This window comes from Pistacia vera, unplaced genomic scaffold (assembly GCF_008641045.1).
Source record: "Pistacia vera cultivar Batoury unplaced genomic scaffold, PisVer_v2 Contig73, whole genome shotgun sequence".
Taxonomy (NCBI): domain Eukaryota; kingdom Viridiplantae; phylum Streptophyta; class Magnoliopsida; order Sapindales; family Anacardiaceae; genus Pistacia; species Pistacia vera.
In genome coordinates this window covers 104,768-175,000 of record NW_022196590.1, presented here as the reverse complement: position 1 = coordinate 175,000, position 70,233 = coordinate 104,768, and the positions used below count along the sequence as shown (strand labels likewise).

The 70,233-nt window shown below is 37.5% G+C and overlaps 2 protein-coding genes and 1 non-coding gene across 3 annotated transcripts; 1 reads left to right on the top strand and 2 right to left on the bottom strand.

Annotated features, from left to right (window-relative positions):
* Positions 1 to 412: 412 nt before the first annotated feature.
* Positions 413 to 1,207, bottom strand: LOC116115032 (secreted RxLR effector protein 161-like). Its single transcript, XM_031401173.1, has 2 exons — positions 742 to 1,207; positions 413 to 453 (listed from the first exon to the last, which is right to left on the bottom strand). Exons 1-2 carry the CDS (start codon positions 1,205 to 1,207, stop codon positions 413 to 415), a joined length of 507 nt encoding a protein of 168 aa, XP_031257033.1.
* Positions 1,208 to 9,979: 8,772 nt separating this feature from the next.
* LOC116115031 (immune-associated nucleotide-binding protein 9-like) lies at positions 9,980 to 14,201 on the bottom strand. Its single transcript, XM_031401172.1, has 7 exons — positions 13,937 to 14,201; positions 13,565 to 13,842; positions 13,202 to 13,366; positions 12,981 to 13,115; positions 12,183 to 12,316; positions 11,490 to 11,563; positions 9,980 to 10,131 (listed from the first exon to the last, which is right to left on the bottom strand). The coding sequence occupies exons 1-7, from the start codon at positions 14,199 to 14,201 to the stop codon at positions 9,980 to 9,982; spliced, it is 1,203 nt and encodes a 400-aa protein (XP_031257032.1).
* Positions 14,202 to 29,060: 14,859 nt separating this feature from the next.
* On the top strand, positions 29,061 to 29,167 carry LOC116115078. The gene has a single exon (XR_004125615.1). It is a non-coding gene; the product is annotated as a small nucleolar RNA R71 (small nucleolar RNA).
* The last annotated feature ends 41,066 nt before the right edge of the window (positions 29,168 to 70,233 follow it).

The window sequence follows — 70,233 nt, the reverse complement described above, 5'->3', positions numbered from 1 at the left end:
TTCTATCAACTGCTCTGCAACTCTGCAATTTACTCCTCAAGCTACTGAAAACAAAAAAAAACAAAAAAAAACAAAAAAAAACAAAAAAAAACAACAAAATCTTTTCTTCCTTCATTTTTCAGACCCCAAGCTTCTGCAGTTTAACTCATTATACAGATTCCAAGCTACTACAGTTTACTTCATTCTATCAACTGCTCTGCAACTCTGCAATTTACACCTCAAGCTACTGCCAAAAAAAAAAAAAAAAAAAAAACAACAACAACAAAATCTTTGCTTCCTTCATTGTTTAGACCCCAAGCTACTGCAGTTTAACTCATTGTACATATTCCAAGCTACGGCAGTTTACTCATTGTACAGACCCCAAGCTACTGCTGTTTACTTCTTCAATACTAATGCAGTTTACTCTCTCAATTTACTGCATTTTTGCTTCCTCAAACAACTGCAAGTTATTGGCTACAACAATAAGAAACAACATTTAGTTTTGCCCTCAGTTCTTCAAATTGAGTAGCCGGAAGAGCCTTTGTTAAAATGTCAGCAATCTATAGCTTTGAGGAAACATATTGCACAACAATTTTGTTGGCTAAAACCTATTCTCTGATGTAGTGTGTGTCAATTTCTATGTGCTTGGTTCTAGTATGGAATACGGGATTGGAAGCCAATGCTCTAGCACTCACATTGTCACACCATATTACAGGAATTTTAGTAATTAATAGACCCAATTCATTGAACACACTATTTTACCAGGCAATTTCAGTGGTTGTATGTGCCAAAGCTCTGTACTTACTTCAGTAGAGGATAGAGATACTACCTTCTGTTTTCTAGAGCTCCATTGGATTAGGTTTGGTCCTAAGTAGACACAATACCCATTTGTGGACCTTCTGTCCTCTATGTTATTGTCCCAATCCGCATCAGCATAACACTCAATCTCTAAAGAGGCAGTTGGTGTGAACTTAAGACCATAATCTTTTATGCCTTGAATGCACCGTAATACCTTTTTACAAGCCTGCCAATGTAGATCAGTAAGAGACTGCAAAAATTGACTTAACTTATTCATTGTGAAGCTGAGATCAGGCCTTGTTAAAGTGAGATATTGAAGAGCACCCACTATACTCTTATACAAACTGGGATCCAGAAACAGCTCACTATCCATTGGAAACAACTTTGATCCTGTGGTCATAGGAGTGGTACATGAATTGGCTTCCATCATCTTTGTTTTTTGTAACAGATCATTAGCATACTTGGTCTGTCTTAGATGAATTTCAATGGTTGTCCTGGTAACTTCAAGGCCTAGAAAATATTTTAAAGAACCAAGTGCTTTCAATGTAAACTTATCATAAAGTTCTTACACAAGAGCACTCACATATGCCATATTAGATCCAGTTAGTAAGATATCATCAACATAAACCGAAACATAAGTAATTTGTGCATCTTGGTTGAGGAAGAATAAACTTGAATCTGATACAGAATTTCTGAATCCCTTGTTCTAAAGTGCTTGTTTTAGTCTATCAAACCAGGCTCTAGGGGCCTGTTTGAGCCCATATAAAGCCTTGTTTAATCGGCACATATGCTGTGGTTTGATAGTATCTTCAAAACCGGGAGGTTGCACCATGTAAACAACTTCATTTAGAGTGTCGTTGAGAAAAGCATTGTTCACATCAATTTGTTGAACATCCCAATTATAAGTGACAGCCAACGTGAGGATAATTCTAATTGTTGATGGTTTAATAATTGGACTAAAGGTATCGAAATAGTCCAGTCCCGGGGTTTGTTGAAACCCCTTGGCTACCAATCGGGCTTTATACTTTTGAAGAGAACCATCAGCATTATATTCACTCTAAAAACCCACTTGTTTCCAACAACATTCATTTCTGATGAAAAAGGTACAAGTGTCTATGTGTTATTTGAAATTAGAGCATAATATTCACAATGCATTGCAATTTTCCATTCAGTATTCTTCAAGGCTTCTTGAACTGAATTTGGTTCTGGTATAACTGATCCAGTAAGTATAAGAGCTGTATATTGATTTTTAGGCTGAGTTGAACATGTAATTTGATTTGTAGGCTGGATGGAAGGCTAAATTGATGACTTTATAGGAAAGACAGGAAAAGAGTGTATCTTGGCCAATTTAGATCTTGTAATCATTGGATGAACATTGCTGGAAGTATCTAAGAATGATGGAATGCTAACAGACTGTGAAAGAGTTAGATCAGTTTCAAGAGAGCATGATGGTGCAGTTGTTGTAGTTGTTATAGGCCTGATTGTTGATAATTGTGGTATTGATTGTGAAGAGGATGTAATCATGATAGTTGATATGGGTAAGGATGTTGGTTTGGTTGCAAAATATGATGTTGAATTTGTAGAAATTGTTGTGTTGGTTTGTGTAGGTAATTGGCTGGATTTGATTGTTGAAGGAGTTGATGTAGAGGACAACAATGGTCTTGAATAGGCTGTAAAATCAATTTCAATAGTTCCAGGCAGATGTGATTGTGATGAATGTAATTGTTGTTGAGGTGGAGAAATGGATTTAGATGAGTGAAGGCGTGTAGGATTATCAACAAGTGCGCAGTTCTTATTCCATGTACTAGCTGAAGGAGAATCGTTAGAAGAGCTAGCCACTGCAGGGGCAAATTCAGTAAAACCAGGTTCAGTTGATTGATATGGAACTTTTGAGTGGTTTGTTGACACAAAAGAAAAATATTGTGGTGCAGGATTAAAAGGCTCTACTGATGGTAAAGTGGTTGAACTAATATTTGAAAAACCAGAAGAAAAAGGGAACTTTTTTTCATTGAACTTAACACTTAGAGTGACAAAGATTTTTCCATTTGAATTGAGACATTTGTACCCTTTATGAACTAGACTATATCCTACAAAGACACATTTTTTAGAGTGAAAGCTAAACTTATGTTGGTTGAAGACTCTTAGAAAAGGGAAACAAGCACATTCAAAAACTTTTAAAGTATCATAAGAAGGTGCAAACTTAAACAACGCTTGATAGGGTGACACCCACTATAAAATTTCTGTTGGCATTCTGTTAATCAAATACGTTGCAGTTTCAAAAGCTAGCCACCAAAAATGCAATGGCATAAATGCATGAGCTAATAAGGTTAAATCGGTTTCAACTACATGTCGATGTTTCCACTCACTTCGACCATTTTGTTCATGCACATAAGAACATGAATGTCTAAATTGAATACCTTCACTAGTTAAGTAAGGAATTAACCTTTTATATTCACCCCCTTTATCAGATTGAATGCATTTAAGTTTATGGTCAAATTGTCTTTCGGCTAAGTGATGAAACTTAATGAAAACAGATCTCACTTCAGCCTTGGTTCTAAGTGGAAAGAGCCATGTAAACCTACTATAGTCATCCAAGAAAGAAACATAATATCTAAATCCTTCAGTTGAAGGAATAGGGGCAGGTCCCCATACATCACTATGAATGAGTTCAAGGGGTGACCTTGCTCAAAATGATGACCTAGGAAAAGTTGTGTGATGCATTTTTCCTATTTGACAAGCATCACAAAACTCAACAAAATTCAGATGTGATTTCTTTAGTAAAGAGCGCATAATATGTTGATATGCTTTGATGTGTGGATCTCTTAACTTTTTATGCCAAATCATAGAGTCAAAACAATTATGCACAGTTAAAGCACATGTTGACATTGGTTCAGTATGATATGCACAATGAGAGATGGATTTTTCATGATTGATACATTTATGAGCAAAATTTGCACATTCTTGATTGTCATTAACCACACAAACAGAAGATTTATTATGAGCACAACAATCAACATCACAATCAACTTTATTGACATTTTGATTATCACTAATAAAGGAAACATCAGAGTCAGTAATATCACTATTTTTATTACTAAAATCTGAAGTACAAGAAGAGATATGTTGTTTACTACAATCTGAAATACAAGAAAAGACATGTTGTTGTTATGATTAAGTAGAACTAGAGCAGACATACTGATTGTTATTAAGTTTGTCACTGGCAACTTTATTCCTAAAGGTAGGATCTAATGATGAACTTAAGGAACTAACATCATGAATGTGAGACGATACTAGGTTTCTAGAGGGTGACCTTAAGGAAGAGTTTTCTATGAAGACAGAAGGTTGAACTAACAGACTTCAAGGTATCACCAGCTGATAAAGCCCTACCTTAAGATCCTCTTGCAGTAGTGTTGCCCTAGTAACTTTGTCCTTTACAACACAACAATGAGAATTAAACTCCACAACTACATAACCTTTGTAAATTTAGAAATACTAAGTAGATTTTTTGTAATTTTTGGAACACAAAAAATATTCTTGAGATATAGATATTTGGAATGTAAATTGTTGGGTAAAGAAGAGGTACCAGTATGAGAGATGTGCAACAACTCACCATTGCCCACTTCCAACTAATCTGTCCCTTCATATGGCCTTCTAACATTTAGGTGTGCTGGATTAGATGCAATATGATCAGTGGCCCCTGAATCCATGTACCAAACTGGATCAGTAGGAATGTTTGCATTTGCAAAGGGCAGAGCTGAATACTATTGTGGATGCATAGCTATATATGCTTGCGAGCCATTTTGAAAAGCAACAGATGACTGTTAACTTGGCAAGCCAGTATATACAGGTTGATCAACCTAGAAAGACCTTGCAACTTGATTAACACCACCAGCTGAGAAAGATGGATTATACTGAGAACCATTCATGACATTAGCAACCTGTGATGGTGGATGAAAAACACCAGACTAGTAATTGTTTCCAGACTGAAAACCTCCAGCTACACCAAACCCACCAGGTCATGCACTCATAGGGTGCCATAATATCCACAGAATGTTAGTGGATAACGGAAGTGCTGTGAACATCCTGTTTGCTTCGACTTTTGAAAGAATGAATTTGGACGAGGCCGACCTAAAGCCTGCCTCGTTCCCTTTATATGGTTTTACAAGGGACCACCTGCTCCCCAAAGGAACGATCTCACTCCCAGTCACCCTGGGTGACTTCGACGAAGTGACCAAGGCAATTAAGTTCTTGGTAGTAGATTACCCATCCGCTCTTAATGGAATCCTAGGGTGACCTTTGCCGAGACACTTCAAGGCGGTCACTTCAATATACCATCTGGAGATGAAGTTCCCTACCCCGATGGGGATCGGGGAAGTTAGTGGGTCTCAGCGCGCATCTCGTGACAGTTATGTAAAAGCAGTATAGATGGCGTACAAAGGGAAAGGCACCTCGCACGGCATGCACCGACTGGCAATGGCGATCAGTCGGATCGAGTCACAGCCTGGCCCAGCCAAGGATAATATGGATCCTCGCATTCAGGAATACGTTCCAGTGGTCAAGTTGAAGACCTGTTTGAAGTACTGGTCGACCAGAATGAACCGAGCCAAGTGTTAAGGATTGAAAACAATCTCAACCCTTAGCTTGCCAGTGAACTGACCAGCTTCCTCGGTGAAAATATCGATGTGCTCGCATGGTCACATGCGGATATGGTTGGGATCAGCTCAGACATTATTTGCCATACGTTAAACATCGACAGCGAAGCCAAGCTGGTTCATCAAAAGAGGAGAGCGATGGATCCGTAGTGGTATGCTACTTTGAAACTCGAGGTAGATAACCTCCTTCGGAGTGGATCTCCAAAAAGCGCTCTACCCAACCTGGGTTGCTAACCCGGTCCTAGTGAAGAAGCCTAACGAAAAATGGCGAACCTGCGTCGACTTCACCGACCTCAACAAGGCATGCCCAAAAGACAGCTTTCCCCTACCAAGGATCGATCAGCTCATGGATGCTACCTCAGGGCACGAGCTATTGAGTTTTATAGACGTGTACTCAGGATACAATCAAATTCTGATGTACGCGCCGAACGAAGAGCATACATCCTTTGTTACAGATCGGGGACTATACTACTACAGAGTTATGCCCTTTGACCTCAAGAACGCTGGCGCAACTTACCAGCAGCTGGTTAACCGAATGTTCTCCGAACAGATCAGAAGAACGATAGAGGTCTATGTATATGACATGTTTGTCAAGTCGCATGTCGCTTCAGATCACATAGCATATCTCACTGAGATGTTCGACATCCTCTAACAGTACCGAATGAAGTTGAACCCCCTCAAATGCTCATTCGGAGTATCCTCAAGAAAATTTCTAGGGTACATGGTTAACCAATAGGAAATTGAGATCAACCCCGAAAAAATCCAAGCTCTCCTCGATATGAAGAGCCTGACCAACAAAAAGCAGGTCATAAGCCTGAACGGGCGAATAGCAATGCTAAGTCGCTTCATATCGAGGCTAACAGATCGCTGCTTGCCATTCTTTAATGTACTCAGGGCCAACAAGAAGTTCGAATGGACTACCAAGTGTGAACAGACATTCTAGAGAATAAAGGAACACCTCGAGAAGCCACCACTTCTGTCCAAGCCTCTCCCGCAAGAGATCCTCCTATTGTACCTGTTCGTCTCGCAATTAGCGATCAGTGCAGCCTTAGTTCAGGAAGAGAACAGAACGCAATGGCCAGTATATTATGCGAGCAAGCATCTGTTGGATGCCAAGATATGGTATCCGAAAATGGAGCGATTAGCCTATGCCTTGCTGATCGCTTCCCAAAAGTTGCAACCTTACTTCCATGCCCATACAGTTCATGTAATAACCAACTACCCGCTTAGGTAGGTCCTCCAAAAACCAGAGGCATTGGGTAAATTGCTCAAATGGGCCATGGAACTCAGTCAATTCGATCTCCATTACAGACCGAGAGCAACTATCAAAGGGCAGGCTGTTGCCGACTTCATATCAGAGTTCTCGCATCACCCTACGAGCGAGTTGGAACAACAACCTAATGAAGTCATCCAAGAAACTGTCCAAAACCTATCAACCTGGAGCCTCTACGTCGATGGATCATCGAACAGAAAGAGGGCCGGGGCGGGTCTTCTCCTATTGAGTCTCGAAAGGGCTCGCATTCATGGCATTCTCCGATTCAGTTTTAGGGCAACCAATAATGAAGCCGAGTACGAAGCTCTGCCCGTTGGACTACGATTGGCCAAGGAAATGAGTGCAACCATGGTCAGTATCCACAGCAACTCCATGCTGGTCGTTAACCAAATTTTGGGGGAGTATCAAACCAAGGAAGAAAATATGATCATTTATCTAGAGAAAGCTAAGGCTGCACTCGAGCCATTCAAGCACTTCACGATCAACAAATCCCTAGAGATAACAATTCTATGACAGATGCCTTGGCAAGGATAGCCTCATCGTTGGACTCCGATGCATCGGAGAGCATTCCTATTCGATTCATCGAGATCCCTAATATCAGCCTGATCAAACAGGCCATGAATGTGACAGAGTCAAACTCATGGATAACCTTTATCATTCGGTATCTCAAAGATGAGACCTTACCCGATGATAAGTTTGAGGCAAGGACCATCCGAACAAGATCTGCTCGTTACACCCTCATCAGAGATCATCTATACCGGCGAGGGTTTAGCGCCCCTCTCCTCCGATGTGTAAACAACGAAGAGGCAGATTACATCCTGAGAGAGATACACGAAGGGATCTGCGGTAATCACACCGCCGCAGGATCTCTCGCCAACAAAGTTGTTCGTCAAGGGTACTACTGGCCCCTAATCCAAGAAGACGCCTACAACTTTGTCAAGAAGTGTGACCAATGCCAGCGGTTCTCGAACATACCATGAGGCCCCTCTCACCAAATGGCAACTATAACCAGCCCCTGGCCATTCTTCATGTCGGGGATCGATCTCATCGGCCCCATGCTAGTTGGTAAATGGGGAGTAAAATATGTCATGGTCGCGATGGATTACTTCACCAAATAGGTCGAAGTCGAACCATTAGCCACGATCATGACCAGAAAGCTCAAGGACTTTGTCTTTAAAAACATCGTGTGTCGCTACGGAATTCCTCATACCTTTATATCCGACAATGGAAAACAATTTGATAACGAGGAGTTCAAGCAGTTTTGCGATGAGCTGGGTATTTACAAAGAGTTTGCCTCCATCACAAGGTCGCAAGCAAATGGTCAAGTTGAGGCCGTCAACAAAACCATTAAGCACACTTTGAAGGCTAAGCTTGGTGCAGCCAAGGGAAATTAGGCCGACGACCTCCCTGAAGTTCTGTGGGCCTACAGGATAACTCTGAGAACCTCTATCTCAGAAACCCCCTTTTCGCCAGCATATGGTTGCGAAGCGATGATCCCTGTGGAGGTAGTAATCGGTTCACTTCGGAGGGACCTTTACAATGAAGCAGACAACGAAGCGCTTATGCCCGCAAGTCTGGACCTAGTTGAAGAACATTGCAGCAAGGCCCAACTAAGAATAACAGCCTATCAGCAATGCGCGAAGAGGTTCTTCGACTCTAAGGTCAGGAGAAGAGACTTCCAGGTCGGTGACCTCATTTTGAAGGAAGTTCTTCTCGGCACAAGGGAACCAAGTGCAGGAGTTCTAGGACCGAACTGAGAAGGTCCATACCATATCGTCGAAGTGATAAGACTGGAGACTTATCATCTCAAATGACTGAATGGTTCCAAGGTGTCCCGAGCTTGGAATGCTGAGCATATCCGACCATATTATCAGTAATTCTGAACTCATTTTCCTTGTAAATGTCTTGTAATCTTTATGTAAATAAAAAATGTATCATTCGTTCGTTTGCAATAATTTTCGCATGTAATTCTGTTAGCATAGGTGTGTTATGACTATTCGCAGACTTGTTCTAATGATAAACAGTTAGGAGAGTTATAATAAAGTGAACTCATAACAAAAGAGATTGTAAAGACAATGTATTTCATTTAGCAAATGGAGTACAACGAGCAACAAACAAAAAAGAAAAATTATGTCCCGATCTAATCTAGGGAGCCTGACCTCGCATCAGGGCTGGTCGGTTGTAGGCTTCGAGGGGTGTCCCAAAGTCTCTCTCGGTTCAGCTCCTTGGGCAGCCTCCTTCGCATCCTGGTCGTCAAGTTGCGCCATGGAAAGGAGCATCTCTCGCCAGTCCTCCGACAGGTCGGACATGTCAAGTCACAGATTTTTCAGCCATAGGGCGTAGATAGACTGGATCGCCCATTTAGCAGCCTTTTCCTTGACCTCCACTCCCTGGTTCTACATCTATTCGGTCAAGGAAGTAATTTTTCCCTGACTGACTTGGAGCTCGTCCTCGAGAGCATGCCTTTGCTTCTCAGAGGCCTCCCAATCCTGTTCAGCTCGCAAGGCCCGCTCATAGGTCACTGTTAGCTCCTAATCCTTCAATCTGACCTCCCCGAAAAGTCTAGCTACGGTCCTCTATAACTCCTTCACTTCCTCCACATGCCTCTCGAGTTCGGTTTTTTGGAAATGCACGGTGCAAAGAGCCACGTCCCTTTCACCTCAGAGCCGATTCGCCTCCGCTGAGGATCGTTCTCTTTCTGCTACAGTGGCTTTAAGGTCCTGCTTTAGCCTCGCGTTCTCTTCTTTTAGTGTGACCTCCCCCGCAGTAGCTCCCAACCGAACCTTTTGCATAGATAATTGCATGGAGAGCAGGGCCTGCGAACATAGAATAAAGTTAGCCTCAAAATTGGTCATAAAACAAGAAAGCTCGCCAAAGACAGCTTGTTTACCTTGCTTAAATGTTGGATTGATGTTGACATGAGGTCCACATCACTGGATCCCACGAACTCCTCGAACACTTTGGTGAGTCCGCACTCCAACAGGGTGAAGACGACTAGCTGCAGGTGCTTCGACAGGTTTCCCATTGAATCCAGCACCAGAGTATCCTCGCTAGTGCCACCAGCAGAGGTCGTGTCGCCCACTGGTTCCTTACCCGACCTTTGCCCAACATGTGCTTACGACCTCCTAGTCTGATCACCCTCAGACTCAGTTTTTGACTCCTCGACTTGGATTTGTTTTCTCTTCTTCTTAGGTCGTTGAGCCGTTTTCTTTGTCCTTGGACGGGCAGTCGATAGCCGAGAAGCACCCTCAGGTCAGACCGGGGCAGTCGTCAGAGGCTAGGAAGCCCCAGCAGGTTCAGCCAGAGCTCCTGACGTGCCACCCTCGGCCGGGGGACCTCGGGGAGCAGCTTCAGTCTTGGTCGTCCTCATCCGAGGGAAGACAAACTGCTTAGGTCTTGACAACCCAGGCGCCTTCGGAGGCATGGTCGCTGCACATGAACATCGTTAGTAAACAGTTCATTTAAACAAAACAAATCAAGTCAACACTACTTACGAGTTGGGGACTCTAAGGTCGCGTCAGCGTTGAAGAAACCGTACTTCCTAAGATTTGCTATCGTCATGAGCTTTTTTGCGTCGCGACTCTCCTTGGGTAGAAAATCGAAGGAAACGATTCTGTTCGGGTCAGAGAGTAGCCCCAAATCGGTCGTCTTATTAACTACCAAAAACAAACAGGTCGTTAGTAATAAAAACTACAGCGAAATCCATGAATTTGAGGAAAAAAGACCTACTCGGATCCAAAAAACTACAGTGGCCATCATAACGAAAGAAGAAAAACTTCGTTTCATAGGCCCCTGCATTGCTGGGATAACTGTGTATCCCCGCCGCTATTGTGGGTCGCCTGGACAAGTAATATGAATCCTTGTCCTTGCTTTTCTTCAAGATATATGAGCAGGCGAGCTCTAACATAGTTAGCTCGCCCAACACGTTCTCGCGGCATGCGATATACATGCCAACAGCGATTGTGTACGCGTTCGGCATGAGTTGCATCATCGCGACCCCAAAGTGATCCAGGAACGACCTGACGAAAGGGTGGAAAGGGATCAACCCCCCACTCTTGAATATTTCCTTAGAGATTGCGGCCATCCCACTTGAAGGATGCCAAGCTGTGTGTGTCCCATTGTAGAGAACCTCCACATTGATACCATACTATTTTATCACTCGCTTGAGCTCATCCCCAGTAAGCACCGAGTAGATCTCTTGAGTGAGGCTCGTAGGAGCATCCTGCGCAGACGAGCTGGCTTCTTCCTCGAGTCTGGTCGTTGGGTCCATTCTACTCTAGTCTGTATTTTAAAGCGACAAGCAGGAGGTCACTTAGCCATCGTGCGCTATTTTGCAGGATGACGTGGGAAAAGAAAAAACTCCCTAAATCCCAGAAACCCTAGCAGTATTTTGAGCTGCCATACACGGCTCGAACCCAGCAAAAACGTCTCGTCCCCAATAACTATCGGAAGACTAACGCTATTCAACTACAGAACCAAAGATAAAATAGAAACTATCCTCACCTCTTGGAGTGCGAAAATGGCTTCTTCTGCTTCAAATGTCAGGAACACGCTGGTTTGGAAGGCTGAGGATCTGAGTTTGCGAAAGTCTATTGTTCTCTCTAAAACAGACGTATAGTGACAATGCCTGAGAAAAATTTGAGCTTTTATAAGGGAATGATGCTTCGTCTTCTCTGAATCAAAATGACATCAGGCCAGAAAGGGGCCTCACCGTTGATCACGACCACGTGTCACGAATCAGGCGGGGGAGACTAACCGTCGCGATTCGAAAAAAAAAAAAAAAAAACCTAACCGTCGTATGTTTCCCGCTGAAAAACTCAAACAACGATACTCTCCCACTCTGTATTTAATGCGCCTCAACCTGCATTCAATATTCAGATAGGGAATGTCGTTTCAGTACATCATGCATTTAATGCGCCTAAGTCTGCATTCAATGCTCTGGTAAGGAGTGTCGTTTCAGCCTGTCACGCATTTAATGCGCCTGGCTGGCACTTACTACGCGCAGAGCATGTCTGACAGAACAGAAGCTGTCTCATTAAATGCACCGATATTGGAAGTACAACAGATAACATCTGAAGAGGTCGTTATATAGAACACTCTTCATCAGGCTAGTCACGAAGCGATGCGACTTTTTGATCATGTCCTTCTGGTCGCAAAGTGACGTGACCCTTAATAGTCATTCGGTCCCAAAATAGCACGACCCCTTTAGCAAAGGATTCTGTGTAATCAGGTCATATACTCTCGAAGATCAGGTCGCTCATTCTTAAAAGCAATAACCACGCGAGGTCGCACTTCCCAAAAGTGCAGCCTCGATCACTCTTTAATCAGGTCGGGATCACCAGAACTTCGAAGGCGTCTAGCCATGGCATGAATTATAGTTTTCAAGGTCCAATCCTCAAACCTTAAAAACTAGGGGACTTTTGTTATGCCTTAGGAAAGCAGGGCTGATGTGGATCAGGTCAGCATGCAAAAGTTAGAACCTGGGAACCCACAGCCGAGTCACGTGACAAAAGACTAGCTTGCTTCTGTCAGAGTAGTAGGTGCGTGCTAGGCCAGCCATAAGCTGGAGAGCTTCCACGTGTCCAATTGCATGCACCAAATCACGCAAATCGTTCTGGAAAACCGGCAATGGGACATAAAGGAAGATTTGTATGGATAATCCCACCAACTCACAGATTGAGCAATCATCACCTTGATCCATCCCACTATAAATTGAGAGTTTCTCCCTCAATTTCGGGATTAGCTAATCTCTCAAAAAAATATCATATACTGTATCTCCCTCTCTCACTTGTAAAGTCAGCTCGCTGACTGCGATCAGGTCGCTATCATTAATACATATCAGTGGACGTAGGACTTGCTTCCTTAAAGCATCCAAACCACTTTAAAAATAGTCTTGTCACTCTCTTTCACTCACATTCTGACTGTTCACGTGTGTCTTCTGGGCCAACTCAGCATTGCACACGTGCATTTAGTTGGTGTCCAAAATCAAGCATCAACAAGTATCTAGAAAACCTTTATGGAAAATTCAACTAGTTATAGTCATTAAATCAGAATATGTGAAAATATGGCTTTATAAAAGGGTTCTCTTCAATGAAATGGTAAGTTAAAGCCTCTTAAGAGGTGCATACAAAATTTAATCTTCCTAGGGGCGGTGTTCTCCATAAGTACAGGGAAATGCCACAATTGCAACTTTACCATCTTGTAATTATACAACTTAGAATATCTGATCGCAAATGCACATGATAAATCAAGAAATGAACATAGATCAACAAGATTACCATCTTACTAATTCGTTTGAGTTGATCTTCATATGATCTTTCTATTTCCGCCTTCAGCTCTGTAATTTCTGGTTTTGAATATCCCTTTAGGGAATCAACCTCCACTTGTTGTTTATGATGTTTCATAGCCTCCTTCTGTATATCAAATAAAGACATTTCACGACATATTTAATGTGAACTGCATGAGTCAAAAAAAAAAAAAAAATTGTGAACAAACTCACCTTCACTTCAGCAAATATTTCATCTGTGTATGGTTGTCCGCCATTCTGCGCTATGACCCTGTTAACAAGGGAGAGAAGCTCTCCAACTTGTCTAGCTCTTATGGTTTCATCCTTAGTCTTGTTATCAAAAAGCACTCGCCGATTTTCACACAAAGCAAGAATATCCTGAGACAATGTTAATATAAATTTGAAAAATAGCTTATATTGACCTTTTTACAGTATTAATGAACATTTTAAGAATCGTAAAGCTTGAAGATGTTCAGCCTAGCATATATATGCTAACCAAATAAAATAGTTTGAAAACAATATTTTTCTTAAGTTAACAACACGGCTAATAAATCAAACTTAAGTTAAAAAAGAAACCTTTAAAGGATCTGGACATTCGCGACCCAAATACTCTTCCAATGTTTCCTCATTTTCTTCAAGTTCGTCCCCACCGGTGAAGACTGCAATCATGTAGTTTATAATTTTTCTTCCAAACAAAGACTGCAAGGTAAGTACTGCAGCTTGTTCTTCTTGTGTAAAACGGTTTCTCACTGACAAAACTAAAAGGACTGCATGGATACCATCCTTGGCCAATTTAATACATTTGACAATTTCTTTCCCAAGAAATTCAGATTCGGCTGAAAAATCAAAGAGTCCTGCAATGACTCACCGCATTAGTTTATTTGATAAATAAATTTCAAATACAAGATAAAAATTGTAAACTGTACAATCAAATCCAAGTTACCGTACCAGGAGTATCAATAACATTAATGATCTGGCCATCTTTGAGCTCAGTTCGCTGCAATTCAGTAGTTTTAGTAACACCAGATGAACTAGTCTTGGACTTAAAAGCCCTTTTTCCAAGAATGCTATTCCCGGTGGAACTTTTTCCATTGCCAGTACGTCCAACTAGAACCACAGTCCGTTCTCCACTGGCCACAGACCGTTCTCCACTGGATAGGGAAGGGAGCTCCGTATCATCATTTATCACAACATCCATCGCACTTCCATCCATAATGTAAAGATTAAATTACTTAACCTGCAATCCAAAAAACATTAAAAACACTTTCGATTAATCAATGCAACCCATGATTTTTTTAATAAAATATAAAAAAATTGGTCTGTGAGATTACTTACTTGAGAGTCTGAGACGAGGGAGAGAGACAGAGAGAAGAAGATATAGAGTTTGCGTGAGAGACTGAGAATTTATAAGGTCATAACTAGAAAAGAGAAGGTGGAATTTTTTTACATTAAGTTACTTGGAGTGATTGCAGAACATGAAGTTGCTTGGAGACCCAAACCAAAACTAAACTTAAAAAAGCAACAATACCAAAAACAAAGTTAAGAACTAAGTATAAAGCATATGATATGCCTAAATACAAACTCAAGCGTACTTCCCTATAAGATTCGATTTTTTACTATTTTACAAGTTCTTAACTTGAATGTCATTATATATTTTTTGAGTTGAGGTTGAAAATGTATTTAATAATAACATTTAAAAGTTATATTCATAACGAATAGATTAGAAAAACAAAAAGAACGATATTTTACACTCAAATTTTAATTGATAATTTTAACAATATATCCCTTATTTAAATAAACAAATGATTGCATGAGATGAATGTTATTGGTATTATAAGCCTAAAAGTGAGTTAACTTTTGTTTTATTATTTTATTTCATTAAATTACTATTAACCTTCAAACTTTTTCTGATGTTCATGTTTTTTAATCGATATAAAAGCTTATTAATTAACTATCATTCCATATTTTTATTCTTTTTCTTTTCATCTTTACTCTACCGCAATGTGGAAATTGATTACTTGTAGAACCCCACCATGTGAAAATTAAAAAAAAAATAAAAAAAAATAAAAGTATAAAGATAAATTTTGTTATTTCGTTTTTGCCTCCTTAGTTTTTAACTTAACAGTTTGGTCCCCAAACATGTAATTCCTAATGCTTTGGCCCTTTCTTTGAATAGCATAACATTTTGGTCTCCTAGAATACATTTTCTGGCTCCGCCTTGTGTTAATTAGAAGCCACCCAAAGTATTTTCGGTTTTAGTTCATTGGTTTAGCTTGAATCTATCCTATTCTTTTGTTCTTTCTCAACTATATATTATCCTAATTTAGAGTTGACACGCTTGCCTCAAAATTCTGTTTCCTTTGTATCTCAAAACACTCTTAATTCACCCCAAAGCAAAAGATGGCTCACGTTAAGGTTGCCACCCTTTTCATGATACTTCTTCTCATAGTCTTCTCAACCCTAGCGTATGCTACCCCTCTAGAATTGACCTTTCCCGATGATGCTCCAACAAAAACACAATTGGTTGGCTCTTTTTTTTTTTTTTTTTAATGTTTATTGAATACTAAGTATTTATCATGTTGATTTATTTATAGTTTTGGGATTTTGATAGGATACCAATGCGGAGCATATCGTTTGTGAAGGAGTTTCAAAGGAAATGTGCTTGATGAGAAGAACCCGCATTGCTCATACCGACTATATCTATACCTAGGATGAGAATCCATGAGATTATATTGTTTTATTCATTGTAGTGACTACGTATTAATCAAGTCTATTGATTAGGTTAATTTAATCCAACTTAATTAAGTAAAAATCAAGTTAATTTGAACTTATGACATGTTTCATTATGTAAAACTTTCAACACAATAGAAAGAGAGAGAGACAACTGTAAATGTAAAAAAATGCGATAGGATGAAGAAAACAGAGCACTAAACTTTTTCCATATTTCCTTACGTGAATAGTAACTATTACAACATTTATACATGCAGATCATTCTTCTCCACCGTTTGATCACTAACAACTAACTAAATACAATTCGTTTGATATGCAACTTGTGTCTCCACTTGCAGGCCAACTTGTATTCTATTTTACAACTTGTATTCCCACTTGCATGCCGTTAGTAAATGATAAGGCCAACTTGTATTTGTTTTGCACCTTATAGTGCAACTTGTATTTCTGACTTGCATGCTGTTAGTAGATGATAAGAAGTGTGAACTGAAGCATTTGTTTTCTATGGTGTGGGTCTCTTGCTTAAGTGAAGCTTGATGTTTTGGTTAACATCGTCCCTCAAGCTGAACTTAAGTAAAAAAAGAAATCTATAGGGAGAAAAAAAACTGGACTAAAAAAAAAAAAAAAACTGGACTGATTTTTCTTTCTCAGGATTTGTTTATTTTTGCTGCTGAATCCTTAGAATTTGAGCCTTAATATGTGAAGGATTTCCCTCAAGCTCAAATGGGAAAGAGGCAGCACTAAGACGCAAGCCTTCACGAAGAGTTTTAAACCAAGAACCAGACAACGGCTTGGTCAAGATGTCAGCAACCTAAAACTGAGAAGCAACATATTGAACCATCAAGCGTTTAAACTGAACCATTTCGCTGACAAAGTGAACGTCGATTTCAATGTATTTGGTTTGTGTGTGGAACACGAGATTGGCGACAAGAGCACCTACACTGGTGTTATCACACCAGAGAACAAGAACACTGGGGATGGTAATATGAAGCTCACGAAAAAGGTTTTGAAGTCAGGCTACTTCAGTTGAGGCTTGAGCCAAGGCACGGTACTCAGCTTCAGTGGAAGAAAGAGCTACTACCTGCTATTTTTTGGAACTCCATTGGATTAAGTTGGACACAAGAAAGAGACAATAGCTACTGGCAGATTTCTGATCAGACAAATTACTTGCCCACTTGGCATCCATATATCCTTTACGATGCAAGGTAGAACTTTTTCGAAATGTAAGGCCATGACTCAAAGTGCCCTGAATATAACAAAGAACATGCTTACAGGCTTGTCAATGATTAGTTGTTTGAGCTTTTAGGAATTAGTTCAGCTTACTAATAGCAAAGGATATGTTTGGTCTAGTCATTATAAGATACTGGAGAGCACTAATAAGACTGCGATACAAGGAGGGCTGATAAAAAAGAGGTCCATCATCAAACTGCAACTTGGAACCAAGCACCATGGGAGTAGAACAGGGTTGTAATGTTGCATACCAAAATGCTGGAGAACTTCTTCAACATATTTTTTCTGATTTAGTTAAAGACCATAAGGTGTATGAACGACGGAAATGCCAAGGAAGTAGTGGACAGGACCAAGAATCTTAAGGCCAAAAGTTTCATCCAAATAGGTGACAACATGTTGAATAAAAGAGGCATTATTACCAGTTAACAGGATGTCATCTACATAAACAAGTATGTAGACAACTGTAGTATCTTGATGATAGTAGAACAGGCTGGAGTCTAATATAGAATTGGTAAACCTGTGACTAACCAAGGCTGACTTAAGCTTGTCAAACCAAGTCGGGGGTGCTTGCTTTAGCCCATATAGCACTTTGTGAAGTTTGCAGATGTAGGATAGTTTGGAAGAATCAAGAAACCTTCTGGTTGAGACATATACACAGACTCGATGAGGTCGCCATTGAGGAATGCGTTGTTAACGTCAACTTGTTGCACTTCCCATCCATTATAGACAGCAAGGGAGAGTATAACTCGAATAGTGGAAGCTTTAATAACAGGATGAAATGTCTCAAAGTAATCAATGCCAGGAACTTAATGAAAACGTTTCGCGACAAGCCACCCTTTATACCATTGAAGACTTCCATCAGCATTTAACTTGACTTTAAAGACCCATTTATTCCCAACTCAGGTCATCTTGTCTGTATATGGGACTAAGGTCCACGTATGATTGGCTTGGAGTGCATCAAACTCGGCTTTCATGGCTTGGAGCCAAAGAGGATGCTGAAGCGCAGTTGCAACATAGGAAGGTTCTGTATGATTTTCTAGAAGGATGGAACTAAGGAGGGCTTTTGCTTTATGTCTGGTTACCATGGGATGGACATTTTGAGTGGGATGATGAGATAAAGGAGTTGTAGTATGATAACCCCAAAGGTCAACCACTAGCTGAAAGGAGGGAGGATGCGAGGAGGTGCTGATGACAGGTGCTGTGGAGGTAATATAATTTGGAGCAGTAGATGTAGTGGAGGATGGTGATAATCGAGAGGAATCTGGCATAGGTTGTTTCAGAGAAGAAAAATCAACTGGAAGTCTCCAAGGCTGTAGACAGTTTGTGGTTGTGGTGGGAGCACTACAAGAAAAACTACATTCTGCAACCAATTTTTTAGCAACAAGAAAAACTACTCGAGCAGTTGTAAGGGTAAAATTATGAGCAAAAGGGAAGACTTCCTCATTAAATTTTACACTTTGAACAGTGTAGACCTTGCCATGAGTATTAAGACAAAAATATACCTTATGATGTGAGCTATACTCCAAGAGAACCCATTGCTCGGAATGGAAAGCAAACTTATGTTTTTGGTAGGGTCTGATGAAAGGAAAACATTGGCACCCAAAGATCTGAATAGCATGGTAGTCCAGGGACCGGTGGAGGAGCTTTTGAAAGGAGTTTGATTATGTAGAACCATTATAGGTAACCTATTAATTAGGTACACAGCCGTGTGGAATGCAAACCACCAATATTCAAGTGGCATGGAAGCTTGGGCCAATAATGTTACTGTCTCTGTCACATGTCGATGTTTGCATTCTATTTTTCCATTTTATTGGTGTGTGTGAGGGCATGGATGCCTAAAATGTATTCCTTGTTGAGCAAAAATATATAGCTAAAGGGCGAAACTCTCCACCCCAATCCGATTGAAAGGTCTTTATTTTCTTGTCAAACTCCTGAGCAACCAGTTGTACAAACTGTTCTATTATATTGTTAACTTCAAATTTGAGCTTCATTGGATAGATCCAGGAGTACCGAGTGTAGTCATCAACCAAAAGTAGGTAATATCTATAACCAGTAGCTGAGCTAACAGGGGCAAGTCCCCAAACATCTGCAAAAACAAGCTCAAAGGGCATATATGTTTGTGAATCGGAAGAAGGAAAATGACTTTGATGAAGTTTCCCATACTGACATGCTTCACAAAAACTAATTCTGTTTAAGCTATGATCTTTTATATTCAAATTTGTAACAAGAGTGTTAAGTACAAAGGAATGAGGATGACCAAGTCTTCTATGCCATAACGTCCCCACTTTATCAATAGTTGAAAGTAAAGATGCATTATTCGCTATAGTAATAACTGGACATGAAGGACCAAGACTAGACAAGTTATTCAAATTTGCAGTGACAGATGCAGCAGGCTTTGAACTGATGGAGGAATTAATGGAGGAGTTTGCCGTATTAAGAAACACTTGAGAAACCTGCAGTTGTGGAGATATTACTGTAGAGGACTCAGCCTGTTGATTGTGAATGCCAGTTGGAATGTCAAGCTGATAGAGTCCATTATGTACATAGCCTTTTAGTAGAGTCACCTGTGATGTCTGTCCTTAACAACACATTCTTCCGCAGAAAATTCAACAACCACATTGTTGTCACGTGTAATCTTTGAAATACTTAGAAGATTTTTTATTACTTGAGGTACACAGAGAATATTTTTAAGTTGTAAAGACTTATTTATGCAAGAAGGAATAAGAGTCAAACTTGTATGAGAAATGCCAAGACATTGACCATTGCCCACTTGAATAGACTCTAAACCATTGTATTGATTTTTGAAAGAAATATTCTATAAATTTGAAGTGTTATGGTGAGTCGCTCCTGAATCAATATACCATGGGATCTGCTACGGTGAGGGGAGTGGCTGTTGAAGATGTCGATTTTCCAGCTGAGTGGTTTGTCATCTATGTTTCTCCTGAAGGTTCATAAGGTGACTATGTTTGATCTGTATGAAAGATTGAATAGGTGTACTTAGACTGATTTGTTGGTGCTAAGTTTTGAAACTGACTGGATTGTGACTTATAGGTGAGGAGATAGAAGGAAATTGATTTGGACCATGGCCGAAGCATGGCTGTTGTGTGCTTACAAAATAGGCTTGAGCAGGAGTTGTCATTTGTGCAGATTGTTGTGTCATATTATAGTCAACATGAGATTTATGGTTTTGATTCCCTTGAAAGTTAGTGTCAAAACGAGAGTAACATTGAAGGCCCATGTGACCACCTTTCCCACATAATTGACAAAATAATCTTGGCTTATAAAAGTTCCTGCCTCTGCCTCTACCTCTACTGAAACTTGGAATATAATTCTGGAAATTTTGACCAATTTGATAAGAATTTCTGTGTTCATTTTGGTTTGGACGTAGAGATTGAGTGAGATGTTGTGTTGGTTGTTCTGAACTATTTTGCAGTGGCATGTTTTGAGTTGAAGAAAAAGACTGTTTAGTTGCTAGGAATGCAACAGCTTCATGAAATCCTATATAAGTAGCATGTTGTTTTTCCAACCTCATATCATGTTTATGTAGTAGAAATTGTGCTTCCTGTAGAGATATTTCACTACTCCTTGACATTAAGGTTGCTACCATGACATCATATTTAGAGCCAAGGCCATCAAGGATATCTAATAACAATTCTTCATCATTTATGGTTACTCATTAGCAGTAAGAAAACCAACAATCTTCTTCATCTTTAGTACATATTCTGTTAGTGTATATTAGTGTATGCCCTAGAAACCATTCGTGTTGTCGGTTTTAGAGCATTTTGTCTTGTATCTATATATCATAAATAATAGAAGAAAGAGTTCTTCAATTCATATATATAAATTGCTTCCTTTATTTAGTCATACATTTAAAATAAAGTATGTATATGAATAGTCCAGATGATTCATTTAATCGGTAAATGAATTATCAAAAAGGGTTCCCTACGGAACCAATATAATTTGGGCAACTATATTGCATCGTAGGCATATTGGATGCTTCTAAAAGATATCATGATTTGATATAAGTACGGATGATGATGATAGTCATGTCACTGGGGCATTAGTATGGATTAATGGTTGGTGAACTATTTTTCGAACATGATCGAATAACAACAAATCACTTGGACAAGCATGTAGTCAATGATTTATCGTTTAGTTATATCAGTGCACAATGTAGTCCATTGACCTAAGACATTGTAGTCGGATCCGATACGGATGTGTATGGTTCATACGGTGTATAAGTATGAGACTAATCATGTTTTGTATAATAAAGCCTATTTGGTCATGCGTTGTTCATATGCGGAAATGAACGATGGTCAAGAGGGGATCCATCGACTAGGAAATATAGGATCAGGAGTACCACTGACTCCATCTGAATTTGAATTCCAAGACGAACATTAATAAATGTTGGAAATTGAAATCTCTAGCCAGAGTCTATTATTAGTCATACGAAAGCAAGTTCGTGATGATGAGTTCTAGACATATTGATCGACGATTCGGTAGAAAATCGAGTTTAGGTTTTTGACATTCCATGAATCCGTACTCAACCAGGATATATCAATGGAAGGAATTTACTTGCATGGTACACATGATCTAAAATGGGTTCGATGAAGTATTTCTTCATCGTGGTTTAGGGATTGTGGCACCTTGCAAGATGTTTACTATAGTCGTTGGGCCTCCGGACAGGTTTCCAGATTCATCCAGAACCAGCTCACGGCTAATCCACGGTGGACCTACATGGTCACACCAATAGCCTTGAGAAGTTAGAGAAGGATGAGAGAGAGAAATAATTATCCGAAGAGGGCTAGCACCTTCCGAGGGTAATGACGGGATTTCTATGGTAAAAGTTACATAGAAAATTGTTTGACATTTTAAGGGTTAAAATGGTCAAGCAATAATTAATTATATTTAATTAGTATTATATCTTAAAGCGTTAAGATTAATGAGATGAACGAAAATAACCTTTTAATAGTTAACGGGCAAAAGGGTAAACTAATGGGTTGTTGATGTAAACTAGTTTAGTTTATGTGGACCCTTGAATAATATTGATTATTCAAAGGGTGACATAATAAATACTTGGGCTCCCTTTTAAAATAAGATTTTATTGGGGCTTGGAAGTGAAAAACAAAAAATTACAAAATTGCCCAAGTATATATAAATGCAAATGGTTGCATTTTAGTTCATTATTCACTTTGTTCACTCAAAAGCAAACTAAAAGCTCTCTCCCTAGCCACGGCCACTCTCTAACTCTCTCAAGGTGGTGTTAAAGTGTGGAGGTCTCATCATTTTGAGTCTTGTCTTCATCAACCCAAAGCAAAGGAGTAGGTATAATGCTTTTTCCAAGCTTTCTTTGAAAACCTTTTTTTTTTTTTTTTTAATCCAACCTTTCATGCTTTCAATCTTCATTTCCACCACTCTTCATGCATGTTGTTCTTTCAAATGGTATTAGAGCTAAAAGCTCCTTGCATGTCGAATTTATAAGCAAAAATGACATTTTCCAAGTGTTCTTGTGTTTATCATGTATGAAAGTGACATGCATGTTCTTGTTTTGGCCTAGTAATAAGATAATGAAATGTTTATTGTTTTTCCTTGGAATGAGATTCGGCCATGACATAAAATGTATAAAGATGTTTTTGATTTTTTAATTTGAAGCATGCAAGAATCATTATATGTTTAATTTATATATACTATTTATGGTGACGAAAGTGTTCATGCATGCCTTGATTAGTTCATAGAATTTTTCTTGCTAAATTCGGCCATGCATGTTTTTTGTTCATTTGATTCTTGTTTTATTCAAATGAGTTTGTAATGTGTTTTGGAAGTTGTTCCATAAAGGGTCTAAATGTATGCTTGGATGATGGTTATTGCATGAGATGTATTAAGAAATAATCATGCATGTTCATTTCCATGACTTTGATTAAATGGTTTATGCTTAGACATGCTAAATGTGTTATCCTTTAATTTGATTAAAGTATATTTTGCATGAAGTGTGTTGCATAGTGTTTAGTGGTGGATTTGATGTTAGTATAAAGTTATGGATTATTAATTCATATGATGAATTGTGATATTATGTATATATGATGGTGGTAATTTTAATGTATGATGTTTAATTTGATTAAATTATCTTATAATGCATAATTGCATGGCATAAATTATTATATTTTTGAAATGTAATAATTTGGTTTTTTGAATGATTTCAAAAATTGATGACGCAGGATGATATGATTGTCTTTGAGAAGATAAATGTGTCAAAAATATATATATATTACTTTAGTTAAAAGTAACTTGTGTCATTGAATGATTACTCTTGGAGTAATAAAACCCATTTATCTATGCCATGTATGACTTTTGTGAAAAGTATTGAAATGATGTTAATAATTAAATAATGAATTCATTATTATATCTTTGGGTGGAATATGACAAAAGTGTTTGTGTAATGATTCTTATGAAATGTGTAATTGTTGCATGACCCAAAGTTATAATTAAATTACCACATGAATATATATATATTTATAATAATTGTTTATATTCATGCCTTTAAATAATTGTTTATTATATTTGGTATGAATGTTTAATATTTATTTATGTGATAGATGAATATTAGATTAGAGGGTTGATCATGGGCGCCATTTAGTTTTCAAAAATATTCAAAAGTGTTTGTAATATTTTTTTGTTAAATGGCTTGTAATAAATAAATTTTATTTATTTATTTTAATTAGGTTTGCATGCCTAAGATCCAATTTGTAATTGAATCGGCTATAAGGGAACCGGAAGAGCATCCGGATGACGATCCAATCGAAGATATAGTATTAGGCTAAATAGTTTACCTTTAGGATGTATTTTCGAAAAGCCCCATGATCAACCCACATGCTTTAATTTATGCATATATGTGATATGTATGAATAGTTAATTAAAAATGGCATGTTAAAAAATTAATTAACTAAGGTTAAACCTAAATCTCCCCAAATTAAAATTATTAAATCCAGGTCTCTCATTGTGGGATAACTAAATTCTTTGATATAAATTTTAGTATCCCAAGATTTCTATTATGTGAGGGATATAATCTTTACATCATAGAATTAAGTTGATCTTGTTCTTGGATGGATATTTTCACCTTGACCAAGATTTCTATTATTTGAGGACATGATGAAAATGTCATCCTAAGAAAGCACAATGGTTCGGATTTAACTAGCCTAGGGTACCAAGAATTCTATTATGTGAGGTATCCGAAGCTAGGACAAGGAATATGAATCAAACCTTATATAGTGATATAAAAGGAAAAGAGTTTCCTACTTATTAGACTTAATTAACCAAGAATTCTATTATGTGAGGTTAATTGAATTTAATAAGAAATTGATTCCCCACTAAGAAATTTAATCCAACGAAAATTTTCGGATCCTATTTAAGGAAGTGTAGGACTCGAATAAAATAGTGGGAGCTAATTTGATTATGCATTAAAAGGTTTAAAAGATTACAAGACACTAATAAAATTATTTTTCTTTGCAGTTTCAGCTTTATGATATATAATGAAAAAGGGCCAACAATGTTCTCCTAAGGATAATGGATAATAACATGTTAATCGGACCCAACCTTAAGGATTGGCTAAGAAATCTTAGAATTGTTCTAGATTTTGAAAGGATTGCTTATGTCCTGGAAGCACCTCTTCCACTTGATATTGAACCGGATGCTCCACAAGTTGAGCTTGATGCTTTTGAAAAGTGGAGAGAGGATAGTAGGAGGGCTAGAAATTACATGCTAGCCTCAATGAATAGAGAACTTCAAACTACGCATGAAAAGGTTTCAAATGCTTATGATATCCTCACAGCTCTACAAGAGTTGTATAGCGAAAATCCAAGAGTGGTTGAGTGATGCGTTGTAACTACAATATGCAATGAATAGCAAGTGCACTAGTTGCATAAAGCAATAAAGTGATGAGTGAGTATCATTCCCACGAGGATAGTGTTACTCAGTACCGATTTCTCTAGTTTAAGTACTAATTGAAGCAACAATAAATTGGATTGATGGAAAATTAACAAAATAAAAATGAATGATAATGAAATTAAAGCAAAACCCAACAATGCTAATAAATGCTAGGGTGTTGATTTCACCTAGATACGCTAACCCAATTCATAGAATCTATTACCCAAGTTCTAATTCCTTGATTGAAAATCAAATTCCCTAAGTTGTAAAACCTACCTCTTAGGCGTATATTTCCTACTTATCCTTATTAAGCTTTCTGCACCCACCAAAATGAAGATTAATAGTTCAAAGTCTTTTAAGCTTTATGGAATCTACTAAATTTCATAGATCACTAAACCTATCTCTAGCATTTGCTTAATCTACGTTATTTATCCCAGAGGCACAATCACAAATCACTTCTCAGTTTCATTGTGAACAACACACATTTGAATGGTGATCAAGCATCCAAAAGTCATTAAGCAAAGAGATAAACACTCGATCATGAAATTAAAACTCAAAGTAAATCATTCATATAAATTTGAATCATTGTATCAAGGTTACATAAAACCCTAGCTAAACTCAGTTCATACTCAAAAACGAAATAAAATAACAAAACAAACCGAATCAAGATTCATCATTGAAAAACAAGCAAAAGATGGAGAAATCTTCTCTAATTTGAAGCCCAAATCTTCAATAATCTCTCCTTCTGAGTTGCCTCCCAAATGACGAACCAAGACCCTTTTTCTTTCCTTTTCATCCTAATTTATAGCTCTCTCACTTAAGGACCAAGCCCTAGCAACCAAAATGCGTTTTTTTTTATTTTACAACTGATGCAGGTTTCGCCGCGGCGAAGCTTTTTCCTTGCCGCGGCGAGAACGTTCGGGCCAATTTGAGAATGCTAGAGTCTGAATCTGGAAAGGTGTTAAACATATGAATTTTAGCCCTTTCAATTATGTTTCTACTAGTTGAAGAATCAGCACAATCAGAGGTCTACAGATAAGTTATGTCAGAAAAACTGAAGCACGTCCAAGGACGTTTTTTCTTCAGGTCCCAGCGTACTTTTCACGACTTCAGCCAAATTTTCACCCTTGTCCAGTCCGAATTAGGGAAAACCCAAAACATGAAATTGTAGCTCTTCTTCTTAGCTTTCCAAAACTTCTAAATTCAGGTCATTATGAGTTTTAAAACTCAGTTACACAATTTACGCTCAAAACCGTCATTTATGCTCAAAATCAACGTTTAGGCCTGCAAAGATAAACTAATAGATTAGGTAGCAATTGTGGCCCAAATTGTATAAAAGTATCCTAAATCCTATCAAAATCAATGCAAAATCATAGTGTAAAATATGATTATTGAATACCCCAACTTAAGATTTGCTCGTCCTCGAGCAAAAGGAATAAAAACTCAAAGAAAGAAAAGCACAACAACCAAAACACAAAACATAAAACTGAAAATGAACAAACAAAAATTAGACTCAAACTCACATAAGAATTGTCTAGAATTTATACAAGTCTCTAAAGTTGTTGAAAAATTATTACTAGAAAATGTTCAGCACCTCCAAGAAGTTATAAGTTGCATCGACTATCTTTCTCTATTGGTCTCTTGAGTAGATGATCCCCACTTCAGTCCACATTTCAACTTCCCGGATTATTTTATGCAGGAATGCAAAGTTTATCAATGGGGCAGACTCCATAAGCCTAAGTATGGAACTACTCTCCACAATGTAGACTAGACATCGCTAAGGATCAAAAGGTCTTTGCAAGCTTATAACATTAGGCTCGGGTAGTGGGCTCCAAGGAAAGGATATGATAAACAAAGTAGAGAACTCGGTTTTCTCCTACAAACACTAAGAGCTACATCAATCTTCGTTTCCTTTCCCAACCATCAATCAAATTGTCAACCTTTTTACAACCCTCAAACTTATGCATTTCTTATTTTTGATTTTGAATTGAACTAAAGAATTTCTTCTTTTTTTTTTTTTTTTTTTTTTTTAACAATATTTACAACACATATTGAGGTCTATTGCCCCTTCTTCCTGCCCTTTTTGCAACCCCAAACTTAAGATTTGCTCTATCACTTATTCACACACCTCTCAAAGCTCTTTTGTGTCATACATTAGGTCCATAATTCTCCTAAAGGGTATGATAAGTGTTTAGGGTATAGATATGGACATTTTTTTGTTTGCAAGGAAAATAAGGCAATGATAATCTCATAAGGCTCAAATGGGTGACTAGGGAAAGATTCATTCATGGGTCGGCTGGAAAGGCTCAACGTTCCGAAAAATGCCTAAATCATTTCCTCAACAATGTCTAATCCTAGAATTTCGCCTCAAACACTTCTTAACTAGGTTCTAGAGTCCACCAACATTATCAAGACTTCACCTAACCACATAAAATGTTTCTAAGCAGTGCCAAAAGACGAAAATAGTGGTGAACCACTCAACGAACCTCAAGCTAAATCAAGTCAACCAACCTAAACTTGAAGCAATGCTTACATTTTCCAAAAATATTCCCACAATTCTAGTCTCATCATAAACTTATGCAATTCATCTAGGCAACAACAACACAACACACACAAAACACACTAACAAATAACAATCAAAGAACTTAAAACAAAAGAACACAATTTCGAGCTAAACACACAAACAAATTAAACACAAAATTTTTCAAAATTTTCCTACCCCCAAACTTAAAATGACATGTCCTCAATGTCACACCATAAAGAACAAGGAATAGAGAAAAGAGAAGGGTTAAGAAATACCCCCTAATTAATCCGCGAAATGTGTCATTTTGTCAATGCCCACACCCATTCATTATCTTCATCGTCATAAGAATCTGTCAAAACAAGAAACACTCAGGTGCACCAATTTTTAAAACACATTACAGATTAGTAAGGGAAATATCAAACCTCTCAAACTAAAATCAAAGTTCTAAAATTGAAAATAACTTCACAAAACAAATAAACTAAAAACACTTGGGTTGCCTTCCAAGAAGCGCTTTATTTAAAGTTGAAAGCTTAACTTTCCCATGGTCCTTCGTCAATCTGGATCCTTATGGGGTGTTTCACTTCCCATTGCCACCTCTTGGTCTTTCCTTTGGAATTTTGGCAGTCTCTAGCATCTTTTCGGAACTTCAAATTCGTATATGCGTACTTGAGATGAGATGGTGATTGGTTGAGTCCAATGTTTGGAGTCTCTTCCAACACCAATTTTGACTTGTGCGCATTTACACCAAATTCCTCAAATTGTTCCTTGTGAGGTGAGTTGCTTGGTTGAAATTCCCCTAAGCATCTTGCACACCATTTTGCTTTGAGATTTTCCTCTTCATTAGTCTTGTCTTCATGTTCTTCCAACTTTCCTTCATTGTGAGGTTGCTCCAACACTATACCTCTCCTCAATGTTATGACATTTAATTGTTCTTTAGGATTTGTGACCATTGTGCTTGGCAAAAAACCTTGAGATCTCTCTGTCAGTTGTTCAACCAATTGCCCCACATGAACCTCCAAATTTCGAATGGACACTCCTTGATTTCTGAAGTTTGAGCGTGTCTCATTCATAAATCTTGTGGTTTCTTGCATGAATTTCTCAAACATATCCTCCAATTTCGACATTCTTTGCTCACATGGTTGATGATTCACCACTGGTTAATGGTTTGGCACTGTCCTTTGATTTGATTGACTGCTTTGGTTGCTCCAGAACAAATTTGGGTGATTCCCCCAATCAAGATTGTAAGTGTTGGAGAAGGAGTCATTTTGCAGCCTTTGTGAATTGACCATATTATTCACTTGCTCGGTTGTTGAGAAGAATAATTGGTTTCCATCTTGGCATTCCACACTCCCATGGTTTCTTGCACAAAATTCACAATTTATAAAAGGTGAGTGAATAGAATTTACATTCATACCTCCCAATTGGCTTTGAAGTGATGCAATTTGTGTAGATAATGTGGCGAACACATCAACTTCATGTAGACCCATTGTTTTCTTTGGCATTACTCTCTCATTAGGTCTTTGGTAGTTATTGTTGGCCATCACCTCAAGCAATTCATAAGCATCTTCTGGGGTCTTGTTATTTAAGGCTCCGCCTGCTGCCATATCTACCATAGTTTGAATATTTGGTAGCAACCCATTGTAAAATGTTTGGACTTGTATCCAAAATAGTAGACCATGATGTGGACATTTCCTAAACAACTCCGTGTACCTCTCCCAAGCTTCATATAGTGATTCATCATTTGCTTGCATGAAAGAGATAATGTCATTTCTCATTTTTGCCGTCTTTTCTGGTGGGAAGTATTTTGCAAGAAACTTATGAGCTAATCTGTCCCATGTGGTGATTGTCCCAACAGGATGTGACATGAGCCAACCTTTTGCCTTATCTCTCAGTGAAAATGAGAACAATCTCAGCCTAATTGCATCATCAGTCATTCCATTAACCTTGAATGTGTCACATATCTCTAGAAAACTAGTGATATGCAAAATTGGATCCTTATATGAATTTCCACCAAATTGGACTGACTATTGGATAATCTGAATTATTGTCGGCTTAATCTCAAAGTTCACTGCAACAGGTGGACTTGTAATACCATAATTGCATTCTTGCACCGTTGGTATGGTGTAATCTATCAACGTTCTATGTACTTCTGCCATGATCTCCACATGCACTGCAAGAAACAATTAATCAACCTTAACTACAAAATCAAAATAAAAACTACAAACAAAAGAACTCAAGCTTAAGACTATACAATATTTACGATTAACTACAAAAATGAAAAAAAAAAACTTCAATTTAGCACTACACTAGATACTATCAATATTAATAATCCACTATCCCCGGCAACGGCGCCAAAAACTTGATGCGCTATAACTACAACATGCAATGAATAGCAAGTGCACTAGTCGCATAAAGTAATAAAGTGTTGAGTGAGTATCGTTCCCACGAGGATAGTGTTACTAAGTACCGATTTCTCTAGTTTAAGTCCTAATTGAAGCAACAATAAATTAGATTGATGGAAAATTAACAAAATAAAAATGAATGATAATGAAATTAAAGCAAAACCCAACAATGCTAATAAATGCTAGGGTGTTGATTTCACCTAGATACGCTAACCCAATTCATAGAATCTATTACCCAAGTTCTAATTCCTTGATTGAAAATCAAATTCCCTAAGTTGTAAAACATACCTTCTCAGGCTACATTTCCCTACTTATCCCTGTTAAGCTTCTGCACCCAACAAAATAAAGATTAATAATTCAAAGTCTCTTAAGCTTTATGGAATTCTATCTAAATTTCATAGATCGCTAAACCTATCTCTAGCGTTTGCTTAATCTACGGTATTTATCCCAAGAGGCACAATCACAAATCACTTCTCAGTCTCATTGTGAACAACACACATTTGAATGGTGATCAAGCATCCAAAAGTCATTAAGCAAAGAGATAAACACTCAATCATGAAATTAAAACTCAAAGTAAATCAATTCATATAAATTTGAATCATTGTATCAAGGTTACATCAAACCCTAGCTAAACAACTCAGTTCATACTCAAAAACAAAATAAAATAACAAAAACAAACCGAATCAAGATTCATCATTGAAAAACAAGCAAAAGATGGAGAAATCTTCTCTAATTTGAAGCCCAAATCTTCAATAATCTTCTCCTTCCATGAGTTGCCTCCCAAATGACGAACCAAGACCCTTTTTCTTTCCTTTTCGTCCTAATTTATACCTCTCTCACTTAAGGCCCAAGCCCTAGGGAGCCAAAACACGTTGTTTTATTTTTACAGTTGATGCAGGTTTCGCCGCGGCAAAGCTTTTTCCTTGCCGCGGCGAGGACTTTCGGACCAAAATTTGAGAATTCTAGAGTCTGAATCTGGAAAGGTGTTAAACATATGACTTTTAGCCCTTTCAATTATCTTTCTCATCGTTCAAGAATCCGCACAATCAGAGGTATACACCTCAAGTTATGGAAGAAATACTGAAGCACGTCCAAGGACGTTTTTTCTTCAGTTCCTAGCGTACTTTTCACGACTTCAGGCCAAATTTTCACCCTTGTCCAGTCCGAGTTATGGAAAACGTAAAACATGAAAGTTGTAGCTCTTCTTCTAGCTTTCCAAAGCTTCTAAATTCAGGTCATTCCGAGTTTTCAAGCTCAAGTTAGACAATTTATGCTCAAAACTGTCATTTATGCTCAAAATTATCGTTTAGGCCTGCAAAGACAAACTAAGAGAATTAGGTAGCAATTATGGCCCAAATTGTATGAAAAGTATCCTAAATCCTATCAAAAATCAATGCAAAATCATAGTGTAAAATATGATTATCATTGAGTATGAGTTATGTGCATCCCTCTTTAGCATGAAGTTGAGGGAAGGGGTATCTCCAGATGATCATACTCTTAAGATGATCAATGGATTAGGTCGACTGGATGAATATGGGGTGGTCATGCTAGACTGCCTCAAAGTGAATTTGATTCTATAATCCCTCCCTCCAAGTTATAAACCGTTTATAACTAACTACAATCTCAATAGGATTGAGTGAAACCTTTCTGATTGCTAAATGAGCTTAAAGAATTTCACAGGCAGAATGTGAAAGGGAAAGGACATGAGGATGTCTTTGCCGCCTCCACCAGCAGGGCCAATAAAAGGCCCAAAAAGCAACCAAAGAAACGTCCAAAAGTTGGACCTAAGAATAAGAGCTTCAAGAAGCCAGCAACAAAGGTAGAGAAGGCCAATGCAAAGGGAAAATGTTTCCACTGTGGAGAAGATGGACACTGGAAAAGGAACTGTCCTCAATACCTGAACAGTCTAAGGAAAGGCGAAGGAAAACTAGGTACAAACCAGTGTCTTATGATTGAATATGAATTAAGTGTTATTTCAGATAGTCATTCCTAGATATTAGATTCAGCAGCAACATCTCATGTCTGTATGTCTTTGCAGGTACTTCAGAATAGTTCTGAGGTGACAAAGGGTGAGATCATTTTGAGGATGGCAAATGGGGCATGAGTTGCAATCGAGGCCATGGGGACTTGCCCACTATAACTACCTTCAGGGCATGTTTTGAATTTATTTAAAGTATTGTACTTTGGAAAAGCCACTAGAAACATCATTTCTATTTCTGCTTTGTGTAAAGCAGGTTACTATGTAATGTTTAATGGAAACGAATGTTTAATACATTTTGGAAATGTTTTAGTTGGTAAAGCTGTGAATACAAATGGTTTGTATGTCTTAGAACTAAATGACTATGCTTCAATCAATACCATTTCTAATAAAAGAACTCGATCTGAATCAAATCCTAAAATTCTATGGCATCATAGATTGGGTCATATAGGAGAGAGAAGATTAGTACAGCTTGGAGAAAGTGGGATCCTAAACTCATTGGGTTCTGAACCCTATCCCAAAAAAAAAAAAAACTTTGTAATCAATGCTCTACAAGGAAAAAATGACCAAATCTCCTTTAAGAGTAAAGGAGAGCGAGCTAAAGAACTTTGAAAATCATACATATAGATGTATGTGGACAATTCAGTACTTTAGCTAGGGGAGGATTGAATACTTCATTACCTTTACAGAAGATAATGTCACGATATGAGTATTTGTAATTAATGAAATACAAATCTGAAGCCTTTGAAAAATTCATAGAATTCAAGAATGAAGTAGAAAATCAAACTGGAAAGAGTATTTAAATACTACGATCTAATCATGGGGGTGAATACTTGAGTACAGAGTTTCAAGAGTTTTAAAAGAAAATGGGATCATCTCACAATTGACTCCTCCCTATACACCCTAGCTTAATGGAGTGTCTGAAAGGAGAAAATCGTACCTTATGGATATGGTACGATCGTGGTGAGTTTACGAACTTGCCGATGTTTCTATGGGGTATGCTCTCCAGACCGCTATGCACATCCTTATAGGGTTCATCTAAAACTGTCCAGAAATAAACGTATGAGTATGGTATGGAAAACATCCAAGTCTAAATTATATGAAGATTTGGGGCTGTCCCGCTTATGTTAAATGGTAAATCTGATAAACTGGATGTTAATCCGAGAAGGGTCGGTTCATTGGAATCTAAAGATAGTTAGGATATTACTTTTTACTCCTAAGTGATCAAAGAGTTTGGATCAGTAGAAAGCACGCTTCCTCGAGAATGAGGTTCTTGGAGGAAGGCGGTTGTTGGAGAAATATTGAACTCAAGGAAGAGTTTGAAGAGCCAAGAACTGGATTACAGAAGATCGAGTCCACTCAGCGAACCTTAGTATAAGATACTTGGTTCCAGTGCGAAAGTCTTCTAGAATATCAAACCTCTAGAGAGATATGGGTTCCTACATGAGCAAGATTTTGAATTACTTAGTGGGAGTAGATGATCAGGTGATGATCTTAAAAGCTACGAAGAAGCAATACTGGATAGAGATTCAGGAAAAGGCTAGAAGCGATGGATTCTAAGATAGAACAAGTATGCCAATCAAGTATGTCACTTGTGGATACATGAGGGAATAGTTCCTATAGGTTACAAATGGGTCTATAAGAGAAAAGTTGGCAAGGATGGGGAGGTAGAGACTTCAAAGCTCGACTGGTAGCGAAAGGTTATACTCAGAAACAAGGATTGGATATGAGGAAAACCTTCTGCCTGTAGCTATGATTAAAATCCTCTTATAATGCTAGCCAATGCAGCATACCATGATTATAAAATTTGGCAGATGGATGTCAAAACAGCTTTCCTCAAGGGTTTATTGAGGAAAATTATATATGGAACAATCGATAGGTTTTGTATCCTCTGTTGAAAGACAAAATACAAATTGCATGATTCATTTATGGATTGAAGCAAGCTTCAAGAAGCTAGAACATTGATTTGACGACATAATCAATCATTTGGTTTTGTCAAAATCCGGATGAGCACTGTGTATACAAATGGGTTAAGATATGCCATCACGGTTCTCATATTATATGTAGAGACATACTTTGATGGGAAATGATATAGGCATGATGACAGAGGTTAAGGTTTGGTTGCAAAACCTATCGATGAAAGAATAGGAGAAGCGACAATGTCTTGGCATTCGTTTATAGGATAGAACGAAAAGGGTAATTGGATTATCCCATTAATTTACATAGAGAAAATGCTAAAAAGATTTAGCAAGGAGAACTTCAGAGAGGGTCTCGTGCCCTTCACTCATGGTCTTCATTTTCCAAGGAAATGGGTCCAAAGACCGATGAAGAGAGTAGCGGATGCGTAATGTGCCTTAGTGTCTGCCGTAGGCAGCTTAATATATGCAATGCTATGTCAAAGACCTGATATAGCTTATGCCGTAAGTGTTACGAGTAGATATCAGTCAATCCAAGGGAGAAACATTGGTCGGTTTGTAAAATCGATCCTTAAGTACTTGAGAAGAACTAAGGACTTAGTTCTAAGTTATGGAGTTCAGAGTTAAACATTAAGGATACTCAGATTCTGATTTCCAATTGATTATGAGATAGAAAGGTACGTTAGGGTATATTTTATTTATGTAATGGAGGTTTTTGGTAGTGATAATCCGTGAATATACACTTTTCATTTACCTTTTTTCGGATTTCAGGTATCTAGTGCATTTTGACCTGAATTGTTAATAATTCTTTACTTTTCGTATTTCAGGTTAAAATGGACATTTTGAGCAAATAAGAACAAAATGGATATTTGACTCAGAAATTAGCGGATCTCAAAGATAGGAGAGTCGAGCGGATAAAGCACGTGAAGCTTGTTTCCAAGGGAGAGCACTGAGAATCGAAGAATCAAACAAGAAGCAAGCAGAGGGCAGGTGCTGTAATTTAAAACTCTCAAGAAGCTTCGCCCCGGCGAAGGAATTGTCTTGCCGGCGAAGTAAGCACGGCACGGTCTACATGTGTTGCTTCATTCTTGCCGCGGTGAAGTCACTTATTTTAGTTTTGTTAAACGCACAGTTTCGTGGGGCGTTTGGTGGGTTATTTGGACGAAGTATAAAAAAAAACTTAGCTTTTTGCAGGATCTTCGTTTTGTTTTAGGTTTAGCCACTTTTTCACTTTTCTAAGAACTTTGAGCATTTGGTTTGTAAAAGGAAGAAGATTCGATTTCTAACTAGAGGATTCATCTTTGGGGAGATTTCTATTCTTTATCTATTTTATTATGTTGAACATGTTTATTTCGATTTTCGTTTTTGTATTATTGATTTAGTTATGAACTAATCTATTTGGGTTAGGGTTTTGATGTAGTTTGGATTTAAATGGGTAAGGGTTTGATTGTGTTATTTTCATATGATATGCTTGGGTTGTGTGTTACTCTGATTTTTAATGTGTATGTGATGAACATGGTGAGATTGAGAATGAATCATGTTAGGCTTCTTGGGTAATCACCATTATAGTATTGGATGCTAGAGATAGATTCAAGAATTAATGAAATCATTATAGGATTCTTTTGCTTAATGAGTTTGGAATTATTAATCTTCAATTTGTTGGGTGCGGAAGGTTAATAAGGAAGAATAGGAAGGCATAGCCCGAGAGGGTATGTCTAAATATAGTGAGTTCGATTTACAACCATTGCGTAGAATGTGAGTGTAGTGTAATTTTATTTAACCCATAAAAATCCAAATGAAGTCAAAACCCTACCCGTTTTACTTGAATTGATATTCGTGTTTTTCATTGTTTCTTAATAAGTTTTAATCTTAGATTAAATTTCTTTTGTTGTTTTTAATTAGAAATTGCTCCCAAATCCAAAGAATTCGTTGCTTCAACTAGATAACATTAGGAAACTCAGTGCTTTGCTTACAATCCTCGTGGGAACGATACTCTACTCATCAGTATATTACTTGTCGATTAGTATACTTGCTACATATTGCATGTTGAGGAAACACGCATCAAGTTTTGGCGCCGTGCGGATCTGTTTAAGTTAACATTGAGTTTTTCTTTAGTTAGCTAGATTGAAGTTTTTATTTTTTTGTTTTTAATTTTTTAGATGTGATCTCACTTTTCTTCACTCTTGTTCGTTTAGTTTATGCGAAGAAAGACGTCAACCAGGTGGTTCTGTTGACCTTGAGCTTGAGAACCGTGAGAAAAAGAACAGAGAGAGAAGAGAAAGAGAAATCTTGTGTAGAACTGAAGAAGTAGTTGTTGAAATGGGGAACAAGAAAATAGAACACTGAGGGAATTTCAGTTCCACAGGAATTGTAGTGGTCGAGTATCACTAGACCACAGTGCAGCAAACAATTTGAGATCAAGCTCAATCACCAGATGATCCAGCAGTCGGTTAGATTCAACGGTGATGAAGGAAGATCGAATCAGCACATTCAAATTCCTGGAATTTGTGACAACTTCAAGTCAATGGAGTGTCGGATGATTATTAGGCTTCGGTTATTCCCATTCTCATTGGGAAATAAAGCCAAGGGGTGGTTAATGGATTACCACCGGGAACAATACAACTGGAATGATCTAGCACAGAAATTCCTGACCAAGTTCTTTCCTCCAGCTAAATCAGCAAAATGGAGAAAGATATACACATCATTCTACAAGAAGAGTCGAGTCATGTATGAGGCTTGGGAAAGATACAAGGAGTTAATGAGGAGGTCCACACCATGGTTGCCAGTTTGGTTTAAGTCCAAACATTTTACAATGGTTTGATGGGTAATGTGCAAACCATGGTGGATGTAGTCAGGAGGGGCCTGCAGAATAAGACACCAAGGGCGTAGAGTTGCTTGAGGTTTGCAAAGCAACAACTATCAAAGACCAAATGAGAGAGTTAAACAAGGAAACTTCGGTCTTCATGAAGTTGATGCCTTCACAGCCATCTCAGCCCAACTCACTGCACTTCAAAAAAGTTGGGAACTATGCAGGTAAACTCTATTCAAGCACCTCAACTAACATGTGATTTTTGTGCAGGAAACCATGTGAGTAGCGAATGTCTAAGTTGGAAACACATTTGCTTGTCATCTCATCAACGGAGCAAGTGAATTACTTGGCAGGAAATCAGAGACAACCGAACAACATACTCAACACATACAAAGGGGGAGAATCATCCAAATCGTGGTTGGGGAAATCAGAACCAGCACAAAAACCAATGGAACCAGGGCCAGTTCCAAATAACCAACCAGGGGTGACCAATCAACGGAGATCAAAGAGTGACAAGTTGGAGGAATATGTTTGGTAAATTCATGCAAGAGACCACAGGGTTCATGAAGAGAGAGGACAAATTTAGAAACCAAGGGCGTCCATTCGCGATCTGAGGTACAATGGGCATGGCCGAGAAGCTTAATGAAGACCGCAGGGTCTCTACCAAGCAAACAGTAACAACCCACGTGAGCAAGTAAATGCAATTTCTTGAGAAGTGGGAGAGTTTTAGAAGAGGTGAGAGACCAAGGAAAGAGGAAACTTCATCAAAGAAAAATGAAGATTCTGAGAAGAAATTGAAGCGAAGAGAAACCACCCAGTAAGTAAAGATGAGCAGAAAACAGGAAGAAGGGAAAAAGAAAAGGGAAGAGAAATTGCCATTCCCCAAAATCCCACCAGATGGCGCATCACACACCACCGTTACCCTTTCCTCAAAGACTCAGAAAGAAATCAGGATAAGCAGTTTATTAATTCTTGATGTTTTTAAAAAACTGCATATTAACATTCCTTTGTGGATGCATTGCAACAGATGCCGAGCTAAGCGAATTTCTTAAAGAAATTTTATCGAACAAAAGGAAGTTAGAAGATGAGAAACGGTGATGCTTAAGGAGAGTGCAGCGCCATTCTCCAAAGAAGCTCCCCGAAACAGGATCCAGGGAGTTTTACTATCCCTTGCACTATAGGGAATTTAACATTCGATCGAGTTCTATGTGATTTAGGTGCTAGCATTAACCTTATGCCTTTTTCTGTGTTCAGGAAACTAGGAATTAGTGAAGTTAAGCCGACAACCATAAGCTTGCAACTTGCAGATCGATCAATAAAGCATCCGAGAGGCATTGTTGAGGATGCTTTGATTAAGGTGGACAAGTTTATTTTTCCGGCGGATTTCTTTGTTCTGGATATGGAAGAAGACAAAGAGATTTCTCTTATCCTAGGACGACCATTCCTAGCCACCGGAAGAGCGTTAATTGACGTTCAAGAAGGGAAGTTGATCATGAGGATGCAAGATGAAGAAATAACATTTAATGTCCTTGAATCAATGAAAGCCCCACCTAAGCAAAAGTCGTGCCTAAAAATTGATGTGGTAAATCAGACAAGAGTTGAGCCCTGCCAACTGAATAATCTCAAGGTAGAAATAAGGAACTGCATTGTAAAACCGAATAAGTTCGAAAGTGAGTATAAAAACGGTAGAGGTTGCACAAAATTCCTAGACGAGCCATAGCTGAGTTTGAGTTTGAATAAGGCACGGGTAACCGGGATCAAAAAGGGTGAAGTTAAGAAATGAAAACAGAAGGCAGTGAGTGAGAAAAACCGAGCTGCCAAAGTAGTGGCCAAGGGTTGGAAATGGGTGGTGAAACGTTCAACAAAGCCACTGTGTGAAAAAGATCATCAGCAATTGAAGCTCCAGTACAAAGGAAATTTCCGGGATGTGATGTACTTGGACAGTTCGGGCTGATTAAAGGATGGAGAGAGTCAAGCTTTCGACTATAAACAAGCGCTTCTTGGGAGGCAGCCCAAGTGTTTTTAACTTTTTGCTTTTCATTTTGGTAGTTCAAATTCATTTAATTTCATTATGAGTTTGTATAAAATTTGATGTTTTTGTTTTTGGGTGTTTCAGGTGAAGTCATGAGCCAAAGAAGGGTATGAAAATGCTCCAGACTTCGTCAGGGTGAAGAAATCTTCTTCGCCGCGGCGAAGCAAACTGAAAAGAAGAGTTAGCGCTTGGATGATTTCGCCGCGGCGAAGAACGTGTTCTAATTTGGTGAAAATTTGGCTAAGGCATTTCGCCGAGGCGAAGAAATTTTCTTCGCCGGGGCGAAGAAAGCCTTGTATCCTCGGGAGGTTTCACCCCGACAAAGAATTATTCTTCGCCGCGGCGAAACCTGGGAATTTTTTAGGGTTCATGAATGATGAATGTTCGCCACGACGACGAGCCTTTTCTATAAATACTCGCTTTATTCTTTTCATTTTCACGCCGCCTTGCATTTTGAGTTGAGAGAAAATTTTTCAAACTTCCATATTTTGCTTCCATTTTGCTTTTCCAACAAAATTTCTTACTCCACGACATCCTAAACACCAAAACAACCCTTTTCAACAACAATTTTCGCGAAAATTTCACGAAAATTTTTGGATAAAAAATTTGGGGCTTTCCAATCTGGGTCGTTTCCGGTTCAATTGGTGGTACACACTCCTTCATTGTGGTAAGATCTAATAACCCAAAGCTTTATTTCGAAAAATTTCAAGTTTCTAAGCATAGATCTGAGAATTTTGTATGATTCAATTGAGATTTGTTTTGTGGATTTTGAGTTGTGATTGTGGTTGAAGAAGAGTGGTTTGTGCAGTACTTGATTGTTAGGAGTGTGGGTGTTGAAATTTTGAAGTGTTTGTGTGAAATTGAAAATTTGTAGTTTGGGGGTGAATTGAAAATTTTTGGAAGTGTAGGTTGTTTTTGCAGGTTGGAAGTGATTGTGTAGAATTAGGACTGAATTTTTGGGGTTAAAATTTTGGATTGGAACTTAGTTGGAAAAATGGCTCCGAAGGTTAAGTAACCATACAAGGGAAAGAGTAAGAGTAAGGGTGAGAGTGTCGACAACCGGTTTGTGAACGATGATGCCCAAAAAAGGTATGAGGCGGCAATTCAAAGAAAGGACAAAGGGATTATTCCGGAGCGCGGGTTAACCACTACTCAAGCTTTTGACTGGAGTTGAGAGAGACAGTGGGATATGTTTCTGCGAGCTCCTGAGTAGTTGGCTGTTGAGCCGCTGGTAAGGGAGTTCTATGCCAATCTCCCGGAGTGTAAGGAAGAGACGGTTTTTGTAAGAGGGGAGGATGTGCCTTTTACGAGAAAGGAAATCAATGATTTCTTTCATTTGCTCGAAATCCTCAATGATGAATATGTACAGTTCAAGAGATCACGGATTGATGATCGCTTAATCCTTCCAGTGATTACAAAACCGGGTGCAGAGTGGGCAGTGTCCAAGAAACAGAAAAAGACTCTTAAGGGCACATAGTTGACACCGATGGCTCGGCTGTGGCAATACTATATCTGTGCGAGACTCATGCCGGAATCGCACTACAGTACCGTGACTCGCAAGAAGGCATTGCTACTATATTCGATTGCCACAGGGAAGAGTATTGATGTGGGGGACATAATTTTTAACAGCATTAAGCTAGCAGCAAACCCGGGGCGAGGAAGTTACTATTTCCCGCATCTCATCACAGCCTTATGCCTAAAAGCTGGGGTCACGGTTCAGGATGACGAGTAGAGTATTCATGCTGCTCCAACTTTAGATTCGGATTATTATAAGAAACACCTGGACCGAACGGAAGCTGCTCAACCAAGAGCAGGGGCAAAAAGGCAGAGAACAAGCCTTGCCACATCATCCAGTTCCACAAGTACACAAAAAGAGATGATGCAGGAAATGATGGGCCTAATGAAATACATGAAGAGACGTCAGGATTGGATGATGGAGCGAACTGAGAGGATGCATGAACTACTGACAAATAGCTTCAAGGAGCTTAATGTTGACACTTCAGCATACCAATGGGTCGATTGGAACTCGGATGAGTGGATGGACTTCGAGGAGGACGAGGAAGACGAGGGCTCCAAAGAAGAAGAAGATGAAGAAGAAGATTGAACCAGAGCACCTGTTTTGTTTTGTTTTTGTTTAATAGTTTTCATTTAATTTCGTGTCCATTTGAAACATTAAACTCAGTTTATTTTGGTTTTGCATTGTGTTTTTTTTGTTAGTTGTTTAGTTGTTGTTTTAATTGTAGTTGTTAAAAGGACGAGATTAGGTTGTAATTTTTTCAAGTTAGTTGTGAATTGTACTAACATAAAGGACACCACAGTTTAATTGTTTTGACAGATTTTGGATGATGAAAAGTCCGAGACCGGGTGTTCATTGTGGAGCGACAATTCATGGATTAACCAGGGAGAATTCTCGTACCTTTATTGTTTTATTATTCTCTATTCCTGATTTGTGCATAATGGAACATGGGGACAATGTCATGTTTAGTTTGGGGGTAGGGAATAGAATTAAAATCGAGTTTAAGGGTATATTGGCTGGAAACCAGTAACCGCTTTAAAAACTGCCTAGCAGTATTTGGCGACTCAGGTATAACAATACCAGTACACCTGAAACTGAAAAAAAAAAAACAAAAAAAAAACAAAAAACAAAATTTGTGTTTTTTTTTTTGTTTACTTGTGTGTTTCGTTTAAGGTGATATTGGCTGGAAACCAATAACCGCCTTAAAAACTGCCTAGCAGCACTTGGCGACCTCAGGTTTAACAACGCCACGTACACCTTAAACTGAAAATTCTTTGTGTGTGTTTACTTTGTTTGTTTCGTTTTGCCGAAGATGAATTGTATAAATCAATGATGAGAATAAGGCTGTTGATTTTTATTGTTGAGAATGTTAAGCATTGCTTCAAGTTTTTTGTTATTGATTGGATGTTGATTGAGGTTGTTGAGTGGTTCAACCACATTTCATTTTTCTGGCATGCTTAGATTCATTTTATGTGGTGAGGTAAAGTCTTGATAATGTTTGGACTCTAGAACCTAGTTGAGAAGTGCTGAGGCGAAATTCTAGGATTAGACATGGTTGAGGAGTGATGATTAAGCATTTTTTTAGGAACGTTTGAGCCTTTCTAGCCAACCCATGAATGAAATTTCCCTAGTCACCCTTTGAGCCGTATGAATTTTATTGCTGTATTTTTTCTTGGAAAACAATAAATTTGTCAAATCTTTTACCTAAACACTTTATCGTACCTTAGGAGATTCGTCCTAGTGCAAAAACAAGAACGGGAAGGTGTACGAATGAGCAAAGAATTGTTTGGGGGTTTAAAGAAGAAAAATGATGAAGAGGCCAAAAGAATAGTTGGGTTGAGAGAAAAGAATAAAAGAAAAGAGGTAGTCACCTATTTTCAATTCAATTGTTAAAAAAAAAAAAAAAAAAAAAAAAAAAAAAAAAAACCAATTTTGCCTCGTTTAAGGGTATAACGGCTGGAAACCAGAACCCGCCTTAAAAACTGCTAGCAGTACTTGGCGACCTGGGTATAACAACGCCACGTATGCCTTAAATGAGTCTCACCCGCGTTATGGTTCCTAAAATAAGAAAGGTACGCGTTTGAGGGATGTGAATTAGTGGACATGTCGATTGGTGGTTGAGAAGGTATGGGTTTCGATGTGATTTTAGTTTGCTTTAGGACAACCGAGTTCTCTATTGTTATTCCTATATCCTTTTATTGGAACCCACTACCCGAGCCTAACGTTATAAGCTTTTAAAGACTTTGATTCTTACCTTTGTCTAGTCCTCATTAGTGGAGAGCAGTTCGTATTCGGCTTATGGAGTCCGTCACCATTTGATAAACTTTACAATTTTTGCATAAAATAACCGGGAAGTGGGATGTGGATTGAAGTGGGGATCACCTACTTGGTGAACCGATTGAGGAAGACAGTCGATGTAACTATAACTCTTGGAGTGTTGATATTTCCTGATAATAATTTCAACAACTTTTGAGACATGTGCAATTTCTAGGTAATCCTTTGTAGAGTTGGTCTTGCTGGTTTTTTTTTTTTTTTCAGTATTATGTGTGTGTGTTTGTGTGTTTGTTTCTGTTCTTGTTTGTGTTTTGTCAGTTTGTACTGTATGCTCAGGGACGAGCATATTCTAGTTTGGGGGTAGTTGATAATCCACGAATTATACACTTTTCATATACCTTTTGTCAGATTTCAGGATTTCTAGGCATTTTGACCTGAATGTTACTTAATTCTTTACTTTTCGTATTTCAGGTTAAAATGGACATTTTGAGCAAATAAGAACAAAATTGGATATTTTTGACTAGAAATTAGCGGATCTCAGAAGATAGGAGAGTTCCGAGGCAGGATAAGGCATGATGAAGCTTGTTTCCAAGGGAGAGCACCGAGAATAAAGAATCAAACAAAGAAGCAAGCAGAGGGGCAGTTCTGTAAATTCAAAACTCTTCAAGAAGCTTTGCCCGGTGAAGGAATTGTCTTCGCCGTGGCGAAGTAAGCCAGGGATTGGCGTGCTGCTTCATTCTTCGCCATCGACGACAGTCACTTATTTCAGTTTGTTAAACGCACAGTTTCGTGGGGCGTGTTTGGCTGGGTTATTGGACGAAGTATAAAAGAAAAACTTAGTCTTTTTGCTGAGGATCTTCGTTTTTGTTTAGGTTTAGCCACTTTTTCACTTTTCTAAGAACTTTGAGCGATTTGGTTTTTAAAAGGAAGAAGATTCGATTTCTAACTAGAGGATTATCTTTGGGAGATTCTATTCCTATCTCATTTTCATTATGTTGAACATGTTTATTTCCGATTTTCGTTTTGTATCATTGATTTAGTGATGAACTAATCTATTTTGGGTTAGGGTTTTGTGGTAGTTTGGATTTTAAATGGGTTAAGGGTTTGATTGTTTTTTTCATATGAATATGGTTGGGTTGTGTGTTACTCTGATTTTAATTGTGTATGTGATGAACATGGTGAGATTGAGAAATGAATCAGTTAGGCTTCTTGGGTAATCACCATTATAGTATTGGATGCTAGAGATAGATTCAAGAATTAATGAAATCATTATAGGATTCTTTTGCTTAATGAGTTTGGAATATTAATCTTCAATTTGTTGGGTGCGGAAGGTTAATAAGGAAGAATAGGAAGGCTAGCGAAAGGGTAGTCTAACATATTGGTGAGTTCGATTTACAACCATTGCGTATGAATGTGAGTGTAGGTAATTTTAGGTTAACCCATAAAGTCCAAATGAAGTCAAAACCCTACCGTTTTACTTGAATTGATTTCCGTGTTTTCATTTGCTTTCTTAATTAAGTTTTAATCTTAGTTTAAATTTCATTTTTGTTTTAATTAGAATTTGCTCCCCACAATCCAAAGAATTCGATGCTTCAACTAGATAACATTAGGAAATCAGTGCTTTGCTTACAATTCTCGTGGGAATGATACTCTACTCATCAGTATATTACTTGTGCGATTAGTATACTTGCTACATATGCATGTTGTAGGAAAACGCATCAGTAGTTTTTGATGGAATGCCTAAGAGAAGTATGAGTATGATTAGTCAACCTTAATTCTTGCTACATTGCATATTGGCATTTCATAAGTGCATTAATGAGCATAAACCATCCATATGCATTAATTATGCATTTGAGAAGTAGCATGAGAGAGAGAGTAGAGAATTTTGAGTATAAGTTACACTATGAGTAATAGTTTGAGAAAGAGTAGAGATCTTTGTGAATAGACTACTCTAAGAGTTAAGCTATACTATGAGTACTAGCTTGAGAAAAAGATGAGTATTAGCTTGAGCAAGAGTAGAGATCTTTGTGAATAGACTACTCTAAGAGTTAAGCTATACTATGAGTACTAGCTTGAGAAAGAGATGAGTATTAGCTTGAGCAAGAGAAGAGATCTTTGTGAATAGACTACTTTAAGAGATAAGATATACTATGAGTAATAGCTTGAGAAAGAAAGTAGAGAATGTTGAGAATAAGCAACTCTAATAGTAAAGAGAATGAGAACACTCTAATGGTAAAGAGAAAGAGAGATTGAGCACTAGAGAATAAAAAAGAGAAAAGTGCTAAAGAAGAGAATAGAGTAGGTTGTGCGATGGGGAACCCGTGAGTGATGAGTAAGTCACGAGAGTGGGTGCTTTGTGATCCCCAGCCATGCCTCTGGTCAGAAGAGGCCGTGACCGTCACGAAAAGTGGAACGTGAGGTTCCAGCCGTGCCACCAGTGCAAAAGTGGTCGTGACATTCAGAGAGAGAGTTTATACACTCACATGGCCAAAGGTTCCGAATCCATGCATGATCGAATCCGATCGGTAGAGAAATGAGTAGAGTCATGTAGAGCGGGAGAGTTCCTGGCCGTGCCTCCTGTCAAAAGAGGCCGTGACGAGAAAACAAAGAACTTATAGAGAAGAGTATAAGAAACAGAAATAGAAAGAAAATAGAAATGAGAAAAGGTCACGTGTAGTGGGAGCTTTGTGATCTCCGGCCGTGCCTCCGGTCAGATGGGGCCGTGACATTTGAATGAGTATCGGTCACGAAGAGTAGAATGTGAGGTTCCAGCCGTGCCACTGGTGCAGAAGTGGCCGTGACATTCAGAATGAATTAACAGAAAAAAAGCTATGTGAAAGAGAAACAGAGTTAATGAGAGAGTAATGTAAGGAAAAGAATTAAGAGAAAGAATTACGGGGATGGTTGAGTTGAGGATTTGCTTACTGAGCCTTTTTGTGCTCACCCCGTTGTTTCTATGTGTTTTGCAGGATCTAGGTGTAGACGCAGTCGGATGGACGTCGGCAAGCGAAGAGAAATAGTTACACTGTCCACCCTATTTTTAGGAGCTTTTGTATATATAATACTTTATATTTGTGTAAGGTATATATTTAATAAAAGAAAATTTTGGGCCTATTTATTTATGTTATAATACATGTAATTTATTATATGTATTTTTATGAGTATATGAGTAGAAAGCAGTTGTTACAAAGAGGTATGTGGTTGTTTGTGTTGATGATTTTTCAAGGTTTGCTTGGGTTGACTTCTTGCATGAGAAATTTGATTCTTTCAATGCATTTAAAAAATTAGCTAAGAGGTTGCTTGTTGAGAAGAGTTCCAAGGCTACAAAGATTGTGAGAATTAGGAGTGCCCATGGTAAAGAATTTGAAAATGTTGACTTTGCTGATGTTTGTGATTTGCAGGCATATTCCATGAATTCTCAGCACTAAAAACATCTCAACAAAATGGTGTAGTGGAGAGGAAGAACCGAGTGTTGCAAGAAATAGCTAGGGTGGTGCTTAATGGTAAAAAGCTTCCTACAAGACTTGGGCTAAAGCTATTAACAAGGCTTGTCATATTTCCAATAGAGTTTATCTCATAAAAGGTACCCTTCAAACTCCCTATGAGCTGTGGAAAGGTAAGAAACTTGATCTTTCTTACTTTCATGTGTTTGTATGCAAATGCTACATATTGAATGATAAAGAGAATTTAGGTAAGTTTGATTCCAGGAGAGATGAAGGATTTTTTATTGGATATTCCTCTAATAGCCATGCATTTGGGATCTATAACACGCGTTCTAAAAAAGTTTTAGAATCCATTAATGTTGTGTTTAGTGATGTAGAAGATTTTTCAAAATATTCACAAGAATGTGAAATTTAGGACATGTCTACTCCTTGTGTGCCCACACAAGATGGTGTTAATACATCTAAATCACTAGAACCTAAGCCTTTTTCGAGTGTGCTTTCACCCACTTCCGGTGCTACAGCAACTGGATTTGCTCCTTGTAAAGATTCATCATCTGATTCGTCATTGCAACATGAAGGGATTGAGCTAGTTGTTGATCTCTTTGATGAGAATTCTCAAACAAGAAACCAAAGAAGAAAAGATCCACCAATGTGGATTCAAAAAGCTCATCGTTCTTCAACTGTGATTGAAGATCCAAAAGAGGTAATGGTTACAAGAAGGAGAAGACAAAATGAAATTAACCATCTTTGTTATGTCTTTTGCAGAATCGAAGAAGGCCAAGCAAGCATTGGAAGATGAGAATTAGATTGAAGCCATGCATGAAGAATTAGAAAAACATGAAAGGAATGATGTGTGGACACTTGTGCCGAGGCCTGAAGGAATCAACATAATAGGTACCAAATGAATAAAACTGATGAGTTTGGTAATATTGTCAGGAACAAAGCTAGGCTTGTAGCCCTAGGGTATACTCAAGTGGAGGGAATCACGTTTGGTGAAACTTTCGCTCCTGTTGCTCGACTTGGGTCAATCTGCTTGCTGCTTGCTGTTGCCTGCTGCCTCAATATCAAATTGTTCCAAATGGATGTCAAAAGCACTTTCTTGAATTGGATGATCATTGACGAAACATATGTTGAACAACCGATTAGCTTTTAAGACCTCCACAAACCCAATCATGTGTTCAGACTAAGAAAGCCATTTATGGGTTGAAGCAAGTGACACGGGCCTAGTATGAAAGATTAACAACTTTCCTTCTTAAGCATAGCTATGATCGAGGTAATGCCGACAAAACCCTTTTTATCAAGCATGTTAACAATGAAATCCTGTGTGCATAGATTTACGTAGATGATATTGTATTTGGTTTTACATCTCACGCACATGCACTTGAACTCATTACCTTGATGAAAAATGAGTTTGAGATGAGTATGGTAGGAGAGTTAAATATGTTTCTTGGTCTTCAAATTAAACAATTGGAAAATGGCATACTTGTTTCCCAATCTAAGTATGCTAGAAACATATTGAAAAGGTTTTGTTTAGAGAGTTTAAAGCATGCTAGAACCCCATGAGTGCTACCTTTAAGTTGTTCAGAGATAAACATGGTACAAAGGTAGACACTAAGATGTACTGAAGCATGATAGAAAGCGTTCTTTACTTGACTACAAGCCAGCCTGATATTTGTTTTAGTGTTGGTGTTTGTGCTAGGTTTTAAGCTAACCCTTTTGAGTTGCACCTGAATGCAGTGAAAAGAATCATGAAATATGTTTCAGGTACGTGTGATTTTGGTCTTTGGTACTCATTTGACTCTAATAGTTGCTTGGTTGGATATAGTGATGCGGATTGGGCAGGAACTTTGGATGATTGAAAGAGCATTTTGGGTGGATGTTTTTATCTTGGAAACAATCTTGTCACATGGTATAGCAAGAAGCAAAATGAAATCTCCCTATCCACTGTCAAGGCTGAGCATATTGCTGTAGGGATTTATTGCACTCAAATTTTATGGTTAAAGCAAATGTTGTATGATTATGGTGTTGACCAAGATTATGTTACTATTTTTTGTGATAAGATGAGTGCCATTAACATTTCTAAGAATCCAGTCCAGTAATCTAGGACTAAATGCATTGACATAAGACATCACTTCATTAGAGAGTCAGTTGAGAAAAACATCATTGCACTTGCTCATGTGAACACAAAATCCAAATTGGCTGATTTATTTACAAAAGCACTTGACTATGATACTTTTTTTTTTCTTGAGGAATTCCATACGACTACTTCAACTTGAGTAGTTTTTTATTTTTGTTGATGAATAAAGCATGAACATGCTACTTTTATTTTCTCTTGTCAAGTCCTTTGATCTGTGCTAGCACTCTAATTATCATTCGTTTTCTCTTATCTGTGTGCTAACTTTGGTATGTTGTGTCCATTGAGACTCTTTATAACATGACCTTATCTCATCATGAGTTTTTTGTCCATTCTTGTCACCATTATGAAAGACCTACCTTGCCTAAAGTGTGACAACCATTTTGAGTAATTTTATGATTGTAAAGACCCCTATATCTTGGAAAATCTACCATTAAGAGGACTAACTTCTTGCAAGTGTGAAAGTTACATTTTGGTTATGTTTTGAGAGTTATTTGCCCTTTGTTTAAAATAATAATTAAAAAAAAAATTCAAATCTTTATATTCTATGGTGAAAAAGAAAAGTGGAAATTGTTGTAGGGCATGAGGAAAGGGGAGTTTCTCTTACAAAATATTATTTGACCAATGTGTCATTTAATCACCCTGGAGGACACTATCACACATTTAGACAAGCCTTTGTGACTTTATCTCTCTTGTGTGTGGTTAGGGAAGTGTTGCTTTGATTGCATTATGTTGACAACTTCCTATAAGTTTTTGTAGCCTTTAAGATTGAAAAATTGATCTATTAGGATGTTTTGCACAGATTGACTATCTTGACCTACAAAAATTCACATGAAGCATTTCATCATTTTTAATTTTATACTTTTAAAATTGTTCAATAAAGTTAGGTCTTTTGAAAAATTTTAATGTCTTTTGGATGCTGTGTGCTCACACAATTGCACTGTTCATACTTACTTAAGATAGAGTTCTATTTTTGGTAAAACTCCCTTTAGGGCTTTAAACTGATCGATTGCTATAATTGTTTGCCCTAAATTCTCTTTTGCGCCAGTTTCTCAAAAAACCCTATAGCGCCGCCTCCTTTGTTTTATCTCTCACAATTTTTTTCTCTCTCTAATCCTCTCTGAAACTTTTTGCTTATCTCATGGATTCATGGAAGAAAGCCATGGAAAACCCAAAAAGAAAAGAAATGGAACAGTCTCTCAAAAAGGATTTCCAAGCCTTGAAGAAATCCAATTAGTACAGAAAAGCTCCAGCGAAAGAACTATCCCCATTGGAGTCTGATTCTGGAACCCAATAGGAATATCAAGAGGAAGAATTCAGCCACTCAACCACCCCTAATTCATACCTTGTTTCCAATGATCACTAGAACTTGGTGTGCTTACTAGCTAAATCAGACCCTAATTCAACGAAGAAATACTCCTCTTTGGCGTCCAATAGCGCCTCAGACAACACTCACATTACTTCTCGCAAATCATGCAAGGCTGCTCTTGCAAAGGCTGGTCCATCAAAGCCCTTGACAACGGCAAAGATGGTGAAAAAGAAAAGGAATGCTATCATGAAATATGCTCCAACTAGTAAAATCGCACCTTTTGTGTTGCCTACGACCGAGAATAGGTTTAGAAATCACATTGTCAAGAAGACAATTGTGTGTGAGGCCAATGTTAGGTTAGAAGATTTCAAAGAATTTCATGCTATGATGAAGAAACGTGGATGGGTTAATTTTGTCTTGAGTCTAACTACACCCATTCAAACTCTTGTGCAAAAGTTCTATGCAAATTTTGGCTTTGATGATGCTAACCCCAACTTTGGTGAACACAATGATAGAGTGTGTGTTAGGGGTCATTTGGGTTCTCTTTAATGAACATGTTGTTAGGGATGCATTAGGTCTGAAAAATGTTAAGAAAACTTTTGGTTTGACTAGTTTGGAGTTAGACAAAATTGTCAAAGTTGTAACCAGTGGCTGAGAAGTGGTTCTCTTCAACCTAGTGCTCTTACACCTTTTTATCACTTATTGTTTAAAATCTCCCTGACCAATTGGTCTCCTTCAATGCACAATTCCAAGGTTAGGCCTGAAAGAGAACAACTTCTCTATGGGATAGGACTAGAAAAGAAAATCAATTTAGCCTCTCTCATTTTCACTAACGTTAGGGTGGCTGCATAGTCCATATATGCCCTCCAGATTTTACCTTTCCCTTCCCTTATTCATAGAATCATCTCCACCTACAAACCCAAATTCTATGAAATGGAGCCTATACTGAAATTGAAGACTATCACTAAGAAGTCTTTTAGGCCACCACCAGGAAACATACCATCCTCCTCCTTAGCTGAACACATACATGCTAACACTTGGTAGTCCAAATTATTTGCTGCAATGCATGACTTGGTGATGTCTATGGAGAATGTTCTCTAATATGTGAAGGAAATTCACGTTTCCTTTAGTGCTCGGTTGACAAAATGGAGACTGCAATGAAGAAGAAGCAGAAAAATTCTGTTTCCCCTATCCAGACTGAACCAGTTGTAGTTCATGATGTTCCTCATATTGTCCCTATTGCTCCTATTGTCCCTGCCGCACCTGCTATCATTTTTGCTCTGTTGTTGTTCCTACTGCTGTTGTTCAAGAAGAAGAAGCTGCTCATGAAGGAAATGATCAACCTAAAGATGCAGCTGCTCATGAATTTGTAAAGCACACTGAAGAAGAAGATACTTCTCTTATGTGCACTGAAGAGGTTGCTCCTCTTCTTGTCAAAAACAACACCCCTCCTGTCTAAGAGGAATCCTCTTATGATGCAGCTGAAACCAAATTTGGTACTACCTTTGATGTTCAAGTGGAGGACACTCATGTTACTATCACTGCTCCTACCAAGAAAAAAGTCAAGAGGAAGGCTCATTGCTCATTGGTTCCCTCTCGAAAATCATCATGACTTATGAACAAAGAGGGGGAGTAAGTATTGGAGTATGGGGGAGTGATTTTGATTTTTAGATTTAAAATGATTTTTAGTTATTTCTTTGAAACGTTTAAATTGTTTTTGTTTATTGTTGAACTGATATACGGTTATCTCTCTATTGGGGAGTTGCTGCTTTTGGAATTTGTAAGTTATTTTGTCAACTTATGATTCTAGTGGTGTAACACTAGTCATGGTGTGAACATTTCACTTTGAATATTGCACAATCATTTTGTTTAATTTCCAATGTGATGACCTCGTGTTTAAGGTGACCACCTTCTCTTATGCTGATTATCTGCAGTTTCCGGTGAGCACCTCGTTGATCACCTTGTATCTAGCATTTTTATTTGAGTTACATGTCATACGCTTCTAGAATGCATGAGCTATAATATTCTCTTTTTAGATATTTGTGTGGTCCATAACGCCAGTCGAAATTATATTCAATGTGCTGGAAGTTTGTTATTTTCTTTGATAGGTGGATCTTGATATTGAATTGAACTTATATAAAGATTAATTCAATGAATAGATGTTTGCCACTTGTCCTTGCAATGACTGGTTGTTTTCCTATATAAACTCTTCTCCACTGCACTTTCGCTTTAATCCTGATATTTCTCTGAATAGTACACTGAAAATTCTCTGAATTTTTGTTTTTGTTTTTATCAGGTTTTTATGCTTAGGTGTAGCTTAAAAATCACCTTCTTTCAAGTACCTAAAATGGATCCTTGCTCTCTATAGTTTTGTTCGTTGCTGATGAGTGAAGCTTGTTGAGCTTCTTCAACTGAAGTGCGTCTTTGTTTTTGTACCTTGAGAGGAGCTCAAGGTTGACTGAGTTGTTTGGGTGTTTTTTATAGCTAGCTATGGTTATACGCTGTTTAACCAAAGGGTAGAGATTGAAGCATTGCAAAACAAGAGGGTTTTGGCAACTGAGGCTGACTTTGTAATTAAACTGTAACATAAACCTAGTGGATTAGCTTCATTCAAGACTTGGTCCCATGGATGTAGGCCTTTTGCCAAACCATGTAAAAATCTTTTGTGTTTTACTTTGAGTTATTTTCGTTGCTTCATGTTTATGTTTATTGGACTCTTAAAATCAACAAGGCAACCATTTTCGCTTAAGTTTAAATCACTTGGTAAATTTAAAACTTTCAAAATTGTTTTTATCATATTGCCTTGTTTGTTTATTGGCTAACATTGTGTTTGATTTTGTGTTGCCTTTGGTTGAATATTTTTTTTTTTTTTTTTTTTTTTTTTTTTTTTTTTTTTTGTGTGTTTGATTTTTACAAGTTTGCAGGTTTGATTGTTTGATTGAGACAGGTTTGCTCTTGATCACTTTTTAGTTTATGTTCTTTGTTCATAAATTTGACAAAGCCAGAGAATGTAGAATATTCTTGTTTGTCAAACTTATGACTTGTGTGTGCACAACAGATGTGTGTGCACACTGGTTGGCAATCTTATCATTTAGCCTATTTCCTTTGTCTTGTGTGTGCACAATAGTTCTATGCACACACTAGGTGCCAGACTTGTGTCTTGGCTTGTTTTGTATCGATTGTGTGTGTGCCCAACAGTTTGTGCTTGCACACTCACTTTAGATATTTGCAACCCAACATGAGTTGCATGTCTGATAAAGTAGCAAAGATATTTGTTTATCTTTGTCGCTACCTTTTTAGGACCATTTACATGTGTCATATTATCCTTAATGGTCCTAGGGAATAAAGATGCTTTTCCTGATTTGTTTTGTGGTCCAAACCAAAAAAATGAATACTTTCCTTATTTAGACAAACATGGGTCAGCCCCTTGTTGGCTGATGATGCGTTGTTACTACAACATGCAATGATAGCAAGTGCACTAGTCGTACAAAGTAATAAAGTGATGAGTGAGTATCGTTCCCACAAGGATTGATTGTTAAGCACAAACTTTTCTAAGTGTTTTTCAAGTTGGAGAAACCGAAATTGTTTGGATTAATGGGAGATTAAAAATTAAACTAAAAACAAAACTTACTAAATATTAAAAACTAAATAATGAAAACAAGAGTTTAAACGCAAGGATAATATCAATTTAACAAACGGTTAGGGTTTTGACTTCATTTGGACTCTATGGACGAATTCTTCAGATTATGCTAATTTCACACTCACATGCATGGATTGTAAATCGAATTCTCTAAGTTGTCAAACATACCTTCTCAGGCTATGAATTCCTACTTTCCCTATTACACTTCCGCACCCAACAAATTGAAGAATAATAGATCCAAGTTCATTAAGCTAATGGAATCCTAGATTGATTTCATTGATTCGCAAATCTATCTCTAGCATTCAATACTACAATGGTGATTACCCAAGAAGCTTAACATGATTCATTTCTCAATCTCATCATATTCATCAAATAAAATCAATAAAAACAGAATAGCTAGACAAAATGTGCAATAGAGTATGGAAATAACAATAATCAATTCATTAACCCATAGAAATCTGAAGTTCATCAAAACCTTAACCCAAAAAGGGTTAGTTCATAACTAATTCAACATAAACAGCAGGAAAAATAGTAAATATATCAGTAAACATATTGAAATAAAGAGAAAAGAAAAGATAGCTCCCCTAGTTGAAAAATCCCCAAGGTTAAATCTCAAATCTTCTCACTTTCTCTACAAATATGTAAATCTAATTCAAAGAAAACTCAAAGACAAGCCGAACGTCTAGACTCCCTCTCAAAATGGCAAAGTGTTCCTTTTATACGTCGCCCTAAAAGCCTAAAACTTTCCTAAAATAAAACTGTGCGTTTTGAAGAAACCTAAAATTTGTAGACTTCACCGCAGCGAAGAAAGACTTTTGCCGCGGCGATGAGGTAAGTTGGAATCTCGTGTTTCACTTCCTTTGCCGTGGCGACGGGCAGAGCTTCACTGCGATGAACCTTCATGAAGAATTTTGAAATTACAGAATTGCCTTCCGCTTGTTTCTTTGCTTGAATCTTCAATCTCCGATGTTTTCCTATGGGAAAAAGCTTCATAGTGCTTCCATCTACTTCAGAACTCTTCCAAATTCTGAGATCCACTCACTTCTAGGTCCAGAAACTCCAATTCGCTCATTATTTGCTCAAAATGTCCATTTTGGCTTGAAACACAAAATGTAAAGAATTAAGTAGCAATTCAGGCAAAAATGAACTAAGAAGTATCTAAAATCCGGCCAAAAAGCCTAATAAAAACAATATAATTCTCGGATTATCAACTGATGTGGCACAAATGTGTTAAGCAAGAAACCCTATACTATATAATGTCTCTTCTTGCCCTATTTGAATTTAACCTTTTGATCTTTTATTCTTCCTTGTACTTTGAAATTCCTTAGAGTATATTCCTCTTAAAAAGTTCATAGGTTCATATCATTTTGTGCTAAACCTCACCATATCATTCATTGTCTTGATGGTTGTTGGAATGTGGTTCCTTTGCTGATACTGGTGCATGATGTCGATGTTTGAAGCTTGGTGGTTCACAAGCTACTCTCGAGTGTGTTTCTGGCGTGAAGAAGGTCCAAGGAGTTTCAACATGTTAAGGATTCAGAGTGTGGTGCTAAGTGTAAAGTTGAATAGGGAGTTCTTTTTACTATATCTTAGATCAACTTTGAACATTGTCTTGTAATGTGTTTTTAACTTAGTAGATTGTTTTGATCTGGACATGGTCCCATGGATGTAGGCTAAAAGTGGATTTTAGCCGAACCATGTATATGGCTGTGTTATTTACTTTATGCATTGTGGATGAAAAGTTTAAATCTGAAATCTCATTAATCAACTCGGTAAAAACTTCCACTACACTTAGAATAGGTAACCATACACCAAAGTGAGTTAATAAACTCCCAACAATATGCTTATTGAGTGTCAAATACTTGGGCATTTGATACAAACCGGTTGGATTATAAAGTAAAACTTGATGTCGATGGCCATCTTTACATCTTTAGTTCTAAAGGCCTCCACATAAAAAATATAACAGAGGGAGGATATCCAACTATTAAAGGAACAGTCTATTTGGTGAAAATTGATGGGGATGGGATATTCCGAATATATTCATACAATTTAAGACAACATGGTTCAAGGTTAGTTGTGTGGGAATCTCCGAAAGATAAGTGTGTGCCTAAGGGTCTGTGTGGCCTTAATAGCTATTGTATGATAAATCAAAACCAGAAATTTGGCTGTAGATGTCTTGAAGAGTTTGTATATGTTGACCAAGAAAATGAATATTCAGTCTGTCAAAGAAATTTCTCAAACTAACATGGAGCTATGAACTACACAATTCAGGAATTGGATAATTATATATTTGAAGATGTTTCATATAAAGTTCTACAAGTATCCAAAGAAGACTGTAAACAAGCTTGTTTGGAGGGAAATATTTGAGAAGCAGTGTTATTTAGTACTACACATGGAGAATGTAAAATGCAAAGGCTTCTTTTGAGATTTGCAGGAAAACATCCCAACAGTGATTCATCAAATATCATTCTTGTAAGGTAGAAGTTACTTCATCCTCCACTGATAGCAGACTTGTTGAGCTCAAAGAAATATCTCCCGATGGATATGATCATAATTGTTTGTCCTTTATTTGTTGTTTTTATATTATTTATTTTTTCAATATTCAATTTTGTTATCTATAGATATCATTGCTTGTCATATAGGAGAATTCTTGACCATTGCTTTTGCGAGGATATTGCCCCCACATCATTTAGTTTTGTAGAGATTGAAAAAATGACTGAAGGTTTGAAGGAAGAGATTGGTAGAGGATCTTTAGGTATAGTTTATAAAGGGACAATGATGAATTGCCAAAAGTTAGTAGCTATCAAGAAATTAAAGAAGGTGTTCGCGGAAGAGGAAAGAGAATTCCTGAGTGAGATTAAGGTAATTGGGAAAAGGTATTTTTGCAGTAATTATTTTTATAAATAAATAAAGTTTGCTACCCGGTTTGTAATAGTAAAGAGAAATGGTTGAGGGATGAGTTGCGCATGAGTCAATTGTTTTAAGTTGCCTGGTTTGCATTGACTGAAGGAGAGTAATCATAGATAAAGATGAAGAGAGAAATGAATGTGTTTGATTCTAGTTTATTCCACAATTGCTACAATTCTAAGTGAGGTATGAGTATAATTAAGGATTAAACATAATTACTTGTGCATCATGATGAGGTACTTAGTATGGCTTCAGTACAATCTGTACTTAGTGTGAGCTCTTTTGCCCGAGGATGTGCAAAAACTAAGTGTGGGGGAATTTGATATGTATTCAATAATTGATATTTTCAATCCCTTTATATCATTCTTTGTGATATATTTAGTGATTAATTGAGCTGATTAATATATTTTGTGAATTAGGAAAGGAATGGACCATGAGAATGAAAGTGGAGTATAATGTGCAATTTTCAGACATTGGTAGATTTGACTTCTGAAGGTTCAGTGGAGACTTTGATAATCATAGAGTTCCAGAATGAGAAAAAGGTCTGCTTCATATTTGAAGTAGACATCCTGAGCATTCTAAACTAGGCTTACGCATTTTAATCCTAGTAGATTTGGGTATTCAAAGTTTACATCGACGTCAGAAATCCAATCCCATCACAGCTTGGGCACTGGTCAGTAATTGGGCTATAACTTGAGTTCTAGAAGTCCAATTGAGATGCTTGAAGATGTGTTGGAAAGCTTATAATAGGGCTACAACTTTCATGATCCCAGGCCCGAATTTAGTTGTTTTCTGACCCAAAGTGAGCTCACAAGTTCCAGCTGAAAATTAGCCAATATATTTTGGAAAGAGTAGGACTCAATGCCTATAATTTAGGAATTTGAGTTGTAAACCTTTTGGGAGGCTGTACACAAATTTTTAGGGTTATTTGAAGGGGATATAAATATAACATTAGGTTTTTAAGAGAAAGGGGAGAGCATACACAAAGAGATTCATTCAGAAACATTTATAGTTCTCAATTCTTTGGTTCTGCAAGAGAAACATAAAACAGATGGCTAATTTCATTTTGTCTTCTCCTTCTTGTAACCATTAGCTCATCTAGAACTCCAATCATGGTTGAAGGCGGATGAGCTTTTTGAACCCATGTTCGTAGATCTTTTCTTCTTTGATTTCTCCTTTGAAGGTTTTCATCAGAAAGATCAACAACGAGCTCTATCCCCTCATTTTGCAATAACGAATCGATAGATGATTCTTTGCATGGAGCATATCTCGTTGCTATAGACTAGTAGAAGGTGACAACACATTTGCTGAAGGTTTAGGTTTAGGAGATTTAGCAATGTTCACACCATCTTATGTGGGCACACATGGAACAGATATGTCTTAAATTTAACATTCTTGAGAATATTCTGAAAAATCTTCTGCATTACTAAACACAACATTAATGGATTCTAAGACTTTTTCAGAGCACATGTTATAGATCCCTAATGCAGGGCTATTGGAAGAATATCCAATAAAAGTTCCTTCATCACTCCTAGAATCAAACTTACCTAGATTCTCTCTATCATTCAAGATGTAACATTTGCGTCCAAACACATGAAAATATGAGAGATCATGTTTTTTACCTTTCCATAGCTTATAGGGCGTTTGAACAGTATCTTTTCTAAGGTAAACTCTATTGGAAATATGACATGCCCTGTTAATCGCTTCTGCCCAAAGTCTTGTAGGAAGCTTTTTGGCATTAAGCATTACCCTAGCCATCTCCTGAAACATTCTATTTTTCCTTTCCACAACCCCATTTTGTTGGGGTGTTTTTGGTGCTGAAAATTCATGAAATATGCTCTACAATTCAGAAAAAATAGCAAAATCAGCATTCTCAAATTCCTTTCCATGATCACTCCTAATTCTTACAATTTTTGTAGCTTTAGAACTCTTCTCAACAAGCCACCTTTTAGCCAATTTCTAAAAAGCATTGAACAAATTTGATTTCTCACACAAAAAATCAACCCTAGCATACCTTGAAAAATCATCATTACAAACAAACACATACCTCTTACCTCCCAAACTTTCAACTTGCATAAGACCCATTAGATCCATATGGAGCAATTCCAAAACACATGAGGTATTGAGGTAAGGTCCGGAGTAATTTACTTGTATAATGAACCTGAATAGTTTATAAATGGCCATATTCCCTTACTGAGCGATTAGCGCTCACCCCACGAAATGTTTTAAAATGTTTTGCAGGTAAAGATTAAGGCATGAAGCTGGGAGAGGATTCCAAGGGATGCTATGAGCATGAAGGGATGTTTAATGATGACTATTGAATGGTTTTGCTAGTATTTAGTGTAGTAATTATGTTCATATTTTATAATCCAGTAAATATGTCCATGTTCTATAATGGAGTAAATATGTTTGAGGTAATAAAGGAAATCAAATTGCTAGTAAATTTTGTAAAAGTGTGTATGTTCTAGTAATTATTACTATGGATTTCATAATTTACTCCAAGAATGGAAACTATATTATTTGACTTGTACGATGAACTTATCATAGTTTAGAAATTAAAAAGAAAAAATGTTTATAAACTACAGGCTTATTCTTTAAATAGGATTTTAAAATAAACTTCTTTCCTAGTCGTGCGTTTTCTAGGTTCTCAATGGTCAAAGGATACATAGGAAATTCCAGACTAGGGAGGGGTTTTACAATTGGTATTAGAGCGCAATTTTGGGTGTTTGAAATGATGTTTTGATTTAATTGTTATAGTTATTTTATATTTAATTGATGTTGGTAATGGTGTATGTAAGTAATGGAAGTATCATTCCTCATGCGTCCCCAAGATACTCTCTCCAGCTGATTGTTGTAAGTATTTTCTTTATGTGCTTAGTGACTAGAATTAGCTAACATTGATTGAAATTTGTGTGAGTAAAGGGTATGACTAGGAGGCATTCGTGAAAGGTTAATAGGAGGGGCGAGGAGAATGTCAATGAAGAGGGCACTAGGGAGCCAGTAGCACCGACTACCAATGCACCCCCTATTAGTGGACCCGCTATGTCTACCCAAAATGCTTCTGTTTTGGATGAGACTGCAATCAACAGGATGATTCAGGCAACCATTATTGAGACTTTTAGGAGGGTTACCCCGGAAAGTATAAGTAACCAAGTGAAAACAAATCCCCTAGCTCTAGTAGTTTAGCCTCAGCTCCAAATACCAGTTCCACCTCTAGTAACCGGACCAGTTATGCCGATGGGTGCTGTACCTTCTGGTCAAGTGGAACCAATCTATAATCTTTCTCAAAAGCACCAACCTCCGGAGTTCAGTGGTTCAAATGATCCGGCGGTGACAGAGGAGTGGTTAGAGTGTCTAACGGGCAATGGCCTTGTTTCCCATGAGTGACCAGGAAAAAGTCCGCTATGCTTCCTATTTGTTGAGAGGAGATGCCTGGGTATGGTGTAAGCTAATGGAGCATACCTATGTGACGAGTGCCCTTTCTTGGAATGAATTCAAAAGGCTATTTGAAGTAGAATACCAGTCGACGGACATGTTATCTGTAAAGACTCAAGAGTTCACGGAATTGAAGAGGGTAATATGACTGTTAGAGAGTATGCTACAATGTTCAACTCTCTAGCCCGTTTTGCTCCAACTATGGTGAGTACTCAACAGTGCTGGTTAGATAGATTTGTTAATAGATTGCACCCAAAAATTGCCTAGATTGTTATATCAGTGGTCAGCCTCCCCAGACTTATAGTGAGGCCCTGGAACGGGCATTGAGAGCAGATATTTATGTGAATAAGGAGAGATAGATGGAGAACCCCAAGTTGGTGATTGGTAGTTCTAGTTTGGGCCAGACAACAGTTCAGAAAGTTGAAGTAGGGAATTCCACTCAGGCCTCAGAGGACAAAGGTAAAAGAAAGTTTTAGCGAAGATTTCAAAAGAAGGGCGGCCAGAATAAGAGAACTCCACAACAATAACAAAGAAAGAACATTCTTCCCTATTTTCAAAAATGTGGGAGGCAGCGTAAAGGGGATTGTCTATTAGGGACCATTGTGTATTTCAAATGTAAACAACTGGGACATATGGCAAAGGACTATAAAGTTACTTAGGCTACTTCCCTTCAGACCGTTGGAGGTTTGACTACCAAAGTTTACTCAATGGCTTAGAAAGAAGTCGAAGCCAATTCATCTGCAATTACTGGTCAGTTACAATTCCACTTTACCTCTTTATATGTACTGATTGATTCTGGGGCTACCCATTCTTTTATCTCATATGGTATTATAAAAAGATTAGGTTTAGAGCCTAGTAAAGTGGAACATTCTATTAAAATTGAGATGCCTAATAGGGAGAATTATTTTTCTAATAAGTTGTTAATGGGGGAAACTATAGTGATAGATAGGCATGAGTTGAATGTGGATTTGATTGTTTTTTATATGATTTTGGGAATGGACTTCTTGAGCAAATATGGAGTATTGATAGACTATCGGAAAAAGAACGCCAGGTTTAATTTAGATGCTGGAGACAGATTCACCTTTGGGGAAGGTCATCTACACAGCTTGATGATAAGTGCAGTGAAGGCAATGAAGATGATAAGGAAGGGTTGTATAGGGTACAAAGCTAATGTGGTGAATAAAGAAAAGTTTCTAGACTTTAGTGTTTGGGGTGTACCTATAGTACTAGAATTCGAAGATGTATTTCCAGAAGATTTGTTAGGACTTCCTCTAGAAAGGGAAGTGGAGTTTTGTATAGAGTTAGCTCCTAATACGGCACCAATATCTAAGGCCTTGAATAGAATGGCTCTAGCAAAGTTACAAGAGTTAAAGAAGCAGTTTCAAGAGTTGTTGGATAAAGGTTTCATTCGACCTAGTCATTCTCCATGGGGAGCTCCTATTTTATTTGTCAAGAAAAAATATGGTTCGATGAGAATATGTATCGATTACATGGACCTCAATAAGATGACAATGAAAAACAAGTATCCATTGCCAGGAATTGATGACTTATTTGATCAGTTAAAGGGAGCTTTGGTGTTTTCCAAGATTGATATTCAGTCAGGCTACCATCAAGTGAGGGTCGCTGATAAGGATATTCCCAAGACTGCATTCTGAACCAGATATAGGCATTTTGAATTTATACTGATGCCATTTGGATTGACTAATGCACCAGCAGTGTTCATGGATTTGATGAATAGGATTTTCCATGATTGTCTGGATAAATTTCTAGTAATTTTTACAGATGATATCTAGGTTTATTCCAAAACAGAGGAAGATCATGAAGAGCATTTAAGATTTGTGTTACAAAGACTAAGAGAGAAAAAGTTATATGCTAAGTTCTCCAAATGTGAGTTTTGGTTGGATCAAGTAGCATTCTTGGGACATGTTGTTTCTGTTAGTAAACGGTCTCGTATACGCAGCGGAAACAAAAATTATAATATAACAGGATCGTTTACATGAGCCAAGATCAAGGGTATGATTTTACAATTTATATTAAATAAAATCTGCATAAATATTCAACATGAGTTAAGAGAAACAAACGCACGTTTGGAGGCTCCACCACGATTGTCTTTGAACGTTTTGCTACCAATCCAAGTGTAGGATCGAACCCACGTAGTCCACACGAAGACAATTTCAAAAGAACCAAAGAGGGATTTGCTAGATCCTCTTTGGCTTCAAGATTAAGAAGAAAGTAAAACCAATTGAATTGATTTTTTTAGGCCAAAACCTTTCTGCCGTGGGAGTGTATAATTGGGGCCTGTGTGTTTTTATTTTTCAAAGGGAAAAAATCATTTATTAAATTAACACACTTTTCTTTTTATAGTAAAAAACAATTTGCCCTAATCCCATACGGAATAGGCTTGGGCTTCAACCCAAAAGCCCCATGTTGCCAAACACTCCCAATTTGATTTATTTTAATTTCCATCATTATCTCAATTAAAATCAATTAATATATATTTAAATATATATTAACATTTAACAATAATGATAATATATTTAAATATGTGCGAACACACATTTAAGCATAATTTCACTTATTTAATTTTTCTAACAAATTAAATAAAGGCTACGACCTCAGCAAATTTAATTACACTGTGAAATTACCAAAATACCCTTTCGCCTTAAAAGACGAAAACGCCCTTCTTTCTTCTTGGATCTTAAATTGTCTTCTATGTGTGTGACCCATAGGCTCCTCATCATATCGGCAGTGTATAGTATCGCGATTAACACCAATTAATCGTCTCACTAATACACAGACCAAGATTGGCCCCTAGCAAGGCATCATGGCCACCCGATAGATTCGGATTCAGCAAAGTAGCTACCTGTCAACGATATGGTTACCGTGCAATTCGATCCTTTCATCATACGTTATCTCGACGAGACGAAGGCATAGAAATAGTGTCAACCTTCGGTTACTCTCGATATTATTTATTCAGTTTCTGGACCAATGACCCGTATTATAAACTGGATAGAGCAACAACTCAATCCCACTGTGGCCACAGTTTTAGTGTCATTGCCATATACTGAATTGCGCCGTGAGATAACTTTCTCCCGTACCCGGGAGTGATAAATCCTCTGTCAATCCACCATAGTCTTGATACACTCCTTGATGCAGCCAATCACCACCGTATTGACAGCTCTGAAAAGAACTGCGTTAGGCTAGTGTCAAACTACACCAATCGGTGCACAAGGCGCTCCGGTGATCTCAAGTCTAAGGATCACATGCACCACCATTCGTTAGAGGATTTGTTCCATAGACACTGGGGTTACCATCCATATGGAATCCTCTGGTGGGTCAGTCCAGTGAACTTGCTGTGGTGTAATCGCCTACAACAAACACCCATGTGTTGCACCAGGTTGTCACAAAACAACCTTGACAAGTGAGATCAGTCACTGCCTTTCGATAGAGTCGTTCAACACTATGATAGCCTTACCGTATTATCTGTGCCCTTACTTCAGAATAATACTGGGGCTACCATATGTGCTCATAGGGTTCTCACTATCAAGATTTGAAACACTTGATACCCTCGTCACGGCTCTACCATTCTAAGGACATATATCAATACATATTGCAATAATAATGATTTACACGATATAGAATAAAATGCCTTTTATTGATTAATGAACATTATTACAAAAAGTCAATTCTACAATAATTGATTGGCTCTAGGGCATCTACTCTAACAGTTTCACAAAAGGGTATTTCAGTGGACCCTAGTAAGATTGAAGCAGTGACTGAATGGCCAAGCCCAAAGACTGTAAAAGAAGTTAGAAGTTTTCTTGGGTTAGCAGGGTATTATAGGAAATTTGTGAAAGACTTTGCTAAATTAGCTTCTCCACTCACAACTCTGACAAAAAAAGAAGCCTCGTTCAGATGGACTGAAACCTGTGAGAAGAGTTTCCTAGAATTAAAAAGAAGATTAACTACTGCTCTTGTTTTAACTCTTCTAGAGATGGAGTAGATTATGATATTTATACTGATGTTTCCCATAATGGTTTGGGGGCGGTATTGATGCAAAAAGGCAGGGTGATTGCTTATGCCTCTCGTCAGCTGAAAGACTATGAAAAAAGGTATCCCACTCATGATCTTGAATTAGCACCTGTAGTTTTTGCTTTGAAGATCTGGAGACGTTATCTCTTTATGGTTAAATGTAATATTTATGCAGATCACAAAAGTCTAAAATACTTTTTCACCTAGAAAGAATTGAATATGAGGCAGACAAGATGGCTTGAGCTAGTGAAGAACTATGAATGTGATATTATGTATCAGCCAGGGAAAGCTAATGTAGTTGTAGATGCCCTTAGCAGGAAAGTCTCCTTAGCTCAGCTAACTTTCAGAAGCACTTACAACAAGAGATAATGAAAGAGGGGATAGAGTTGGAGATTGGGAAATTTTCTAAAATTGAAGTTCGGTCTAAGTTGTTGGAGGAAATTAGAGAAAAACAAGCGGATGATGGGTTTAGTAAAGGAATTGAGCAACAGTTGAAAGATGGCAGAGAATCAAAATTCAAATGGGTGAATGGAATTCTGAAATTTAGAGATAGAGTGTATGTTCCTTAGGATGTTGAATTAAGGAAGAAGATTTTAGAGGCAACACATAGTACTCTTTACATTGCTCATCCAGGGAGTGTAAAGATGTATTGGGATTTGAGGAAGAGCTATTGGTGGCCAAGGTTAAAGAAAGATGTAACTGAGTATGTTACCAGATGCTTGGTGTGCCAGTAGGTTAAAGCAGAACATCAACGCCCTTCAGGACTATTGTAGCCCCTTAGTATTCCTCTGTGGAAATGGGAAGATATTTCTATGGATTTCATTTTAGGTCTTCCTAGAGTGCAAAGGGGTTATAATGCCATTTGGGTGATTGTAGATAGATTGACTAAATCTGCTCATTTCATTCCAGTTACAGACAAGATCTCCTCTGATTAGCTAGGCCGATTATATGTCAATGAAATAGTAATTTACATGGAGTACCTAGTAGTATTGTCTCAGACAGGATGTGAAATTTATGTCAGTATTTTAGACTAGCTTGCAAAAGGCATTGGCTACTAGGCTTAATTTCAGCACAGCCTATCATCCTCAGACGGATGGACAGATAGAAAAAACGAATCAAATATTGGAGGCTATGTTACGGGCTTGCTGTATGGATCACAAGTTGAATTGGTGTGACATTCTCCCTCTAGTTGAATTCGCTTATAACAATAGTTATCAAGCAACCATTAAAATGGCACCATATGAAGCCTTGTATGGAAGGAAATGTAGATCTCCGTTACATTGGGACGAAATAGGAGAAAGAATGCATTAGCTCAGGCTCTTAGTCCAGAAATGACACAAAAAATGATAGAAGATGTAAAGTTAATCCAAGAGAGAATAAAGCAGGCCCAAGACAGACAGAAGAGCTATGCAGACCCAAAAAGAAAGGATATAGATTTCCAAGTAGGAGACAAAGTGTTTGTGAAAATCTCTCCTTATAAGAGGGTGATGAGGTTTGGAAGAAAAGGGAAGCTTGCCCCTAGATATATCGATCCATATAAGGTATTAGAGAAAGTGGGCAAAGTAGCTTACAAACTTGCCTTACCAGCTAGTATGGACCAGATCCATAATGTTTTCCATGTTTCCCTGTTGCGAAAGTATGTTAGTGATCCTTCGCATATACTACAAGAAAATGAAGTAGAGTTAAAAGATGAACTAATTTATGAAGAACGTCCAGTTCAGGTTCTAGATAGAAGAATAAAAGAGCTCCAAAATACAAAAATACCGCTTGTTAAAATACTGTGGAGGAATCATAATATAGAAGAAGTGACATATCATACACTTTGGACTTTTCTCATAAACATAAGTCATAACATAACCATACATAATATAACATAGAACATATATGACTTATGCAATATTCATAAACATGGCATGCCTATTTCTTTTGTCTTTGTACTTGATGTTTTCATTAGTCTTTATTATCCAATCGGATTCATTTGGACCATTACCTTGCTCTTGGTCATCACCTCAAAGGACTCATGGTTTTCACAAAGATTCCATTCCTCTGATCTTGGTTTATACCTCAAGAGACTCATGGAATTCATTCTTTAACATTTCATAAATGTTTTCATAAGTCAACTAAATAAGCTATATGCATTACCATTATGAATGCAAACCTATGGGATAACATCTGCCATGCTCAATCATACCATTAATTCATTTAACATGTAACCTTGGCCAATTGCACAACTCATCAATCAATTTAGCAAAACTCCATGACATGAATATTCTCCTAAAGTCATTCAATTTCTCATACAACATAAGGAATTTAAACAGTAAGATTATTTAGTGGATTATTAGCATTTATAAAAAAAAATTGGGAATTTTATTTAAGGAGGTGGATGCCATACAGTTTATCACTATTCAACCAATTTTTTCCTCATCTTCTAATTCGAATTAATTTTTTACTACAACATAAAAGTTTTAGGTCTATTTCTTAACTTTTTAATACTTCAAGAATCAGCCTCAATCAGACTTTTATAACTTTAGTTATGACCGATTCAGTGAAGCATGTACAGTATAAGTCTTAAAAAGCCAAATCTGAATTCTATGTACAAAAGGCCAAGAATCAGCTCAATCAGATTTTTAATACTTCAAGAATCAGCTCAATCAGATTTTTAACCATGTCACCTTCATTTGCACATTCATAGTATTTGCCATATCATTCTAATTATAAAAGGCCATAAAAACTGCCCTTTTTACAGAACCAAAAAGTGCTAAAACATCGTCCAACTAGAAATCTCTTAATTGACATAATCATCCTCTATATGCACACATACACTAATCAACACACTCATTTACACAATCTATAACCAAAACATAGCATCACACTCAAATTAATATAAATAAATGTAAGTTTCATCAACCCTAGGTGTTATCAATTGCATTCATAAGGGAGATTTTTTTCCTTACCTTAGTATTCAAAGCACAAAGACACTCCTTCTTAGCTTCAAAGGTTCACCCTTTCTACCTTACACACATAACCACTTATGAATTTCTCTTTTAACTAAAAATCAGAACAACTAGGGTTTTGAAACTCACCTTAAACCCTGAAATTGATGTTCTTAAAGTGTGGATGGTGATCTCCTTCGAAATTCAACTGGAAATCCTATGAAAATTGAGAAGAAAATGCTTGGATTAGTGGCTTTTATGGTGGATTTGAGAGATGAAGAAGAAGATGATGCATTTGGGGTGTACAAGGATAACTTCTCTCTCTTAAAACCTTGTAGATATTTATTTCATTACTACTCTATTATGATTAGTCAATAAAAGTTAGATATAAGGGTCATTTGGCATAAATTTTTCATATAAGGGCGTTTTGGTCATTTTCACCAGAACATAATGATTAGCACTCATTTAATGCCATTTGACTTCTTTTAAACACTTGGTAATTAAGCAATCCCATTAGGTAAATGACTAATTTACCCTTGGTGCACTGTTATGGATACTTAATTCATATGGATTTGTATGAAAAGACCATTATACCCTTGGTTACCGTTTACATCATTTAACCCTATCAATCAACTTTATGACCATTCTACCCTCATTTCTCTTCAATGACATCACCCCTTACACTTTATAATGGCCACATCTCGAAATGCATGCAAATTGACCATTTTACCATTCCATTGAAAAAAAAAATTACATGAAAAAGTAAATTTCATACCTTAGGCCATCAGAATAATAACACGGGGTTTATAGATTTGACAAAGTTTTATGAGATATCCTGGTTTGCTTACGGTGTTGACATGGACCACACACATTACCTTTTGGAAGTTCAAGTTTTGGTAGTCCTTTAACTACTTTCTTCTTTGAGAGTCTTACCAAGTCCTTAAACTTCATGTGACCAAGCTTCTCATGCCACGAGTTAGTGAAATATACTTTTGAACTAAAGCATGAGACACGGTTAGAAAGCAAGTAACAATTGTCATTTGACCTTTTTCCCTTAAGGAGAGAAACACCTTTACCATTCAAGAGTTGACACTTGTTCTTTGAGAATTGAACCACAAAATCTTTATCACAAATTTGACTAATACTAATCAAATTAGCTTTCAAACCATCAACAAGTAAAACATCTTTCAAAACTAGAAAATTAGGAAGCACAATTGATCCTTTGCTAAGAATATTACCTTTCTTCCTATCTCCATAAGTGACATGTCCACTATCAACTGTCTAGATACCAAGATCATTTTGAAATGAAAGCAAAGAGGAATGAGACACAAAATAGCTCACATTAGCCTTAGGTTTCAAAACTTTCTTGGAAGAAAGACCATTGTTAGCATTATGATTTATACTAGCAACAAAACTATGGTTTTTAAAAACTTTCTTCAAATAAGCAATGAATCTAAAGCATTTGGGTCTGATGTGACCTTTCTTATTACAAAAATGGCCTATAAGAATGAATTTTGATACCTATGTAACCTGTCTCACAGCAGTTCCTTTAGTAGGGGTTCCGGTGGCTTTCACAAACATGTTAGCACTAGCTTTCGATGTGCTAGCACCAGGACTGAAGCCTAAACCACACCAATCTTTGAAGGATTTCCTTGACCAAGCACTTCATCAAGCTTTAGAGAACCTGCATTCAACTTATCAATGATGGCCTTAGCCTTAGTTAGTTTAGCAGCAAGAGCAACAATTTTTTCAGACAAGACTTTCTTTTGTTTCAACAAGAAAGCATTCTCAATACCAAGAGATTGCAATTTTTTCATGGCCTTTAGCCCTTGGTCATACATCTTATCATATGCATCTTGCTGCTCAACATAGATGTCTTCCGTGTCATATGAAACTTCACTCTTACCATCTTCTTGATTCATAGTGAAGGCTAAAACATTCTCATCTGTTAGAGTAGATGCCCTAGAGCCAATCAATTATTGTAGAATTGACTCTTTGTAATAATGTTCATTAATCAATAAAAGGCATTTTATTCTATATCGCGTAAATCATTATTATTGCAATATGTATTGATATATGTCCTTAGAATGGTAGAACCGTGACAAGGGTATCAAGTGTTTCAAATCTTAATAGTGAGAACCCTATGATCACATATGGTGGCCATTCTAGAAACGTCCGTAGCCCCAGTATTATTCTGAAGTAAGGGCACAGATAATACGGTAAGGCTATCATAGTGTTGAACGACCCTATCTAAAGGCAGTGACTGATCTCACTTGTCAAGGTTGTTTGGTGACAACCTAGTGCAACACATGGGTGCTTGCTGTAGGCGATTACACCACAGCAAGTTCACTGGACTGACCCCCAGAGGATCCCATATGGATGGTAACCCCAGTGTCTATGGAACAAATCCTCTAAAGAATGGTGGTACATGTGATCCTTAAACTTGAGATCACCGGAGCGCCTTGTGCATCGATTGGTGTAGTTTGACACTAGCCTAACGCAGTTCTTTTCAGAGCTATCAATACGGTGGTGATTGGCTGCATCGAGGTGTGTATCTAGACTATGGTGGATTGACAGAGGATTCATCACTCCCGGGTATAGGAGAAGTTATCTCATGACCCAATTCAGTATATGGCAATGACACTAAAACTGGGGCCACAGTGGGATTGAGTTGTTGCTCTATCCAGTTTATAATATGGGTCATTGGTCCAGAAATTGAATACATAATATCGAGAGTAACTGAAGGTTGACACTATTTCTATGCCTTCGTCTCGTAGAGATAACGTATGATGAAATGATCGAATTGTACGGCAACCATATCGTTGACAGGTAGCTACTTTGCTAAATCCGAATCTATCGGGTGGCCATGATGCCTTGCTAGGGGTCAATCTTAGTTTGTGTTTAGTGAGACGATTAATCGGTGTTAATCGCGATACTATACACTGTCGATATGATGAGGAGCCTATGGGTCACACACATAGAAGATAATTTAAGATCCAAGAAGAAAGAAGGGCTTTTTCGTCTTTTAAGGCGAAAGGGTATTTTGGTAATTTCACAGTGCAATTAAATTTGTTGAGGTCATAGCCTTTATTTAATTTGTTAGAAAAATTAAATAAGTGAAATTACATTTAAATGTCTGTTCGCACATATTTAAATATATTATCATTATTGTTAAATGTTAATATATATTAATTGATTTTAATTGAGATAATGATGGAAAATAAAATAAATCAAATTGGGAGTGTTTGGCAACATGGGGTGTTTAGGTTGGAGCCCAAGCCTATTCCGTATAGGATTAAGGCAAATTGATTAACTATAAAAAGAAAAGTGTGTGTGTGTGTTAATTGAGATTTTTAATTAATTTTTCTTTGAAATTAACACACAGCAGCCCCTTTTTAATAGACTCCCATGGCAGAAACGTTTTGGCCTAAAATCAATTCAATTAATTTGTTTTTCTTCTTAATCTTGAAGCCAAAGAGGATGTAGCAAATCCCTCTTTGGTTCTCTTGAGATTGTCTTCGTGTGGACTACGCAGGTTCGATCTTATACTTGGATCGGTAGCAAAACATTCGTCGACAAATTTGGAGGAGCCTCCAACGTGCGTTTGTTTCTCTTAACTCATGTTTAATATTTCTGCAGATTCTTATTATGATAAAATTGTAAAATTATACCCTTGATCTTGGCTCATGTAAACGATCCCTGAATTATTTGTTTTTGTTTCCGCTACGTATGTGGGACTGTTTACTAACATCATCATCACCTGAATCATCATGATCACTCTCACTCAAAGTGGCAGCCATGGCTTTACCCTTCTTCTTTTTCTGTGTGTTATGATGCATTGATTTTACAACATGGAATGTGTAGCAAGTGCACTAGTCGCAACAAGTAATAAAGTGATAAGTAGAGTGTCGTTCTCACGAGGATTGCGTGTCAAGTACTAATTTTCATAATTTAAATCAAGTCGGAGCAAACGAAAAATGGTTGGCTTTGCGAGAGACAATTAAACTGAAGTTAAAACAAAACTCATAACTTAATTTAAAATCTAACTAATGAAAGCAATATCAATTCGAGAAAAATATCAATT

Coding starts and splice junctions, on each gene's coding strand:
- LOC116115032 (XM_031401173.1), bottom strand. CDS start 1,207: ATGATGGAAGCCAATTCATGTACCACTCCTATGACCACAGGATCAAAG. Junction 454..741: donor ACAACCACTGAAATTGCCTG/GTAAAATAGTGT, acceptor TTATTGTTGTAG/CCAATAACTTGCAGTTGTTT.
- LOC116115031 (XM_031401172.1), bottom strand. CDS start 14,201: ATGGATGGAAGTGCGATGGATGTTGTGATAAATGATGATACGGAGCTC. Junction 13,116..13,201: donor AAATATTTGCTGAAGTGAAG/GTGAGTTTGTTC, acceptor TTTGATATACAG/AAGGAGGCTATGAAACATCA. Junction 10,132..11,489: donor GGGAAACATACGACGGTTAG/GTTTTTTTTTTT, acceptor GTTCATGTGCAG/CGACCATGCCTCCGAAGGCG.